Raw genomic sequence first — 68,053 nt, 5'->3', positions numbered from 1 at the left:
TTTGTTCGATCTATTTGTTAATTAAGAAAGATTCAGTACGACTTATTGTATTTGCAAACCAAGTAAAAGCCATGATTTTCTCTTGTTAAGACTTAAGGAAATGTAGGCGTTTACAAGTCCAGACACATTTCTCTATGATTGTGAGTTGCTGTAATTGGAAGTCTACATCCTAAAGGATTCATGTTTTGTGAAGTCCAAAACTAAAACAATATTATGTTTTTACAACATAGTACAATCTATCGCAGTTTGATTCGTTTGTTTTGATACGAAGAGAGGCGAGTTCGACAGCTTAAAAAATTCTCGTGATATATGTCTCATTCTATCCTATGACGACAATGCTCATAAATTGTTAATGGTATTGGTAAAATGGAGTAGTGAGCTATTTATTCCTTTGAAAAGCACAATATATTTAAATTAAATTTCAAATAAGTTTTAAAAGAAGGATGAGTCCACTTTATCAAATTTAGCCTTATAGCTAAAATTGATGTTTTTTTTTTACAAATTTGGTTAAATTGAGCCCAGATATGAAGCTGAGGCTGAAGCCTGTCTATCAGGTCCTTTCTCATTTATCAAACCTAGTCCTAGAGCTAAGGTTGATTTTTTTTAAAAAAAAAAATTAGTTAAATTGAGCCCATATATGAAACTGAGGCTGAAGCCTGTCTATCAGGTTCTTTCTCATTTATCAAACCTAGTCCTAGAGCTAAGGTTGAATTTTTTTTTTGTCTCTCTAAAAATAAAAAAAGATCGGCCAAATACTTTATCTATTTCCTTTGTCCACCTTTAAATATTTACAAGATGGACAAAGGGGGGCAAATTGTAAATACCGTATTTTGTCCTATATTTATTTATTATAAAAGAAAAAGAAATTAAATTTGAATTTGAATTTGAATTTGAATCTTAAATTTATATTTTAAAAACAATAATAATAATAATAAATACATTTAAAAATAAATAATAAAAATAAAAATAAAAGGTTTGTTTCCTTCCTATTTTTTCTCAACCATCCCTTTTTCTTCGTCATCACTCTCCCACTTTCTCCCACTCTCCCACTTTCTCCCACTCTATCACTTTCTTCCTATTTCTCTGTAGTCTACTCTCCATCTCATGATCTAAAAAAATAATGGACCTTGCCCTATAAAAAGGAAGGAGGAAAAAGGAAATGAGGATTTGTTTTTATTATTATTGGAGGATTTAGAAAGAGGTGAAGAGTGAAAGAACATCAAAAGGAATAACCTTTGGCATTTAAGGGCAGACCTGCTGGTAAGTTTTTTTTTTTTTCCTCTTTTTATTCTTGTTTGATGATACTGCTTTTAATTATGAACTATCGTGTTAATCATTGTTCATCATTTTACCGTCATTTGACATGTTAATTTAATTGTTTGTATTTTTTTTAATACTGAGCATTCTACCTTCCATTCTATATTAATTTTTTTTTTAAAATATTGAGCATTCTGTTCTGTGTTAATTTCTTTTTTTGTTGGATATCCATTGTGTTAATTTTCTTTTTTTTAAAATATTGAGCATTCTGTTCTGTGTTAATTTCTTTTTTTGTTGGGTATCCATTGTGTTAATTTCCTTTTATTATTGGGCATCCATTCTGTGTTAATTTACTTTTATTATTGGGCATCCACTCTCTGTGTTAATTTCCTTTTATTTATTGGACATTCATTCTGTGGTGATTTCCTTTTATTATTGGGCATCCATTCTGTGTTAATTTCTTTTTAATTAATTAGCATCATGTATTTGTATTTGGATACTCATTCTTCATTGACACACATTTTACAGTTAATTACTTATATCCATATGACATGCCTTAATAATTATGCATAATTTAGCATCCTGTATTTGGTAATACTCATTCTTCATTGACACCCATTTTACAGTTAATTACTTATATCCATATGACAACATGCCTTAATAATTATGCACAATTAATCAATTAGCATCCTGTATTTGGTAATACTCATTCTTCATTGACATCCGTTTTACAGTCTTTGTTAATTACTTTATCCATATATCCATATGGCAGTAGTGCGTTAATAATTACTGCTATCCATATATTATCCATGTTAATAATTATCCATGATATAATTAATATTTGGCAACACCCATTTTTCATTTGGCCTATTAATTAATTAGCAACTTGTATGTGACATTTTCACTCACTCATTCTAATTATTTGCATGATGTATTAATTAATCAGATGCATCTGGCTATAATTATTTGATATTCATTTTGGTGTGATTATTTATTTGCAATATTATTTATTTGCATATCGGGTCAAACCTACTTTGGCATTCAACTGTTAATTATTATTTGATATCCATTTGGCCCTCGTTTAATTATGCATTAATTAATTATCTTGCATGTGTTGTATTAATTAATTATCTTGCATCCTACATTAATATCTTTTACATTTTGCATATATTATCAATGTATTTATTTTATCTCAGCATATTACACTTAAGTATTTTTCAAATTTCATAATGTCTTGTCATTGTTATTATTCATTTTTTTTATTTAAATATAATAATGTAAATTGGAGAAAAAGTATTGTTTTTTTATGGATTTTATAATTTAAAATCCATGAATACATGAAATTTTTCCGTTTGAAATTTAATTAATAGATTGTTTTTAAATTAACACATTTCATATTTTAAATGAGACTGAGTAGTATTTTCTATGAATTTATTAATTCTAGATATATGAAATTTTTCATTAAACACCTATGATAGAGATTAAAATATCAAGTTTTGGTATCTTAATATTCTTAAGGTGAATAAAAATATTTTAAAACAAAAGTAAACTTCATTTTTCTAATGGCTCCTCTGCCACCCATAATTAACAATTCATGCTTAGGTTTTACTTTTTTCGATATGAATTGATAAACATGGGACATTTAAACAAAACCTAAATAAAAACTTTGTTATGTGAACCCCTATATTTAATTTAAAAGATAAAATTGGGTAACCATTTTGTGGGCGTTGTAGGGTGCTAACACCTTCCCTACACACAACTGACTCCCGAACTTAAATCTCTGAATTTACGTAAACCATTCTTTTTTTTTTTTGGTGACCAATCACACCTTAATATGATTGGTGGCGACTCCAAAATTATTTATTAAAATTAAATAAACGGGGAGGTCGGCCGCTCCGCGTAGCGATCACGTCGCGACAGCTTGGCGACTCCACTGGGGATTTTGGAGAGTCGAGCCATATATTTTATCTTTTATTATTATTATATTATAATATGTTGGTTCACTTAATTATTTGTTTTTATTTGATTCAGATGTAATATTTTGTACTATGTTATTGGTATTATTTTTTATTTTTTATTTTTATGTCATCATGCATTTACACACACTCACAAGCTCTCTACCCGAGCTACAACCTTATAGGACTAGAATTGAGGACGAAGTAGTGTAGACTTTCGAGGGGTTTCGACTCCCGTGCAGGCACATGAAAAATCCTCGTTCAGATTAATTCTTCTGTTATTAGTTAAATAACATTAGAATAAATTTGAGGGCCTTTTTTTCTTTTAAGAGTTTTGATACCAACACCATGTCATTTTTCTATCTAGCTTATTTTATCCAAAGTCTTATTATTATTATTATTATTATTATTATTTAAAAAAAGAAAACAAAGTTTCACATTTTTATAAAATTTGACATATTTCTTTTTTATTTATTTATTTATTTTTTAAAATGGGGTTTAATCATAGTACTTTCTACAATGTATGTATATTAAAAAAAACGAATTTTTTATTTTTTTTTCTTTCTTTCTTTAAATTTGGTCTTTGATTTCAACCATAACGAAAGTAATGCTTACAAGTGCATGAAAACCTTATTTAGTTATTATTATTATTATTATTTTTACATCTTTTACATTTTTTTAATTTTCTGTTATTAATTATTATTTATTTATTTATTTATTATTATTATTTATTATTTATTTATTCATTATTATTATTATTGTTCTACATTTTTTTTAATTTTCTATTATTAATTATTATTATTATTAATTTTTTAATTTTTTATTGTTTTTAATTTTTTTAATTTTATTTATTTATTTATTTATTTTACTTTTTTTTCTTTTTTTCTCTTTCTCATGTTTTGTTACTTTGTTATTATTTATTGTGCAAAGTGATTTGACTGTATCTTTTTGTTATAATTGTGCAAAAAAATAAACAGTTGTTAAAATACCAGGATGTCCAATATGTCAATGCATTCATCTTATGAATCCAAGTTTGATGAGCCAAGTGATGTTCTTAAATGGGCTGAAGAGACACAACAAAAATTTGGGGATAGCATAAATAATTCTTCTCAAATATCAGTACGGTATCTACAGTCATACTTTATGATTGTAAGACCCGAACTTTAGGTAGTTTATATTTTTCCAAAGAGTTTGAAAGAGTTAGTTTTAAAAAAATTTAAAACAAGGAAATAGGCTTGAGAAGTGTTTTGGTTAAGTATGAAACCTAGGCATTTTGGCTTTGAGCTAGGCGTTTAGGGGTTGTTGTGGGCAGCCATGAGGTGAAGAAAACCTCCTAAGAGTTTAGCTTGGACATATCGGCGACCAAGCTAAGCAAAGAGGTTATCTCGGCGTTTGGATGGCTAGGCGAGGAGAGGAAGGCTTTCGTTGTAAAGTTGTCATGCGAGGAATTTTAGGGGAGGAAACAAGGTCACGCGAAGAAGCTTGGTTAGGCAGTTAGAGGTTTGCTAGGCGGCTAAGACAAGGCGTTGAGAGGCTACGCGACCAAGCTATGCGAAATGGGCATGGAGATTAACTTGGAGTTTTGGACAACTATGTGGCATGTTTAAGGCGGTCGGTTTAAGTATTAAGTGAAGTGTCTAAACCATGTTAACGTGTAGTTTTAGGTGTAAAAGTAAGTAGGAGGTGTCTTAATAAGGTTTAAGATAGCGTTAAGCAAGGATGAGGTGTCAACATAAATTCATGTAAGAGACTCTATAAATAAGCCAGCTTCAGTATTGAATTTCTCAAAATTCACTTGCGTTTTAAGTGACATTACTCTAAAAATAACTTCCATTTTGAGTCTATTTTTTTAAGTTGAGGCTTCTGGTTTAATTTGAGTAAGAGATGGTTGAGTTTGAGTTGAAGAAAGCGAGGAAGGTCAGAATTCATGTGATTCTGAGTAAGGTGGACTTCCAGAGAGCTGTAGAGTTCATCCATTAGAATCTGAAATTGAAATCTTTAAGTAAGAATATTAAAACATTTTTCAACAACTTTTTAGAGAAAGTATTTTCATTTGAGTTTTGGATTTTAAGTTATAAAGCTCTAAAGAAGAAGTAAGGTTATGACCGAGAATGAGATTATGGACAGTAGAGGTTAGTGGTCGAGCCTAAGAAGTTAGCATGACATGTTGGACATGCATTTTAAGTTTAACGAGGTTAGCGTGTCATTTTGGGCTGGTGTTGGATGCACAGATGCATGCGACAACGGAAGCACGTGGCAATCCCATGCGTGAATGTGAAGGCCATGCGAGAAGGCTAGGTGTGACTCGTGAGGCACGCGAGAAGGATGGCATTTGCGTAAGGCACGTGGAAAACCTCTTTTGAGGTTAGCGCGGGCAACCCAGTGTAACAAGCATACTTGTCCAGGACGATGTTTGTCTATGGTCGTATCCCAAATACCTTCGATTTATCTTATCTTCATGTCTTATGTTTAGTTTAGCTAGTTGTTTTCCTTTTAATGTAATAAATCTAGAATGTGACGTTTCAGCTTTTTTATATACAAGTCTACTGGTGTTGAAAAAGTCCAAAATGTACTATAGGGAAGACATAGTAGTTAAATCCCTGCCCAAGCCTTGTCCCACTTTTTACACTTTTAAGTTTTTCGTTGCAATTGACACTCTTCAATGCTTGTTTTAACAACGATTTCAATGAATTTATTTCTTTCCCACGTTTTCTGAAACATTTTCTCAAGCACATGACGAGAGGTTGAATCATAACATGAGTTTGTCTGCGGTTTTTAGATTTCAATCGGCTAACTTGTTGTCTGGGTCAAACAAGTGTCGTACAATCACTCATTTGGAGTTTGAAAGATTGTGATTGTGACACCCAGAGTGCACGACAAAGACCCTGCCATCCATCTTTGTGCACCAATAATGCCAAAATAGTGTTTTTGAACAGTTTTTTGATAATTTGAAAATTTTTAAGTAAAGTTTTGATGTTTCTAGGATAAAAGAGAGTTAATTGGAATTATTTCCCATTATTTCAGGACAAGAACAAATTGAACAAGCTTATCAACCAAGGGTTTGATCTGCGACCAGTGAGTGAAAAATGAATTTACTAAAGTTATTTCAACTTATTATTTGTGAGTGACAAAATGATTTATAAATAACGATTCTAAATATGCTTACAAGCCATTATTTAAGTATGCTTTGAAATAATTACGGAGTTATGTTGAGCCTTATTCTATTCATCAGTACATTTATGAAAAGTGTTGAAGCATGTTATTTAGAAAATATTCCAAAGCATGAGTTTAGAAACGCTTTTATTAAAATATGTATTTATTGATAAGATTTGCAAGCAATAATTTATGAAAAACATGAGTTTAATAGGATGGTTTTAAAGAGAAAACCATGGTACTCTACCGAGTTCTCAATGTTCAATGTGCACAGTCACGGGTATAGGGCTATGCTAACCACTTAGCCGCTGCCACCGAGTTCAAGCAGGAATAGTATGACTCAAGGTGCTCTACTATCTTGACCGAGTTTATTATGATAGTATGACCAAAGGTGTTTTGGTATTTTGATCAAGATTTAGCTGGATAGTATAACCAAAGGTGCTCTGCTATCTTGTTTAACTTTTCCCAGGTATAGAGTATACACAGTTAAATGAGTATTTGAATGTTAGAAAATGTTCAGTTTAAAGAGATTTCTTAAGATTATATGTTATGTTTATGAAATGTTTAAAGTATATCTGTTTTAAAAGTATGTTTTATGAAATCATCGGTCACTGGGCTTTTTAGCTCACATTTTCCAAATGTTTTTTCACTTTTCAGGTAGAGACCGTGATTCGAGAACCTAACCGTTGTGTTCAAGTGCATTGTGCGAAGTTATAGATAAAATTTATGTTGTTGGTTAGTACCTAGGCTTACCCATTTTATGTACAGGTTTTGTTAAGGGGTTAAGTTTAGTTATAGTTTTGTATGGTTCTCAAAGGGATAGTTTGTTTGTATGGCAACCTAAGCTTGTTTTTTTAAAAAAATCTAATGTTAAAGTTAAGTTACTTGCAATCTTGTATACTCCGCTGCATAAGTTTTTACATTTATCTAAGTTGTTTAACATTTCTAAGAGTTATAGTTAGGGTCAACTGATGTTGTTTAGAAGAATAATGTCATCAGTTGGCTTCACGTTGCGTCTTGGATCGAGCAAGCAGGTGTTCAGGATAGAGTGTGACAATTATGGTTTAAAATGATCCATTGACTTATATAACATGCAATGAATGATGTAGATTTTTTATCTGAAGTCAAGAAATGGCTAGATATGCAATTTCAAATAAGTGATCTTGAAATGTGCAATGTGTTCTTAGGATCCAAATTGTTCGGAACCAAAAGAACAAACACTAGTCATGTCTCAAGCATCTTATATAGATAAAATGTTATCTAAATAGATGCAGAATTTCAAAAGGGGTATGCTGCCATACAAATATGGAATTCATTTGTCAAAGGAATAATGTCCTAAGACGCCTCAAGATGTTAAGAATATGATAAATATTCTCTATGCTTTCGTTGTTGGGAGTTTGATGGACGCAATGTTATGCACTAGACCTGACATTTGCTACTTAGTAGATATGATAAGTAGGTATCAGTCTAATCTCGAACGTGATCATTGGAAAATGTCGTTGAGAATATTTTAAAATAGTTTAGAAATCAAAAGATTGCATGCTTCTATATAGTGCTAAGGATTTGATCCTTACTGGATACATTGATTTTGGTTTCTAAAGATGCTAGAAAGTCTACATCGGAATCAATATTCACTCTAAGTGGAAGAGTAGTAGTGTGAAGAAGCATAAAGTAAAATTGTACTACTTTATCTCGTGATTGTGCATTGTAGTGACGTTGTAGTAACCCTGATACTTGTTGAGCAAATTATGACTATTTTAGTTTACAAAGTCCTTCACGGCTAAAGTGTATGAAGGTCACCTAAAAGAGATTAGGTATATGAAGTTTGTGCACTAGGACAAGTGGGAGAAAATTTGGGTGCATGCTCTAGTTTATTGTATTCATATGTTTATCATATTCATATGTTTATTGTATTCATATGAATAGTTCCCTTATGATTAAGTTCAACATTGTTTTATCCCACTAGGAGTTTTAGTCTAAGTGAGAATTTGTTGGAATTTATGTCCTAAAACTCGTAGTTTGTAATCATATTCTATTCAATAAAGTTGTTATTTATACTATAATCTTAAAGCCAATAAACCAAGGACCCAAGGCTATTATTGAGTAAACTTGAACTTTGTGTAGAGACATAAACGTGGATTAAGTTCGAGCATATAGCCTAGTCTATATAGTATACGAATACGGTTAGACACCTTATTCTGGAGATACTATGGATGCGGCCCGCTTTGTAGTTAGTACAAACGATGTGATCCTGATTTTTTCATGTAGAGACATGGAAGTGTAGGCATCATATGTAAAGAGTTTACATAAGACTTGAACCACGAAATAGTCATTTTAGGTTATAACACCGTTGATTTTAATAAAATAGACTATTTCGTTTATAGATATTCAATGTAACTTAGTCTTAATCCTGAGCTAACTATTAACTTTTGTTCACACGAAATTATCCTTAAATTTTCATATGCAAGGGCAGCTCAATGGCGTTGGCCCAATAAGCATCCCATTTCAGGGGTAAGATCGGGTGGATAGCTATGGACATAAGGTGCAAGACAAAATTCACTCCTACCCTTTTTAAAAATAGTAGATAGGCTCTTCCCTTAAAGATGAATCCAAATCTTGAACAAGGGGTCCCACCCTCTCATTGGTGAGATAAGGAAGCTCTTGCATGTAGTTTACTTGTAAAAAGATTTTTTTGCAGAAAAGGTCTCTTGGTTTTTAAAAATTGTGAGAATTAATTTTGTAATTAAGAATTACAAAATAAACCAAGAATTTTTTTTTTCTTTACTCTTAACAAAGATCTAAAAGTTAGGTTTGTCATAAAAGTACCATCTTTCTCTATTTCCTCCACCATTCAAGTCCCATAACTCGGTTCTAAGTCCGGAGAATAGCATGTCAACAACAGTGGTAGTCCCGGCTTCAAGTTCGTGAGAAAATTACAAGAAAAGAAAAGCATCAAAGCCAAATGTGAGTTTTTCTTTTAACCCTATCTTTGTTTCAGAGTTGTAGTGCATGTTAATTACTAAAGTGTTCAGTTGCAATTAGAATAAAGTTTGATTCTTATTTTGCTAAATATGTCTATCGTTTCCATCATAAACATAAAAAATAAAAGATAAAGTTAATTATGTAAGTTAAATTTATAGATAGAAAATTCAAAATGGATTGAAATTGTGGAATTATACGTTGTTGTGTACCAGTTCAATCCTTATAAAAGTTAGTTTTGCTTTCTTTAACTTATAAGAGTTATGTTTGATTTCACCAAAGTAATGAAAACCAACAAAACAAACGCAAACCAGAGGGCTACTTCACAAGTCACAATCTTCTAAAACAACTTGTGGTAGGGAATCTAGAGATAAGAAGATCCACACTTTTCTAAATTGCTCCAGAAGCAATAAATCTTGAAAATTTATGCTCATATATGACAAAATAAATGCGAAATAAACTAAACTATATCTCGAACTCTACTCTCACTTCCAAGTTAGAGCAAATAAGTAATTGTTCGTAAAATAACAAATAATAAATAGTTGGAAAAAAAGAGGAGGAGATCGAAAAATATATTGATTTCCACTAAACTTGGGATTATGTCCAAACTTCTGTATCTGCAGATTTTACCATGGTGGAGATTGCAAAGAAACTGAAACTCTCAGTACAAATCTCTCCTCAAATACTGGAACACAAACTATTTGAATACAGTTCTACAACTTGGTAGCTTTGATAAACAATATGAGAAACCCTAAATCTGAGCAGAAAAAATACATGTGTGTAGATGCTATATTTTGAGTAAAATAAGCAGAGTGTCACCACTAAACTAAATTGGTAAGAAATAGAAAAGGAAAAGAAAAGCAATGGAATTTTAAAGAGGGTTATCTACGGCCACAAAATTTCTTCTTTTAATAACACCACACCAACTCACACTAACCATTGGGTAATAAAGAGGAGAATGGGCTTTGTATCATTGGGCTTCACAATCCAAAGAAAAGAAGAAAGATTGTTTGTGGCTCCCATCCCACTAAGGCAACAACAGTACTAAGAAGGTTGATAAAATGATGAAAGGCAATAACAAGGGGAAGGAAAGAGCGTGAATGGATAGGGAATAAATATTAAAGCGTGTGTGTGTGGCTGTGGCTGTGGCTGTGGCTGTGGCTGTGGCGAACATCCGCGTAGGTTGACAGCCGAAAAGACCAATGTCGTCCCCACTCTTTGGAGGCAGCGAGTCGACGCGGCTCCCCACACACCACCAAACCAAAGCTCTCCTTCTTTCTTTATTTTATTCCTTTTCTTAGCCGCCCATCTTTACTTTTTCCCCTTTCTTTTTTACTCTTCGTTAACATATAATTAATATCTAATCTCAAATCTTTTTTTCTTCTTTCTTATTTTCTTGGTTTTTAACAAAAAAAAATAATAATAATAAATAAGAACTACGTATCAAATACATATCAATATAAATACTTCTTTTATATATATATATGACAGGTGATTTGGTTATACTTGCCTTTTTTTAAAAGGAAAAAAAAACAATTAATCTAATATTTAACTAACAACTTATTTAAAAGATTTATTCTCTCGTCCAAAATTAAAAAGAAAAAAATAAGTTAAATGAAAGACTAAATTCTAGAACCATATGATGTTCATCCTAGTATTTAAGTTCCTACAAAGTCTTTTAAAATACAAGCATATTCAATATCTTCAACAATTTAAATGAAGAAGCTTTTCATTTTTCTTCATTTTTTTTTTCTCTAAATCTTCTTCCTTTCTCTATTCCATTTATGTCTATTTTCTATTCAAGTGTTAGTCATTGTATTTCAATATATCTTAGATTTTTTTTTACTGTACTTAGGTGTTTGTATTGTATTTTGTATTCTTGTATTAATATTTTGTTATAATTGTAATTTTTTTTAAATATTGTTATATATTTAATTATTTTAAATTTAATTATTATATTTGTAATTTAATTACTGATTGTAAAAAATTTCAATAATTAGATTTATATATTATTTCAATTTATCTCACAAAATATTCATTGAGTTTTACTATAATATCAATGGTAATGAGTCAATTCTATTCATGACACTGAGTATATATATTTTTTACGTTTTAAGCAATATTTTTCTTTTCTTTTTTTTTAATTAATATCTTGACAATATATTTTTCTCATTAATATTTCTCTCTATATGAAGCAAACAAAAATATATGAAAAACTATGAATAAGAAATAGTGTTTTTTTTAAGAAGCATAAAATAGAAATAGTTAATTATCATACTTATTTTTATTTCTTGTTCTTATAGAATAAGAATCAGAAAAGAGAACAATGAAACATAAAACAGGATAACGAGTCTTTGTTAAATTTAAAATAAATGATACTAAATACACACCTACCTACCTTTTAGAAAAGTTTTAAAATATATCTACTCACCAAGCATGAGTTGAATCTCACTAAACCCTCAACTCTAAATCCAAGCAACTAATATTCAATTGTTTGGCCTTCAACATGATGATGTAGCATTTTCTCGTAAGGCACATTGTTTGTGTTTGACAATTTTGATCCACTTTAGGGTTGGGAACTTAAGTAGGTGCATGGTGATATAAGTGGACGATAAGACATCTAAGGTGCAGATAATTGGTCTACCAAAAATTACATTACATTAGGCTTAATTAGGTCATCCACCAACCACGAACTACTACACGATTTTGTGCCTATACGACCAGCCCCCTTATCCTAGTCACCTAGTGACATTATGGATCATCGATCTATTTTGTATTTATTATAAATAATTTGATTCAAATTGTTCAAGTAAAAACATTTGTGAATGGGGTTATGAACTGATGTGTGAGAGTTTTGTTGGGAAAAACCTCCCACTTTTAACATAGAAAATTAAAATAATAATAAAAAATCTAGAAACACAAGAATTTAAGTGAAGAACTCTTAACTTAGAGAAAATCCACTACAAAAAGAGTTCCAGTGTGTGAAAAAATTGCTACAATCACACATAATAAATTTATCTCTCTCAACCATGATTACAGACATACTCTCACCATTTATCTATTCTTCAACTAGAAAATACAAAATGAGTAATTTAATTAGAGTCAACACACGCAATTAAAGCTTATAAAAGTGTTTCTAACGTAAACAATTGAAAACTAAATGCATAAGTTTCTTTTATAGCATATGACTTTTCTATTTAAACCCTTTTAATGTAGGAAAAACTTATGACTCTTCTAAACTGTAACTTTTTTAAACCTTTATTATGTTGGAGAACTGCACTTTTAATATCTTGCCAAAAAAAAAATCAACAAGGTCTTGCTCTTTTATTTGCACAAGTGATAATAGCTTAATTAGTTGATTCAATAACTCTACTATTTTAGAGACTTCGACTAAAAAAGAGAAAGGACTTGATGTAGAGTTGAATCATACCTACATTGTTTGTGAGAAGGTGAAAGATCATTAAGAGGTTAGATGTAAGTATAGGGAGAAAAGAAATAGAAATAGTTAATCCAACTGCAATTACGTACAATCAATGAAAGTTGGAAAACATAGGCATTTCCAAAAAAGAAAAAGAAAGAAAGAAAGAAAGAAAACAAAGAATAGAACAGTTGTTTTATAAGTTGGTGAAAATGTATATATTTGATATTGGTGTGGTAGTATGTGTGAAAAGCAATATGCAACATGTTGTATGGTTGGATTGGGAGTTTGTGTGTTATTTAGGGAATGGTGACAAAAGGGTTTGGCATTTAGTAAGTTTTGAGGTAAAGCTAAAATAGGTATAGTGGTTGATGAGAAATGAGTGTAAGAATAAGGGGATTCTTTTGGAGGGCGGAGAAGCCCAAGAATTTGTCTTTCATTATTCATTACAAAACCATAGTCATAAACTAAAAAGAGCACAGAGTTCGACATTTCACGACACTTGGAGGACGTTGTTCTCTAACACTTCTCTTTTGTTTTCAATACTAAATTAATTCTTTTACGTTACCTTTTTATTTATTTATTTTCTATATACCCTTTTAAATAATAATAATAATAATAATAGTATTTATTATTATTATGCTTTTTACTTTGGCTTAAACCTACTCTTTGGTACCCCAAACAAAACACTATTGTGTTTGACATCAATGTCGATGATTTATGATTATGATTTTAAGATATTATTTTAGAATATGCCATCAATACTTTTCAAATTGCTTTTAAATTTTTGTGATATTTTATTTGTTAAATTCAATTTAACAAAATTTCGACTTTTGTGTTTTAACATTTTATAATTCAATTTGTTAAATTGTTAAATTCTCTTTATTCTTCTCATTTTTATACTTCCATTTTATAACTCAATTCGTTTTTGCCTCGGATACCTCTTAAAACTTAAAACACCAATTGTAATAAATGCAACAAAGATTTGGTTGGTTCAACCATTTAGATAGAAAGTTTAACTTCTTTTTTTCCACCAAGTATTTGTTACACCAAAATCTACTTCCACCACTCATGAATAATAACTAAATGGATAGAATAGTAAAAAATTAATCATAAAATATCATTGCACATGTTTTTTTAGGGGAAAAAAATGAAAAACCAAAGAATTTCTAATCTTTTTGCAATTTATGCCATTTTTCAGACATTAATTAAAAATAAAAGTCATAAATCACACTAAACTGAAGAAAACGTAATTTGAATTGATAAAATTATTAAGTTATATATCAATTAAGTTAGGTTCAGGTTGACAAAGAATTAAATTTGAGTTTTGTTTCGTTATTGGTTTAAACACGGATAATAACTATTTTGTAAAGTTTCAATTCTTAATAAGAGAGGCTTAATTATGTGTTTTCTTTCGTTATATTTCACAATTATATATTTAGATATTTTTAGAAGTTTCGTAACTATATTTTAAAGATAAATTATAAGTTTAGTCTCAAAATTTTGTGTTTTTTGTTTATTTAATATTTAAAATTTTAAATATATTAATCAGGTCTCTAAATTTTCGATTTTGTGTTATATTTGAAGTTTGAAATGGTTTGAATCTATTTAACATTTATTTTATTTTTTATTTTTTATTTTTAAAAATTATGCTGTTTCTCATGGACAATTTGCATGTCATTTTCTACCTTTCTTAATAATACATTTGAATTCTTACTAAATAAATAAATAAAGCAAAAAAGCTGTATATAAAAGTAGTGATTGTAATTAACTTAGTTTTTCAAAAACAGAAAATAAAATAAAATAAAATAAATAAAATGGTTATTAAATAAAATTTCAATTTTATATCAATATATTTATATAAACTTCCTAAATTTTGTTGTCTCTCAATCTTTAATGTCTTAAAAGAAGTGGTTGATAAAATTGAATATTTTAAAGTTTCATTAAACACAAAATTAAAACTTATATCTAATAATAATTTTTAGAAAAATAAAAAGTTCAATATATCTATTATAAGACACGAATTAAAAATTTTCAGAACTTAGGAAACTATTTAACATTTTTAAAAGTTCAAGAACTAAATTAACATTTAAACGAAGAAAATAGAAAAACAGTAAAAGTAGAAAGACCAAAACGAACAACGAAATTGAGTTGATATATGTGTGTGGCGTGGATGGGAAGAAGAGACTTTAGTGTTGGTGGCATAGAAAATGTCTACGTGCTCCTCCAATGCACCACAATCTATATGTCATATGCCAATTGCCAATGCTTATTTGTCATCACCACCGGCCATACAATCCTCTAATGACCAATCCAATTCCCTTATCTCTTATCACTAATAACATTATTTCTTTCTATTAAATCATCAACTAAAGTTTTGTCAACAAAGTTCTTCTTTCTAATAATCACCCCACATTTTGTGGACATTTCTTCTTCTATAAATATTTATCATTGAATTATTTGTTATTGATTGAGCTTTTGATTCGTGTACATCTATTAGATGTTGTAATATCAATTATATCAAAATAGATAGACCAATATATATGTATTATAATTTGACATGTGTGATTTACTGTTCTTAGTGAAAGATCTTGATTGATTTAAAATACAAAAAATAAAGTGATTTGGGTTTGTAAACAATAATATTTTGATTAACATGGTGTTGTTTTGATGGCTAAAAGAATTAATGTTTTAACATAGTTGACTAAGAAATCTCTCTTTAAATGCTAGTGAATTGAAGCATATTTAAAGTTAGATTAAAAGGAATAATGTAATAATGTTCTAAAAAGCCTAATAGATAGCTACGACCAAAATAGAAGAGTAAATTGGAATTATCCATAATTTGTTACAAAAATATATACTTTCTTTTTACACATTACCTTTAACTAGGACTGTTTAATTTTTAAATTTATATTTTAATATATAAGGTACATGCAAAATCTAATATTAAAGAGGCCATGGAAATAAAAGTGAAATACAATTACAAAAAGTTAGATGAAATAAGTAAGAAAAATGGAGAATAGTTTTGGCACAAAATCGTACTCTATATGGCAAGAGATATGTTTTAACTTTCCTTTCCTATATAATGATAAAAATAATGTCATTTCAAACATTGTTCACTAGATAAAGACACTTTTAAATAAATAGTTAGAGGCACATATTGAGGCATGTACTTTAAAATATTTACAACATTATTTTTTAAATAATAAATATTTAACATGAAATTTTAAAACTAATGAAACAGATGAAGACTACTATTATTATATATATGTTTACTTTTAATTATATGAAATGTGTTTTGCTATATGTAAAAAATTTGAAACATAACATAGGTTAAATACACAATCTTCATTCAATTCAAAACTTTTTCTTTTTTAACCTCCTTCAAATCTAACGGTTTGTGAAGTTTTTATTTCGTGTTATTATTGTTATACGAGAATACTAGTCAAAACTTCTATCGTTTTATGAAGTTTTCATTTCGTGTTATTATTGTTATACGAGAAAACTAGTCAAAACTTCCGACACTTAAAGAGCGTTGTCAAGAGTCTCTTAATTTACGTTAAATAAAAATAATTAATTTATATTCCAACTTCCGACGTTAAACTTTTCTTCTTCTTTTCAAATCAATAAAATGTCCGTACAAGTTTTCTTTTTATTCGCATCTCAGCTTTAAATTAGTCATTGTCATTCATTTTTTTCCTAAATTTTATGGTTTGCCACCCACCACCGTATTTTCTCATAAACTCGATCGTTTTTATCTATGTCTGATGTTTACCAACTTTTACATCATCCACTGCCCCCAATTTGATAAACCATGCACATTGTCCTCTTTTTTTCTTCTATTGTTTCTCTCTATCTTTGGTTGTGGTTGTCTAATCAAAATATTTGATATTCCTATATTTATTTTATGCTAGATTTAATTTTTTGAGTACTTTTAACTTAGATTGTTTTTTCCTTTTTGATTCTTTGTAACAATTTATTTTATTTATTGTAGGCTATGATTTTGGATTTATAAGGCTATGATTTTGGATTTAGAATGTGAGATATATAATTTGATTTAAAAAGTGAATATACATGAGTTTTGTTGATTGTTGAATATAAACAAAATCTCACTAGTCATATAAATATGAAGTAATCCTATTTTTAGTTTGGTTGCATTTAGATATTCTTAGTTTTCAATAACATTTTTGGTCATAAATCATGATTGAATGTAGGATCCTCAATCAAATTTGTAATCAACAAACACAATTTGATTATGGAGCTAAGAGTAATAATATTCAATTACATTTAAAAATTACATGAAACCTACCTACTTATTTTCACATATTTTTTAATGACTTCTAATTTTTCAGATATTGTGTTGTTAGGTAGAAGAATTGTGAATGTCATAATTATTGTTTACTAATTGACTTTAAATGATAATGATTATTGTAAAAAGATAAAAGTATTAGAGTAAAGTGAATGTAAATTAGGAATTAATAAACATTCAAGTTTTGAGTTTCACATAGATTACTCTTGGGGTTGTCCTATCCAATAGTAGGTTAATGCCCTACAAAAGTTTACTTGGTTCTTGTCTTTGTCTTTGTCCTTCATTTGTTTTGCCTATGGAAATTGGAGAGTTGTTCCAACAAAAACCTCTCAAACATAAATAATCAATTTTAATTTTGTTTCGTTTTACAAAAAATATTCATGTGATAGGATTATTTTTATCCACATTATCAAATACACACATATATATATATATATACATATATACATATACATACATACATATACATACATATACATTCACATATATATATATATATATATATATATATATATATATATATATATATATATATATATAATATACATATATATATATACATTCATCTATATATATATACATGTAGATATATATATGTAGATATATACACATATATACATACATATACACATACATATACACATACATATATTCATAGGACAGTGTAAATTGTGATTGACATAGACATTATAGTCATAGGGAATAATTAAGAAGGGACGGGTGAGATGGGGTTTGTTTTGTGTGAGGAAATGTGGCTCAAGTTTTGTGCCAAATGTGTGGTCCGACTCCCATTCTAGGTGTGGCCCCAACTTCCCCTTTTTCTTCTTTTTCTTTTTCTTTCTTTATAATAAATAATAATTATTATTATTATTATTTTGTTTTTCACCATCAAATTCAATGTATTCTGCATTACTCTATTAAAACTTAAAGCTCTCACTCACAGTTCCCTAGTTCCCTCTCCTCCCTCCACCTTTACTCACCTTATTGGTTTCTCCTTCCAATTAATTTTATTTCCATCCAATTTTTTCACCCCAATTCCCTCAATTTCTCTTCTCTTTTTTTTAAAACACCTTACATTACATATTTTATGCTTTTGTTGTTATTTGTTAGGGCTGATTATCTCCTCTCCTTCCACCATGTAACCATACTTCTTTCTTTTTCTCCACATTACCAATACAACTGTCTCCTTATGGTTTTTTAAAATTTAAATGCATTCACGTACATTATTTTAATTTGAAAATAAAATAATATATAATAAATAATAATAAATGTCAAAATAATAAATATTGTACCAAAGGAGAAGTTTTAGAATAGTATTTATGATAGTGAATATACGTATAGATTAATTTTGTAGGTTGAACTTTTTTTTGTTATATTTTTATAGAAAAAAAAACAAAATTTCTCAAGTTTTATTAACTTTGCTTATTCTTACGGTGATTCTTTGATCTAAAAATATGTATTTTTTTCCTCTCTCATTCTAAATGAGATGAAAGTTAGAAGGTAGTTAATTTGCGTTGTGGTAGAAAAAATGTTTGTTCTCGTATCAAGACTTTATCGAGAGTAATTAGAAACTTGAAAATATAACTTTTGTTTAGAAACACTTGAAAAAATTGTGTTATTACTAAATTGAATACATAAGACATTATTTTTTAAGTCTATTTCTTGGATGCAAACGTGATAAAACTTTGTATGCCATGACTCTACTCCTTATTCATTAACTGTGACATAAAATATATGTCATCCATTTATATGATGGACTAATTAGAAGCAAATAAATTAAATTAGTGAAAGTATTGTTCAAATGTATCAAAGGGAAAAAGGAGAGAGAGAGAAAATTACACACATTTAAGTGGCTGAAATTATTGGTTTAGAAAAAAGAGAAATAAATAGGGGAGAGGGGAGAGGGGGTTTGGTGGGAGGGCGACATTAAGCATCAAAATCTCCCAAGTTTTTTAAAAATTTACGAAAATGACAAATTTGGCCTCACGATCATATGATATGGTGCGCTCTTTCTCTCTTTATTTTTTTTTCTCTTATCGTCTAAATTCCGGTACCGAATCATTTCTCGTTTTCCTCTCCACCCCTCACCGTCTCAATTTGGCGTTTTGGTCTATATTATTATTACATATATTATATGATAATAGGCCTCCTTTTTTATATATAATTATAAATTGTTTATTTACTGATTTCAATTTATTAGTTAAATCGTTTGTTTCTATAATTTTTCTAAAACTATCCCCTCAATTCCATTTTCTATTAACATTTCTATCAAATTAACACTCATATTTTTGTTTATATTTATAGGTGCATCTTGTCTCCTATCGTCTAAACTCTTTTATGTATCAAATTACAAAATATCACCTAATTTTTTTCTTCTATAAAATACACATTTCAAAATATTTCTATCAACTATTACTCTTTTTTTAGTTAGTTTTTCCATGTTCCAAAAGATTGAAGAGTTTTAAAACATTTTTCTATTTGAATTTTTCATTTAAATTTATTTTAGTCTCTCTCAATATTTAAGTTAATATATTATTGATAAATCCTAATAACTTATATTTGAATTTTGCTATATTTCAAAATGTTTTTTTTTTAATTTGTAGCCATTCCAACTACTGATTCTCCATTTCATTTAGTTAGTATAGCCCTTGAAAATAAATATCCTAACAAATAACGAAATACCTACTAATTAAAATTTAACTATCCCAAAATTTACTAATCTTCTAATTTAGCTGGACATGGTGGATTACCCAATTAGATTAGCCTGATTTTGGGGTATTATTCATTTGACCTATACGATAAAGGTTATTTAAAACATCATTGGAACATATATATATATATATATACAAAATAATAATAACAATAACAATAATAATTTTATATTAAATTTTGGGTATTTTTGACTCCTTTAAAACTCATAAACAAAAACAAAGAAAGTTAGTCTTTAAATATAGAAAAACTTCCATCTAAGTATACTAGTATATTATAGGTAGAAATTAAAATTACCTTATATTTATAAATATTTTTTAACAATTTTATTATTTAAAATAATTTCTAAAAAAATATAACGCATTATTTCTAATAAGTTGACGGATTAATTGTAATATTAAATATTATTTATATGTAAAAGAGTATGGACATACCTAAAAGGTGGTTAAATTTATTTATGTTTGACCATTCAATTTTTTAAAAAAAAATGTGTTTTTGTAAGTTATATTCTCAAATGAAATGAAATTTCTAATAAATTTATAAATGAAAGTTGAATGAATCAATCATATATTTAAGGAAACAAAAAGCTTCTAATAGAGTCTTAAGTATTGAATTTCATGTCTATAATTTAACTTTGTTAGTTCACCCAATAATATGACAAATTTGATTGTGGATAAGTTTAGCTTTTATTGTCTGTGTTAAAGGTAAAAAGTTCAACAAGAAAAGAAAAAAAAGATCATTGAAGACATATTAGAATATTTTTTAAATAGGAACAAATATATATACACATTAAACACATGCAAACTCTAAAATATAAAATTAATCAAACTATGACTATACTCTCCATTTCATGAATGATCAAATTTCATACATTTTTTTAAATAACAAATTTGATAAAATATTTACATTACCTAGAAAAGTTTTCAAATAGCCACTAATATGCTTCTATCAATGATATTGATAAACAATAAAGTTTGTGAGTAACTATCATTGATAGAATCAACAAATTTTACTTAACCTGTAAATATTTTAATTTATTTTGCTATTTTTAAAAATATCCATTTTTTATAACTAGTATTATTTTTGCATAAAATATATTAAGGATATGGCAAATTTAATTTATAAATATAGTAAATCTTTTAATTTCCTTTTTTTTTTGTATATTTCTAAAATGTCATTGTTTTAAGTGTAATTACAATCCTAAATTTTTTTAAAAAAAAACAAATGGCAAATATATAAATTTTTGCCAAGCTTTGGATTATTTTTTATTGGATTCAAAATTAGCCTTCATTTCAAATGAAAAAAATCTAGCGCGATTTTCTTCGTCATCCTCTTAATCGAACACTCATAATGTTTGTTGGGATTCTCTCATTCTTTCTCACTTGATCAATCTCTCCGATGTTTTTGTCCTCCTTTGCTTATGTGATCGCAAAACAAATTTTTAGAAAATATACTAAATTTTGTAAGAAACGACGAAATTGAGAATTTGGGTATTCGACAAATGAATTTTTAGGTTCCATCCTTGAGAATATTGAAAGCTTATCAAGAGCTAATGGAACTTTTAACTAAAGCAACAACAATCTGGCAGTGGAATCATGTTATGAGTTTAGACTTCATGTAATCAATTAGCAGGTGGAATTCCAAGTGGAATATCTTCATACAAAGTGTGTGAGTTTAGGCTTAAGTCATGAAAATTTAATTTTCTCCAAGTCTATCAATCATGTAAACCTGTCATTGATAGACTCTAATAAAAAAAAAACAATGAAACGAACATTTTTTTACTTTAAAAACAATGAAACTATACATTTTCTTACTTTTCATGAAAATAAATTCAACTTTTTTCCAAGTCTACCCAATTATAGAAATCGAAACATATCATCGATGGACTATCAAGTACATAACAAAAACATAATTGAAACTATTTATTTTATTATTTTCATGAAAAAAGTTCAATTTTCTTCAAATCTATCATAAATCGAAATTCATCACATATAGACTATATATATATATATAACTATACATTTTCTCACTTTTCATGAAAATATGCTAAACTTTCTTCTCCTCTGTCACTTCACTGATAGAAATCTATCATCGTTAGACAATACTAATCAACCTAAAAAAACAACATTGTATCGGCATATTTTCTTACTTTTTCATAAAGATGAATTTAACTTTCTTTAAGTTTAGCAATATAGAAACATATCATCGTTAGACGTGAAAAAAATAAATAAAACTATACAGTTTCTCACTTTCTATGAAAATTTATTTAGTTTTCTTCGAGTGTATCACTAATTGACATTAATCAACAACATGAAAAAAAAAAGCAACATTGAGACTGTATTTTCGTACTTTTCATGAAAATAAATTTAACTTTTTTCAAGTCTATCGGTGATACAAATTTACCTGATAGACTCTAAACAACATAACAAAAAAAGAACAGTGGAACTATACATTTTCTCGCTTTTCATCAAAATATAGTAATTCAACTTTCTTTTAACACTAGCAAACATTGATCAACAACATTTAAAAAAAAAACAATAACAATGAAACTAAAAAGTTTTTCTTACTTTTCATGGAAATAAATTCAATTTTCTTCAAGTTTACCAGTCATAGAAACTCATCATCGATAGACTCTGATGAACAACACAAAGAAAAAGGCAATCACTTTAAATATATTTTTTATGACATGATTATTCATTGATGGAAGTTTATTGATTATAAAAGTTTATCGTTGATAGAAGCATTATCGATCAATTTTTACGAATTATCAAAACTAAACAAAAATTGTGAATCATGCTAACATGTTTTTAAGAATATGTATATTTTCATTGTCAATATAATGGAAGTTTATCGGTGATAAAAGTGTATCACTTATAGACTGAAACCATTATTAATCAATTTTTATAATTTATAGAAAATAAAAAAAATCGTGAACCACACTAATACATTCTCAACGATATGCTTCTATCGTTGATAAAGACTTGTGATACACAAATATTAGTGATAGTAATATATCATTAATAATAACGGTATATCGACAGTAGTTTGCTTTAACTGATAAATTGATATATTTCTTCTATATATGATATAAAAACATTGACGACGATAGTATGATAACCATTATAGTTTTCTAAAAAAGGAGTATCAATATGTTGTTATGAAGTCTAATAATGATAAGACTTCAAAAGGTGAAAATTTTATGCATTCAATGATTTTTCTTGTACATTTTCTATTCGCTAGAGGGTTAATAAATTTTTTTTGTTATATTTCTAATTATTTTTTTAAAAAAAATTCTATCAACGATAGACTTTTCTAACGGTGAAGTCTATTAGTGGTTGAAAGACTTTAAAAATTGATAATTTCATGCCTCAAACATATTTTGGTGTCTTAATGAGTTTTTTTGGAACATTTTAAGTGGACTAAAGGTAAATTTTACTATATTTGCACTTAACTTTAAGTTTTGTTATTTTGTTCAAAATATTTTAAAATAAATAGTTAAAGTTGAAAAAAAAAATCATTGTTTCCCTACCTATGAAAGGACATGATACAGATAGAGAAACAACAAGTTATAACAAATACATCAATTTATGAAAACTTAAGATATTGACATCAATTTATGAAAACTTAAGATATTGATACGTTGGAAGATGCATTTTCTGTAGTAAAAAATCTAGGATATAAGTAAATTTAATGAAAAGATACTAAATATAATTCACTAAATTCACAAAAAATCATAAAGTGCCAGATTAATGATTACGAGTGTAAACTAGTTGGATTGAAATATATTTTTAGATTGGTTTAAGTTTTTAAGTTAAAGAGGTTGAGTTTGGATATATTGGAATTTGGTGGCATGAAACGCAAAAGAGAAGAAAAGAAAAAAAGAAAAAGAAAGAATGAAAATATTGTCAATAACTTTCCAAGCATTTTCTTAGCACTATTTTAATATTACTTTTCATTACAGATTTGATGTGTTAATTTTGAAAAAATCAGTAGGCTACCCACCAACTATCCTCTTACTTTTCTTTTTTATTTATTCATTTAAACACCAATTAAACCCCTTTCTAAATTCAAACTTAAATAAATATATAGAAAAATAGCACATTTTTTGAGCTTCCCTTCTCTTTCCCCTTCCCATAAGTTTCCCAAATTCCGCAGTCAGCCTCCTCTTTCCAGCTTAGACTCAAAAGAAGAAAAAAAAAACCACCAGGTAGAGAGAGAGACAGATCAGGGGGAAGAGTGAGAAACGGAGAGAGCAGATTTATCAGCACGAACCGGAGCACACCTCTCTTCCTTAACAATCTCATTCATTCTCATTCCATTGTCCTTCCTCCTCCTCCTCTCTCTCTCTCTCTCTCTCTCTCTTCATACCCCTTACTAACCCAACCCCTCTTTTCCCCTCCTCTTTCACCACTATCACTTTTCACCATGATCTCTTTGAACAGAACCTCTTTCCTGGTATTCCAATTCTGATCCATTTCCTGTTTTTCTATCTGGGTTTCTTCCTTTTCTTTTTTTTTCTTTTTTTTTTTTTTTTTTTTTGCATCTCTCATTTCTTCATTGTTGTCTTTCTTTTTTTTCTCAGACCCAGATGGGTGTTTCTGGACCTTGCTCCACTCCCTCCGGCACTGGGAACCGGCGCCCGATGGCTCTCAAGGTGGTGTCCATGGATTCCAATGGTCGAGCCGGTGATCGAAGCGGGAGTGTTCTGGTGGAGAACAACACTGTGAAAGAAATTGCTAAACCTCCCTCGCCAGTGGTTGAAGTGGAACCCAAATCCACCGCCGGCGCTTGGCCTCAGGATGCGTATGTTGAAGATTCTGCTCCCGCCATGAACGAACAAATCATGACACCTTGGAGCCTCTCTGTTGCGAGGTGAAGATCACGATCCCCATCTTTCCTATTCATAAGGATTTTTCCTTTTCTTTTTTTTCTTAGATTTGATTGTGTTGTTTGTTTGTTGACCTCATGTTTTTTTAACCTTGTGGCATCTTAATCGTGGCCTTAATTTATGTTTAAACGTTATAGGGATTAACTGATTGCAAATTCCATCATATTATTATATTTGAGTGCTATGCTTAATATATTGGTTTCTTCCATATCGGGGGTTTATTTTATTATCCTCCTTTTTAATATTTATCTTAGTTTTATATCTCGTGTGCTTCAACCTGAGTATTGATGATCATACTCCTTTGTTCTTGATAATTTTCTAGAGTAATATGTTCCTTCTTCATTTTTTGTGTTCAACCTAACGATTTTAATCTCTTCTGTTGTGGAGAAGAATTGGCATTAGTTCGGCTTTCGAACTGTTTCCTTTGATGCATGTCCTCCTCCCTTTACCTCTTTTCCAATCTAGATCGATCAATTATTAACTTCTGAACAGAATAATGTCTTTTCCATGATCATAGTCCTTTATTCTTGATAATTTTCTACAGTAATATGTTATTTGTTGAATTTACATTTCATAAAGTTGCTGATTTGTGATTGACTACTCTGACTTATTTGAGCTCTGTAAACCTTTGAGAAACTTCTTGTCCAGTTAACATGTTGCGCTACTTTCTCGTTTCTGCTGTCTTACATCTTAACCTTTCAAATCTAATTTTAGTTTTTTGTTGGTTTTGCTGAAACCTCAGTGGATATAATTTATTGCGAGACCCACGGCACAACAAAGGCCTTGCATTTACTGAAAAAGAAAGAGACGCTCACTACTTGCGCGGTCTTCTACCCCCAACAATTGTTGCTCAAAATCTTCAGGTTTGCCTTCACTTGAGATACTCTTCAGTCCCAGTGTAAATTTTACTTTCCTAGTTTTTTGATTATGGGAACTATTTGAATCTACTTTCCAGGTAAAGAAGATGTTGCACAATATCCGTCAATATCAAGTACCACTGCAAAAGTACATGGCAATGATGGATCTTCAGGTAGCCATTGTTGATCTCATCTTTAAGTTCTAGAACTTCTGAATGATTCTTGGTTATGAGTTTTGGATTTCATGATCTTGAATACAAGACTGTGAACCTTGTTCAACCAATTTTTGTTCTTAATTTGTGTATCATCCTTGCAAATACACAGTGAAAATTATTTTACGATATATTTTACGATATATTTTACAAGTCTATCTCAATATTAATACTTTGATGGCAGGATTCAGTGAATTGTGTCTTACAATTGACTTTTGCTGTACCGTTTTTTCAGGAGAGGAATGAGAAATTGTTTTACAAGCTCCTTATCGATCATGTAGAAGAATTGCTCCCAGTTGTCTATACTCCAACTGTGGGTGAAGCTTGCCAGAAATATGGAAGCATCTTCAGGCAACCGCAGGGTCTATATATCAGTTTGAGAGAAAAGTACGCCTCATTGCAATTGAGACTTCTCGATTGGTGATGCATCTTCTTCTTGGTTTTTTATGTTGAAAAGCTTGAGTTTTCTTTTGTAGGGGGAGGATCCTTGAGGTCTTGCGTAATTGGCCTGAAAAGAACATTCAAGTCATTGTAGTTACTGATGGGGAGAGAATTTTGGGGCTAGGGGATCTTGGATGTCAGGTTATTCCCTTTGCAATTCTTCCTTAAGGGATCTTGTTTAGAAGTATTTCAAATGATGATCATTATCTGAAGCTTGAGATTAGGCATCAAACTCTTTCTTCTTGTTTGTTATTATACCTAATGATCCTAACACAGAGCAAAATCCATGTAAATGTTTCAGGGGATGGGCATACCGGTTGGAAAACTCTCTTTATATACTGCACTTGGGGGTGTTCGTCCTTCTGCGGTGAGTTCCTACATAATCTTTTCCTATTCCTATATAATCTCCATTTATCTTGTTATAGAAAATGATAATAGTACTACTGATAATAATATTTTCTACTTATCTCAAGCTATTCTTGATTTCCAAAATTAACCTTGTTGCTTCATTTCTTTTTCTTGTTGGTTCACTGTTAAACTTTTCGTTTTTTCAGTGCTTGCCCGTGACCATTGATGTTGGTACAAACAATGAAGAGCTGTTGAACGATGAGTTTTACATTGGGCTCAGGCAGAAGAGGGCTACTGGGCAGGTTTGTGACCCATTCCTTCTCTGGTCGACATATCATTTGTAGTTCAATGTGAAAATTCATGACTCATATTGCATTCAAGCTTATGCGGAATGATTTTTTTCAATACAGGAATATGCTGAACTTATGGATGAATTCATGACTGCGGTCAAACAATGTTATGGGGAGAAGCTCCTCATTCAGGTATTTTGCTATAACTATGCATACTTATTCTGTGTAGTTGAGCAAGTGCATTCCTTTTTTCTTTTTTACTCATTCTGATATGTTTCTGATTCAATTTCCACGTTTTGAAGTTCGAGGACTTTGCAAACCATAATGCATTTGACTTGCTAGCAAAATACGGCCCAACACATCTAGTCTTTAATGATGACATTCAGGTTAGAACCCCTGGACTTTTTGTTTTACTACTTGGATAATCTCAATCAACTCTACTATAATCGTCATCGTTGAATGTCAGGGGACAGCTTCGGTGGTACTTGCTGGGCTCATTTCAGCTTTAAAGGTTGTTGGCGGATCCTTAGCTGACCATAGGTTTTTATTCCTTGGTGCTGGAGAAGTAAGTCCATAATGTCTAACATCTTAAAACTACTCCTAGTAATGTTGTTTTTCAGATTAACATTTGGTGTTGCCTTGGTTGTTTCAGGCCGGTACCGGAATTGCGGAGCTCATAGCCCTTGAGATATCAAAACAGGTTAAAATGAATAATCATTTTTAGACTATAGATTTTATTTGTTCTGAATTCATTTATTTAATCTTCACCTTAATTAACAAGAGCCAGTCCTTTGTTTACCGTAGACCAATGCTCCATTGGAAGAGACACGCAAAAAAGTCTGGCTCGTGGATTCCAAGGTTACATATTCATCAAGCTTGAGGAGAAGTTTATTTTTCACTTGTATTTTTTTTATAGTTTATTTCTCATTCATTTTTTTTTTTGTTTCTTTTGTCAGGGGCTGATTGTAAGTTCTAGGAAGGATACTCTCCAACATTTCAAGAAACCTTGGGCTCACGAACACAGACCTATCAAGAAACTCATTGATGCCGTTAAGGTGTCAAATCTTTCTATGTATCTCTGCAATTGCATATTCATATTTTGAACCAAGTTTTTAAGTTGTTCTATTTCCTGTTTCACTTACGCATCAGGAAATCAAGCCAACCGTCTTGATTGGAACATCAGGCGTTGGAAGAACGTTCACTAAAGAAGTTGTGGAGACTATGGCCTCAATCAATGAGGTATTTAATCAGTCTGACTGATTTTTCTTATATTGTTCAGTTTTAAAAGATTGTAGGCTGATCACGATTTGGGTAACTTGTTGCAGCAACCCATCATCCTCTCTCTTTCAAATCCTACTTCCCAATCTGAATGTACTGCTGAAGAAGCGTATAAATGGAGTCAGGTAATAGAATGGTTCATATCCCACCCCTCCCCCCCCCCAAAAAAAAAAAAAAGAGAAAAAAAAAACCCGAATATGGAAAGTGTGGAAAATGCATATTCATTTTGTATGACAATGTTTGTTTGTTGCATTCAGGGTCGTGCCATTTTCGCCAGCGGCAGCCCATTTGACCCCGTTAAATTCAAGGGGAAAATGTTTGTGCCTGGCCAGGTCCTCACACTTCAATTCAATTTAGTTTAAGCTTTAGCACAAATCATGATTTGGGTGCTAATAGTATTCTTTGTTGTTTTTACTAACAATTCAGGCAAACAACGCATACATCTTTCCTGGATTTGGTTTGGGGTTAATTATGTCAGGCACCATCCGCGTTCACGATGACATGCTTCTAGCAGCTTGTAAGTACTCAAAAGCCTATTAAGATTGATGCATCGGATAGCATATCAGAGACAGTATACTTTTCAAAGCTTAGATGGACTATGGTCCATAGCTATTTTTAAGTCATCATTTTTGTTGTGTCGGGTTTTAAACTTTCCATCATATTGATGTGTACTTGTTTATTACCATCAGCGGAAGCTTTAGCATCACAAGTATCCCAAGAAGATTTCGACAAAGGACTCATCTATCCTCCATTTACCAACATCAGAAAGATTTCAGCACATATTGCCGCTAGTGTGGCTGCAAAAGCTTATGAACTTGGTGAGCCTTCAACTCCATTTCCCTTTCCCAATTCCCAAACCCTTTCAAAGAATTCCAATTTGCTAATCATTCTCCCATTTCAAATTCTGTCATGTAGGTTTGGCCACTCGCCTCCCTCAACCTAAAGATCTGGTGAAATATGCTGAGAGCTGTATGTACAGTCCTAGCTATCAAAATTACCGGTAGATTAGTGTTGTTACTCTGCTGTAGCTATGTCGCATTGTTTGTTTATTTTCCGATAATGTTTTTTCTATTGTATTATTTTCTTTATGTTATGTAAGTTATTTGGTGGTTTAGAAATGAGCTATAGTTTGCAGTAGGTGTGAAAAAATGAGAAAAGGAAAAAAAAAAGTAGAAAAAAGAGAACTCATACAAGTTTTTCATAAAATTGAATGGAAACTTGTGCTCAAAATCTGAAGGATTCATGACTTGTTGTTGAAGTATATTCACAGGTTTCTTGTAAAAAAAAAAAAGAATTATTGTTGTATTTTTCTGTTAAATATGAAGAACTAAAGGACTCTGAAATTCCTTTTTCCTTAAATCAATAATGGCTATGGTGGGATCAAATCATCGAGGTTAGGAGTGGTAATTAGGCAAGTATTTTGCAATTTATCCAAATTATTTTATTTTATTCAATGTTGCTGATATCTTATACGTGTACGTTTAATGTAATAATGTACATATTGCTGTAATTATTGTTTCAATTATCAGATTTTATTGTCATTTTGTAAGTTAAAAGAGCATACTTACAGTTACAATAATGAAAATTGTGCAATTTAATTTAGGAATAATGTTCAAGCAAGAAGAACTTTTACAATCTGCTTAGAATCATGTTTTAGTTGGCACTGTATCAAATTCTATAAGAAAACAACATATCTCTAATCGTGCCTTCTTGACTTGCATTAAATGGTGTCACTATCACAATTATTTATTCTCGGGCAATTTTTTTGGGACAAAGATCATTTAACATGCTTACACGATTTCATTTAATTTTTATGTGATTCATCCAAAAATATGTCAAACACAATATAATAATTTTCATTTTTATATGATTCATCCAGAAATATGTCAAACACAATATAATGATTTAAGTCCTATTTAGTAATCATTCCGTTCAATTCACTTCTTGCTCTATCATTATATATAATTTGGATGTAATGAGTTTTAATCTATTAAGGAAGAAATGTCATTTGGCTACCAAGTGCTTGACCCAATTACTAGATTAAGGCATGTGGTTAATGATGATGTGTTGGACTCGTTGAACACACTTAGACTTGGGCACCTAGATTTGAATGATAGAAGTGATATAAAAGTTGGTTTGATTTTAATATCTTGTTTTTAAGTAGGGTGTTTGAGAACATTTTTGATAAAATAAGAATTAAGATGACTTCCTAAGAAAAATTTATAGTGATATGATAATACATACAACCTTCATTTATTATTAATTATTTATTATGTGGATTTTACATCATTTTTAAAAGCTCTCATATCGCAAGCAATTAATAGAGTTGTATGAAAAAACTCAAAAAAAAAAAATTGTTGGATTTGATAGACAATTGAGATGTGTTATACAACTACGATTGGAGCATAGTGATATTTAGCAAGATGTTGAAGAGTCTCCAACGTGTATTCATCGCCAAGGATGTCGCCCACAAGAAAAAGTATGCATTTAATAAGACATTATAGACTTACAATTTATACGATTTTTTTTATCGATTTTTGAAACAAACAACAATTGGGTATGACAATATAGAATGCCAACAAGTAGTATAAAATAGATTAAGAGCAAGTGAAGGGATTGAAGTGCAATAATTGAACTAAGCAAATGAAGACCAAAGTTTGTGACCTTAAAGTAATAGATGAAATGATATAGTTTGGTGGGTGCTTTGAAAGATAAAGAAAAGTAAAATATGGTAGAAAATTAGGGAAGTAGTATGAGAAATAAATGTTGTAAATAGATAAGAAGAGGAAAGGGATTCAAATTATTATAACCTCTGGTAAAATTGTGCCCACAACTTATGCACTCCCATCTTTTCACTTTCAAGCCTAGAGGGATTAAGTCATAACAACATCAAATTTCGCCTACAATCTATACCATAAACGACACTTTGGCAAGATAACTTAAACTAAAATACTCTAACACTTCAAACATAAACTATTATAACTCAACGATAATAACTTACTCCTTGAATAACTTACTCCTTACTCAAAACAGATGTTAGCAAAGTAAAGATAACTAGTGAGGCTTATCTTCGTCTCACTCACTAAACTCAATTAATTCTTTTGCATTTATTTGCATTCGAAATCTCAGTTTGTGAATGGACTCTAACCCCGTTTTCATTGATTAGGCTGCATAAGCTAAAAGAAGAATCTGAATCTCCACTTTGATAAGAGATTCTGGTACCAAAATGATATGTCATTGTCAACTTTTGTATGGATATGGGCAAAACAAATTCTCTAATGGTTATGTCAATCAATGTCAAGAGTGAGATTCTAAGCTAATGACTACAGGAGAAAATGATGTGAAAGGGGAATTTCAGTTATATGGAGTACCCAACAACGAAACTCATATTCTGCTCTTTTAAAAATTTAGCACTTTAACAAAAAAGGCAGCAGATGGTGACTGTAAACATCTCTTTGTTTTGTTCTCATCTCTCTCACATACGGCGGAAGAATTGGAAGACAATAGATTTAGAATGACTTTTCAGGTGCTTGAATACTCATTCAAAAGTCATTCCAAACATGGCCGAAATTAGGTGTTCGGTGTTCAGAGCTTCAAATGAGAGATATGTGTCAAAGAGGAGAATGTTTGCTATACATATTTCACCATCCTTGAGAAGATGCTTCCTGTCTTGACTGATTTTGTTTCAACTTTTGACAAATTTAACAACTGTTGCTTGTGGTATGCAATTTTACTGTGGCTGTAGTTAGCACTTCTGTTTCCTTTCACCATTAAAATTCTTGTACTCTCCAGCTTTTGTTTCCTTTCACCACTAAAATTCTTGTACTCTCCAGCTTTTGTTTCCTTTCACCATTAAAATTCTTGTACTCTCCAGCTTTTGTTTCCTTTCACCATTAAAATTCTTGTACTCTCCATTAGTGTTAGCACAGAATTCTTAGGTTAGTGCTTAGGTTAGTGCTAAAGAACCCAAATACTCTAAATGGAGCTATATTCTTATTACAACCTATGTATGGTATGTGCATGGAATATTACTACAAATGATTGTGAAATGAAATCTGGCTATTTTTTATGAAAATTTCACTAAACCTCGGGATGCTTCTATCTTCAAGCCTCAGATTCTTAAGCTCAAAATCTGGTCTATATGCATTGCTTCCCCCTATGCTTCTAATTTCTTGCTCTTCTATATAAACCTCTGGATCCTAACCATTATGTAAAACCCATCACTACATAATCTTCCTACCATCTTGTGTTCTTTAAGATGGAAAGAAATCAATTGTTGAGGCAGATGAACAGCATGAGACAATCATTCTTTGATCAGGTCTATTTGTCTTACTTAATCATCCATTTTCCTTAAAAACTTATCCTGTTTTTGTTTCTTACTTTGAAAAGCTTCACCTCTGATAACAACTTTCCCAAAACCTTCAAGTGGGTTGGAAGATTCGAACTTCTAACCTTAAGTTATACTCAGTTGGCACTAGTTAAAGTTTAACTACTATATCGAACCTTTCACCAGCTCTTATGATACCTATCAATGTAAACAAAGTGTATGGATTCCTATTCCATGCACTTCAGTCAAAATTCATCAAAAGTGTTCTTGAGCTAATGTTTAGACATTATTAGTTTCTACAGGGCTTCCTTGATGAACAATTTGTCCAGTTGGAAGAGCTGCAAGATGAAGCTAACCCAAATTTTGTCGAGGAAGTTGTAACTTTATGCTACCGTGATTCATATAGATTAATCCTCAACTTAGAACAAGCATTGTAAGTAAATTTCAAACCAAAAAACAAATTGTTCTTTCCCTTATTATCCGTTAATCTTCTAACATATTAATTTCAATGCAGACAAAAGAGCCCTCTTGACTTTAATCAGTTAGATAGCTATATCCAACAGTTCAAGGGAAGTAGTTCAAGGTAAATCACTAGAAAGAATTGGAACAATGATAAAAATTAAAAAAAAAAAAGTTTCATAAAGTGTAGAAATATTCTTTGTCAAGCTTTACTGAAACATGTTTTGTTTTCAATAATCTGTTTATGAATGGATGACAGTATTGGAGCAAAAAAGGTGAATGCTCAATGTACACTTTTTAGAGAATACATTAAGGCTGGAAGTGGAGAAGGGTATAATTAATATTTTTTTCTTAAATGAAATCACTATATAATTATTAAGATTAATTAACCTACAAGCGTATATATGCTCTAGTTTTTAAATTCTGATGTTATTTGTAAACATGTAAAGATGCTTTAGGACTTTTCATCAACTGAAGAAAGAACATACAACTCTGAAAAGGAAGTTTGAAGCTTATTTTCAGGTTCATATCTCACTAAAAGTTCTATTTCTGTTGTGGGTTAAATTAAAGCAAAGTTTTTATCTTTAGTATGATGTTTGTGTTATTTTGTGAACAGATCAAAAGGCAAGCTGGTCCAAGTCAAATTGCGAGTCGTCCCAAGTAAGAAATGATGGGGAATCAAAGGCTAAGACTTCAAAGTTTAGTTGTTAATTAAGTTTGGTAGAATGTTTATGAAAATCAAGCAGATTCAGTGGGAACTGAGGCCTTGGGATTGTATATACGTTTCAATTTCAAAGCTGTCTTAACTTTCTTGGTCAAATGGGAAGTAAGCAAGTCTTTGCCTTCTTGTGAATGGCTGTCTAATAGACTGAAAAATGGTCTTGATGTGATCAATTGCTTAGAATCAAAGTGCTTAATTTTGAGTATAGTGTAATCCTCTATTATGAATAATTAACCGTGGTAACTAGTTCTAAATGATTCATCTACCTAAAATCAAAATGTTTTAGATTGATTCTAAAATGGTTGAAATCATTTGTTATTTTTAATAAGTGAACTTAAAATTATATTTGAGAGTGATTCTAAAACGAATGAAATCACTTTTTTCAAAACCACTTATAAAATGTTTCTAATCATTCAAAATATAATAAGAAATGAGAATATTGCCTCAAAAAGTTTAAAAGATGGAAGAGATTTTCCCTAGAAGGAAAAAAGAAAAAAGTGCAAAAATTATTTGCTTACAAGTGTGAAATTAAATACTATTTAAAATTTTTAATTTTAAGGACTACAGACTTTATTTTAGATTATTGATTTTAAATATGTCAAAAGTAATTTAATCATTTAAAAATTACTCCATGCACTAAAAAAGAAATCTTTTAATACAAAAGTGGTATAATTGCTAATGTTCTTGTGGTACACAAGGTGCTTATTATACGGCAAGAGTAAAGTTGAGAATTTTAGTGTAGATGGCTTTGCCTACAAGTTAAGATATTTGATTCTTGTATGATGTTATTTATGATTTTATTGCTAAGCTCTGTAACACATTTTGTGAGCTATTTTAAAGTATGCAATGGAGTCCTTGTTCAAGTGGGCACAGTCAAACAACAAGTGATAGTATTTATATAATAATCTCAATGCACATGAATTAAACTGGATTTCTACCTATTCAAACACAACTTGTGATGAATTTCAATAGTAACCAATAGACTCCTTCAGTATAAACTGTTTAATTTATGGTTTTATAGATATCGAGCGTTAGAGTCCAAATAGGATGTGTAGGTGTTAAGCAGAGACAAAATAAAGAAACGACCTTGAAGACTTAGTGTCACAACGATAGTGAACAGTGTTGAATATAGAAGCACAAGTCTATTTGATTGAGGCATTACTCGCTTGTCATACATTTTTTGATATCATTAATTAGAACTTAATGCAGGTGATTGACATGTTTAGTAGGATTACAACTAAACCATTACTTAATATGTTGGCTAAGCATGGGTGATATTATAGTTATGTTTCCACGTATCAAGTAACAATTGAGATAACCTCAAAAACCTAAGCTAAACTTTTCTCACTTGATTTATCTCATTTAATTCATATTATTTACTTTTCAGCAATTTACACAAACAAACAATCACAGAACTCCCTTTGGTCATGGTAAGAAATTTGAACATTGATTAGAAGAAAACACATAGCTCCCCGTGGATGGACCTAGTTTTGTTGCTACTACTCTATCTAATTGTAGAAGTTATAGATTGGTTGTACAAGTGTATTTGATAGATTGAAGGTTTCAACAACTTTTGGTTCTTGAGTTGCATTTTGTACATTAGATGTGTGATTTATTTTTAATTTCTTCACAATTGCTAACTTAAACAAGAGGCTAAGGTGTTTTAGAAGCAACCTACTCTTCCTTTTTTTTTTCCTTCAAAACTTAAAAAGTTTTCAATACATACTACAGACATCTAAAATTCAACAATAAAACTCTTCAAAACAAATCGATTACACCATCTCTAATCCTCACCTAAAGATGCTTATCCATGTTACTGTATTGAAAAAGTCGAAATATTTAATGAATGACATCAACGGATTCATGACGACAAATGTTGTGCTTCGCCTTCATCGGCCAGATGATTAGATGTAAAATGAGGATTAGATGTACAATGGCCTTTAGCTTGCTGAAGTTGACTCATGGATTTCCTTCAAAGAAAATTTAATTAAATTGGACAACCAATTTATCATTGAAGGCTCAAAATATCTGTGGAAAGTTGTATACATCATTGAGAATATACAACTTTTGCTTATGCTTACTGGACAAAATGTAGCCTAATAGTATTACACAGGCATTCTTTACATCAATTCTGCTTCCACCATCATTATATGTTTTAGCTTCCTAAGCACTGAGAAGTGCAGCTCCATAGATTCTTTCTGCACAACCACAACATATGCTGACTTAAACAAGAGGCTAAGGTGTTTCAAAGGTGTATCAGTTCCACATCTAATCACATGAAACCTCATCCAACAAGTCCAAGAAGCCTTTCTTCGATGTCTTTTGAAGAGCTTTATCACAAGGAAATGGATTGGCTGAGGCTGCTTCAAATTTCATCCATAGTTCTTTCTTAAGAGTCTCCTCCCCAGCAAATTTCCCAACCCGGAATACACTTTCACATCCCTTCAACATGGGAGTGTTATCTATGTGCGGCAAGCTCACCCCAACTGGATCTTTACGTAAATTTTCTTAGTCAGAAGCGCCTCAGAAATCATAAAGCTAAACACTATAATGATAAATATCAAAATTATCTATGTCAAACAGATTCTAAACTACTTCATGAACAGAGTCAGAAATGTGTGGGAATTGGAAAACAATAAATACCTTGGTGGCTGAAAGATTTATTGGCTTCGTGACATCCACTTGAAGTAGCACTTTTAACAGAATGAGAATCAGATGGTTCCAGTAAAACGCATGTTTTTGGAGGTGACATATACCAGTCTGGTGAGGCTTCAACTTTCTTTCTGATTCCTGTTTTATGAGCTTGTTGAATACCTAAGAGTTCTGGATACTTTAAAGCCAACCCATCAGAAGCGTCACTGCCGGAAGAGCAATCATGAACTCCAACAGGAAAAGGCGTGGCCTTATAAAACCTTTTTTTATCTTTATGTGATGACTCTGAAATGGGTTCAAGCAGCACACAAGATTTTGGAGGTGACATTTTAAAGCACGGTGTCATAATTAACATAGAGCAATTCTTCTTTGATAACAATGGCGGGGAAGCAAATCCACGCTGATGAATTATCCCTGCCTGTGTTAAATCAGAGCCAGAAGGCTCAGCACCGCTAGGCTCAAGTCCATTACCTTCTACCAAATTACTCCCCACAACACTAGCCTCCGTTCCATTGCATTCAAGCAGATTCTCCCCAAGTGTTGATAAATCAGGCCCAGAAGGCTTGACAACACTAGGCTCAATTACATTGCATTCAAGTGGATTTTCATTTAAATCTCCACATGCAATAAAACATGGTTGTGTACTCTTAAGTATACCTGACTTCATTCCGTTAAGAACAGATTTAGCCACATGTTTCGATGAGAATGATTTAGAAATAGGAAGAGGAGTGAGTAAAAACATTTGTCTTCCTCTCTCAATGTTGCAACCAGCACGCCATGATACGAGAGGTGAAGGAGAGACCAGATCTTGAGCTTCACCGTGGTCTGGGCTGTCAGCAACGTTATTTTCCATATCATTAACCAACGTATTGCCTCCATTAGCCAACGATTGTCCTATACCATCATCAGAATCTTTTGATGGGTGAGAGAACACCTTCTGAAACCTAGGAAGCCAGGGCTGCATTTATGAAAATTATCCCACACGAGTTATCAGAATAAATGGATTGCAACTTACGATAAATTACTGAAAATTTACAAAGCACCTTTTGCTCATTTTAGCATTATTTTTCTATTTAAGCTATGTCCGGTAACTATTTTTTATTTTGAAACTAAGCCTGTAAATACTATTCCTATCACTATATTTCTTTGTTATGATCTACATTTTACCGGTAGTTTAAAAATCCAATTTAACCATTGTACTTGATAAAGACGTAAATCATGGTGAGAAACAAGGAGAAAATAAAAACAATTTTCAAAAACCAAAAACCAAAAAATGAAAGGGTTAGGATTTTGGGACTTTAAGAAGGTGCTCCCTTGTTTAGAGTTTGGATTTCCCCTCGTTCCATTACATCTATGAAATGATATTTCACCCAAAAAAAAATTTACCTTCAAAGAAGATAGTATATCGGATAAGGCATGAGTGAAAGATTCGATCTCTTTCCTCCCTTGTTTGTCTATTTCCTTCAATTCGAGTGCTTTCACAACGAGTTCATCGATCTGCCAATCCAGCACGGTGAAATGAGCAATGCAACATAACAAAACACAAAAAGATAGCCAACCAACTAGAACTACTACACAAATTATAGAGAATTTAACATTGGTGAACAGATGAGTACCACCTGGCTCAAGAACTCATATTAGAATTCATATGTACATAATCTACCCTTCTTAATGGACAAGGGCAACTAATATATGTCAATATTTTAAAAAAACAACTTCTTTGTTTGGGCAGATTACGTGTTTTTCTGTTTAGAAATAAATGGAGTTAACACTTACAAACAATGATTTCTACACTTCCAAGTAATTAACAGTACAGGGTTTTGATAACAGATTTTCACCTGAAGCTGAATGCATTCAAAGCACTTAAAGAAACAAAGAAAACAAAATTTATTATTATCAAACACAAACTATGGAATACAACTAACTAGATTTGTTAAGATCCAAGCGAAGAGTGAAATCAGAGTTGCTTAGTATGAACCGTCCTAGTAATTCCCTTCCGTTGTCACCAACTATAAAAATGAAAATCAAGATAGGCAGAACAAAATTCGATTGTAGGTATATGAATACTAACTGTAGAAGGTTCAAAATGGAGGGGAAATGGAGAGAAGAACCTGGTGAGTGAGGGCGGAGAGATCGGACTGAAGTAGAAGGAGGCGATCGAGAGAATCATCTAGGTCTTCAGGCTTAGAGCGGTTAAAATCTTGGGTTGTGGTGGGTGTAGTAGTGAGAGATTTGGAGGAAGTTGGAGGGTATTTTAGGTTGGAAACGTCCTTGACTGGCTTCTTCAGAGATGATTTCCTCCTGACCGGCATCTTGATCGCCGTCGGTAGCATGCCCTTGTTGAACCTGCAAAGGATGGCCTAATTACTTTTTGAAATGGTGCCCGTTGGCGGGATTTTGAAGTGGCTTTTGTTGTAAAATGTTGGTCTACAAATCAGACGATGGAACGGCCCAACAAACTCACTCTATTGGCCCATCAACTAAACCATATTAACTATATTTGCATTTATATACTAATTTAAATTTGGTTCCATTTGTTTACCATTATTTACTTTTAATTCTCTAATTTTAATCATTTTTGTTTCAATAAATCTTTCAATTTACTAAATTCAAACCATTCAAATTGCATTAACTAAATTTAAACCAGCTTTAATTTACTCCGACTATAAAATTTTAAATTTGAATCTCATCCAAAATAATTTAACAATAATGTATGGTAATACACTAATATCAATTATATCAAATACCACAAATACATTTTTCCTTCAATAATTTTGAACCTTTAAAAATTTTCTTATCCATGCCGCCAGTCCATTGTGAGCTAAAAAAGAGACCTAAAATTATAAATGTCAATAACACAAAATTAATTAACTAAACTTTTGAATCCGTTAATCTTCGTTATAGAAAACTATTATAAACTTATAAATACACTCCTATGTCATTTGTGCCTATAGTAAAATAAACATTTGTTTATAATAATCAACTATAAACAGGTCAGACTCATTCTCAAATAAACAATTTGTTTATGATAATCAACTATAGACAAGTCAGAGATTCGCTGATTAGGTGTAATACAAAAAGATGTTGATTAACGAACAGATTGTATAGTTTTGTTGTCTTGTGATTGTCTTAAGAAACCTGATTATTAATTTGATCAATGCTTGCATTTTACTTTATTATTTTGTTAATAATTTATTTGATATGAATTGTGCTAAACATGCAACAAATTGTTTTTCTATTTTACTTGTTAATTTTATATTATATAGTATGTTTCCATGGATTTACCCCTTTACTTTCAATTTACTGCCATTTTTCTTTAATATAACAAAAATTTAAATATAGCACAGCAAACTATTTGATTGCAATCTACAAACATAATTTAACTACAATTATAAATTGAATTATCAACAGATTCCTCCATTGATATAATCTTAAAAGTTTTCCTATCACTTCACTCTTTCTCTCATAAAAGGACAACCTGGGTAGAAAAAGTGGGGCATGGGGATGAAGAATAATTCCTTGGCCTTTATATATGAGTTGGAAACCATGTTAATACATTATTCTTTCCTTACCTTCCAACCTGGCTTTTTCTTTTTTATTTAGTGTTCATCCAAAATATGAGAAGTAATGTACATTGAATATTTTCTGTACCACTTCAAATTATATTGCAGCCTTTCTGCATTGACTCTTCATGACAAACATTCAAATAAATAAACAATCTCAATGATAATAAATGCAATTATGTGCATGGGATGCATTTGTGGCGCTTCACAAAGCCAGAAGGAGATTATTCAACATAAGTGTGTTCTTTACTTGTACTAGGAAACCTAAAAAAGCTCTACTTAGGCAGCCAAGGGAGGGTGCGAAGATTGTAGGCAAAAATTGATAATGCAAGAATATGAAACGGTTACCGATTAATAGACAATGACTTTACCCAAGGCACTCGAAGGGTGGCTGCTGATGCTATACAATTAGAGAAGATGAATCAGGAGAGGTTCAATGGGCAAAATAGTAGATGGCCATATGGCAGATTGATGGGTTGAGCTGATGGAGTTTCACAACTATCTTCCTTGGACAAGACCACTAAAAACTTGGCTGTTACCAGCTAGAGTGGCTTCCCACTCGATCGAAGAGAGTAGGATTTGTGACAAGGATATCACAACTTGCTTCATGTCGGGACGTAGGATTGAATCTTCATCTACACACTGCTTTGCCAACATGGCCACCTATTGAAAAACAAGTACCAAAAAATCACAACATTTAAAATCAGCCGCAGCCATGAAAGGTCTTGTGTAAAATTGACATTACTATAAGAGAAGAGACTGGACATGATTGTTATAGTTTTGAATATGTATTGTAGACCATTTTCAAAAAACATTTCCTAGGACAAGTGTTGAGAAACATGTCCAAATGTTGAAATTTCATCTACTTCCACAAACAGTAGCACTCAGTAACCATCATATGCTATGTTCCCTTGAATGTACTTACGGTTCTTTTTCTTTGTCATTTCTAATAATCAATCAGTAGCTATAAAAACACAAACATCCTCCTTGAAGGTGTTGAAACACTTTCTGAAAAGCTTTTCAAGAAGCTATCCTAAACCCAGAATAAAATGGAAAAGGTAATTATGTACCTTAAATAGACAGTCATGAGGATACAAATCCATCATACTTGGATCAACTTGATCTTTAAGACTTGCCATATTCATGGGATCAGGTGCATTCCGAAGAACAGCTAACATCTGCATTATGCCAAATACATTGTAAGCTTCAAAAAGTTAGAATCAAATGGCCATAGTGCTTACGAAAACTGAGATATACAAGAATAACCGTAGCAATTATGAGCTCAAAAAGCTCAAATTAAGGCATGAAATGTGTATTTTTATTTGAGAAATAACATAAATTCTCCAAAGTAGCACATATCCAGCATGATAGAACTTACAATAGATGCTAGTGACCGTCTTTCAGGATTCTTCATAGTTGTCCCCTCAGTTCGTATAATTGCCTCCTTTCCAGTTATAAGCTCAAAAAGAACGACACCATAAGCATACACATCACTTTTGGTTGTGGCAAGACCATTACTCAAATATCTAGAATGAGTGAGGGTTAAAGAAAAATCAGTTTAAATGAAATTTTCAAGAAATATTCAGCCATCGTATTCTGATTACTTACTCGGGAGCCAAATAACCGTATGTACCAACAACTTTGGTTACTGTAGCTTCACCCTCATTTGTTTTTCCAACAAGCTTGGCCAACCCAAAGTCAGAAATCTAAACAAGGAAGGGGAGGAGGATTTCAGTTGAAAGTATTTTGCCTGATTAAACAGAGACAGACGGAACTAGTAAGATGCTTAATCACCTTTGCTCTAAAAGAACCATCTAGTAAGATGTTGCTTGTCTTAATATCTCTATGGACGTAATGAGTTTTAGTATGCTCATGAATGTACTCGAGACCTCTCGCAGCATCCAAAGCAATTTGGAGTCTCATAATCCAAGATAGTGGCGTATGACCTGTAATCAGGATGCATGAATAGAAAGCAGCATAGCTCAATAAGCAACATTTTTTTTATCCAAAGCTAAATTTACCTTGTAAAAAGCTTACAATGTTAATCTATAATCTTAGATAGCCAGGTAGTTTATACAAGAAAAACATCCAAACTTTTCACTTTAAGCAAACAGATTGCTTGCAAGATTTTAAGAATTAGCAAAGTTAACAAAAAATAAAATAAAATAAAAGCTTCGGAAAATAATTTGATTAATGGGTATGAATGTGGTCTTACCCTTGTTCAGAGGATCATGTAAATGGCTTTTGAGGGGACCTTTTTGAGCATATTCATAAATAAGAAACAACTCATCCTCACTGGCTGCATAACCAATCAATTCTACCTTGAAAAATGTAAACCAAACAGAAGTCAAGATTTCAAGTTGTATGCTTTTGCTTGAGCAAATAAATACATCAGTACATATAAAAATAGTGGATTACCAGGTTAGCATGATGAACCTTGCAGAGGACTTTCATCTCTGCCATAAACTCTTTAGTTTTTGTTGCAGTCATTCTTTTTATAGCAACTTCCTAAAACATCAGATTCATTGAGTTAGGGCAGTCAACAAAACAGATATGCTTAATCCAGTAAAATCCCTCGAACATGAGGTAGATGATCCAAACCTGATCACGCAGGATGCCATAGTACACTGAACCATAAGTTCCATGGCCAAGTAGACTTGAATCAGAGAAACTATCGGTTGAGGAAACAATTTCTTCGCATGAAAAAACTACAGGTTTGTCCACATCAAATACATTGTTCTCAATAGCTACATGAAAGACAATCCAAATAGCAGTTAGACATGTCTAAAATAATTTAGAAAACTGAGGTTGACGACATCTAAAGTATAATGAATTGCTGCTTATGCTATCAACTGTGCGAGAAATTAAAGAATTTCAATCTACGAAAGAGCTAGTGTGCAGCTCTAGTTGAATAAGCAGGAAGATAATACCCAAAAGTATGTGAGCAAGTCAACACTAAGAGTTGGAAGCTCAAAACTAACAAAAATAATGCATTTATTCTGTTCGGATCTTAGTTAGTCCCATTTGAACCATAGGCCACGATTCATAAGTCAACAGCTCTAGCATCAAAGTTTGTAGAGAGCAATTAGTATAGCATGAATCTGGGAGCAATAATTTAATAGGAAATTTTACAAGCTATGGTAGAACATGAATCTTGGAGGGGTAAATGGCATACAAAATCACATAATGAAAGGGGACGAGCCAGAGGAAGAAATTGGCAACTATCACGATGTTCTCTTTAAAATTATGTTAAATATTATTGTCCCAGTAGAAGTCAATGGGCTCCTTCAATGAACCCAGGTGGATAAACCAAGCCAATAATGCTCATCAAATTTTGGCAACTGAGACCAGGAAAAATAAGGCCAAGAGCTGAAACTACCTTTTGGAATTGCACTCTGGTTGTCACTGGATTCCCTGCTGGCTTGCTTCCAATCTGCAGAACTGCAGCAAATATACCTTCCTGAAGCACAGCAGAAACTTGACTTCCCAAGAATATGGAACTTGTGGGAAACCTTTCCAATGGGATCTTTGGAGTGGCTACTCCTTGATCTAGAAAAGCATTTCAACCACCTGAAGCAAGCATAACCTACTATGCCTACCAAAATCAGAACAAGAATAATTCCCAAACTTCCAACGATCCATATATATGGAGGATGACGTTTGGGGCTCTCAGCATTATCTGCAATTCATAACCCCATAGAGTTACGATTTTTCTCAAGTTCATAACAAATTTAGGCAGTAATTAGAACTCAGAATGTAAGAACCGTAAGGTTAATCCCTGAGAGGAAGTATTCCACAGTAGTGTTGAAAAATAAAAATAAGCAGCAGCAAACAAAGTAAATCTGGAAACAGACAACTTAAAGGATCTAGAAGAACTGCAAATCCTCCTCCCAAATATTGTGAAGTTTAAAACGAGAGTCATTGTCAATGCCCTTTTATTTAAATTTCCCAAGTACAAAATTCACTTCTGAAGGATCACTAGATATAATCTTCAGTTTTTAATATCGGTTGCCATACATGTCAGTAGATTTGACTTGACACAAAAACAAACAGCCACCTATTTCAATATTGCTACCAGACACAATTACATCAACTACTTGTTGACTTTATGAATGTCTTCCTAAGAGTGTGCAGCAAGAAAGTACATATTGTCTGAATGAGAAATGTCGAAGATATTCACCCACCTGAGAAATTGTTCGGAGTATAGGAAGGAGCTGGAGTAGGAGCAGGAAAAATGTTCGTCTCCAACGGATAAGGATCTCCAGGAACTACAAAGTTCACAAGTTAAATGATTAAAAGAACAAAGGCGAACATCTGCAGAATCATAACTCAGAGTAGAAACACTAACCCGAATTCAAGGGAATGTAATACAAAGCGCCCGCAGTAACATTACCCGGATTTTCAATTCCATTCACCGACTCAATGCTATCCATACTAACCCCAAATCGACTAGCCAAAGACTCTATGGTATCACCATCTCTCATCACATAGCTCAACAAATAGTTCCACAACCCGCTCGAACAAGCACAAAACAATCTCAAAGACACAACAGCGCCGTTCCTCGCCATTCGAGTTGTGTTGGGTAACAACGCAAGCCCATCATACGCTTCCATGACTATGTCATATACACGACCGCGATTGGATTTGATAGTAAAAGTGGTGTTGGTTATGTATTTCTTCAACCCAGAGGCACAGGAGCAGTTCTTCCTGATGAACACATAGTCCTGACCATTCCCTTCAACGGTTACATCTTCAGGCAATACGTCGAACATACTCTGGATCACAGAAAGGGTCTGATTTGGCTGAGCCTTAAAGGCCAAAAACGAAGTGCATAAACGAGTTGTGTCCGTACAATTCAAGGGCATGGGGTAAGAAGAACAGAGGGAATGATCTTGAAGAAGAACAGCAAAGTATAGAAGGAAAAAAAAAGTAGAAATTCGTACAGGATTCATTGACCAAAACATTGAATTCTAGCTCCGAAGTTACCGGATAAAGATAGTGAGTTCAAACAGTCAGTAACAGAAACTAGTGGCAGACAAAACTCGATCAAAATTCAACATACAGAAATGAAAAAGAGAAAAAAGGAAAAGTAGAAGAAGTGTATGTGGGTAAGTCAGAAGAAAAAAAACCCAATAAGAAAACCAAACAAGAAGATCATAATCTGTATACAAAAAGACTAAAAAGTAGAGAGATGGGGAAGAAGTATATGAAAAAAGGGAAAGACCCAGAAGATGAATGAATGAAAAAAGTGAAGATTTGTAGGAAACAGGAAGATTTAGAGCAGAAAACGAAGGAAAATGAAGAGTATGCTAAAATTGGGAAAAGAATAATGGGGGAAGGAAGAAGAAGAAAATGAGCTGGAAACAGAGAAGGGGTTAAGGTGGGATGAAGGAGAGAAGTGAAAAAAGTGTAAACAGAGGCATCTGTTTTTGGGTAAAAGTGATGAGTGATCATAACAGTGAGAGTCTCTGGTAAAACCCTCTCTTCCCATCAACCTTACTACACTGTTGGGAGTAAAGGCAAAAGAAAGTGATGACAAGGGTTTTCCACATCCATACACATGGAGATTTTTTGACAACCAACTCCCCCTTTTTTTTCTTCTATCCCTAAAATACCCTTCCTTCCCTTTGGTCTTTCTTTCTTTCTTTCTTTCTTTCTTTTATCAAATATCTATGTTCATGTTTCACAATAAATATCAAATAAATCCCTTTTACAATGTATGTTTGTGGTTATATTTTAATACTATCTTTTCAAATATCTCCATTAATCTCAAAACATAGTTTCATATCCTAATGAAAAAACAATATACCATTCAATATAGAGGGCAATTTACATTATAAATTATTTGTTAACCCAAAGTACTGCAGTATAGATTGAACTTGCCACTTGATAAAAGGGAGTGTCTTCAATAATTGAATTGGGTTCATGATATAGAATTGTTCATTTATTAGGGTCATTTATATCATGTAAAGTTTAATAAACTTTTAATGGCCTATTTTACATACATATTTATTACTTTTCTCTAAAATTATCTTTTAATCTCGAATGCTCTACCAAAATCGAATTTATTTAAGTTGTTTTCTCTTCTTTATTAACTATTAAACATAAAATGTTATTACTTATTGAAATTTTTTAAAATAATAGTGTTAATTAATTTTTATTCATATAAATAATTTTCATTTTATTGTTATGTAATTTTCTATAAATATATTACAAAAGTTTGAGACATTTGAAATGTCAAATATATATGATGCATGCACACCAAATAAAAATTTATCAGTTTTAAGAAGTATTAAAAGAGCATTTTTCTAAATATTCATGAATGTTTGGTTGGAAATTTTGTAAAAATAGCTTCTCAGGTATAGTAAGAGAAGAACATGGTAGGTTGCTTGAGAATCACTCAAATTAGTATGATTTTTGAGATCCTACAAACAATACACTCAATTTGAGCCATATAATTATTGCAATTCTCGACTTCTCCTCCTCCATTTTCTTCTTCTTTTTTCCTGGACCAATAATTCTATGTCTTTGCACTATTGGAGTTGGACGTAATTAGAGTTTGATTTAATTGAAGTTAGATTTTTTTAATAAGACACCTCTCACCTTACAAATTTGTAGATTTTTCTCTTATATATAATTTTTACTTACGCTCTCATAATTGAGTTGTTTTTACATTTTTTCGGGATTTCTAAATTTATGAAAGATGTCCTTTAGTCTTAAGCTTTTATCTCTCGTTTGGAAGATAAAATAGTTTTAATTGTTGGTTAGTTTGATTGTATTCAATGAATTGATGTTTTGAAAGAAAAGAAGGAAATTCATGCCTTAAATAAACTCCCAACAGGAAATATTTAATTACATTTTCCCCCTTTTTTAAGATAAGCTATTTATAATCTTAATATCCATACACACGCAAGAGATTAATTAAACCATAATTTATGGGAAATTAAACACTAAACAATTTTAGATTGCCCTAAATTCTTTTTGCAAAAAGAATTAAAATAAAAGGAAAATAGTCTTCTGAAAATTATTGTATATAATTACTTAATTAATTACAAAATAAATAAGTTCACTTGTAAGTGTATTTAATAGGTTCAATACCTTGTATAAGAAAAATGGTCGATTCTTTCTAGAAAAATAAAAATGTAATAAATTTTATCTTCTAGTAATTTTTTCCATATGGTGTAAATACTTTTTTTTTTTAAAGAAAAAACAATTTTTGAACTCTCACCCCGATAATAGATTTATGATATATTTGATCTTTTAAAAAGAACCTAAATCAAATTATTAGACTAAAAATTAAATTTTATGTTTATAAAAAATCATGAACTTTCAACTTTACATTTACTGTGACTACTTTCAACTTTACTGTGACTATTTAAAAATAATAATAATAAAAGTTGTGAATAGGTCAAAGAACTATATATATTAAGTATGAAAAAAAACTAGTAATTTATTGGAAATGTAATTTAAAATAAAAAGACATTTTAGTACAAAATTGAGAGCAAAACACGTTTTAGTACAAAATTGAGAGCGAGAGATTTGAAACTTGCAAATTTAAGATGATACCAGTTATTTTTAAAACAAAGTCACTTCAACCAAATAAATATATATATATATATATATATATAAAACACTATTTTTAAAAATTTAATGATTTATTAAATAAAAAATTAAAAGTTAAAAAACAAAGGTTGTTATAGTTAAGAGATAAATATACAAAAGTAAGGTTAAATTATATTATTAAAAAATAATAATAAAAAGAAAAAAAATCCTTTAGAATTTTGTCCCTTTGTTAAAAATATTTTTTTCTTTTTGAAAAATAATATAATTATTATTTTTTCTTTAACGTTTTATAAACATTACAAAATTACTATTTGAATAAAAATTCTTAAAATTTTGAATGAAAGTTGAGACTTCCACCAATGTAAATGTACTTTAGAACAATGTATCATTCTAAATTTCACCCTCACACACTATTTCAATTCCAATTTTAACTTGTTTTATAAAAAATATTTGATTTAAGAGGTTTGATATATTTATGAAGATAAAAAAAAAATTACAAAGTTGTAAAAATATAGGCAACTATTTAAAAAGAAATAATGAAGTTAGAAGTGGTAAAAACGTTTAGTTATTTTGATGGTTGAACTTCTAACAAATAATAATAATTATTATGATAATTTTGAAATTAAATAAAAAAAACATTAAAAGATTGAATAATGATAACTTTTTAAAAACATATAAATTAAAATAAAATGATAACTAGAAACCTACTTATTGATTGTAACACATAGACATGTAAGTTGATTTATTTTAAATTTAAATTGAATTTATTAAGATTATACATAAAAGTGAAGGAGGTTTAGTATATTTTTGAATGGACAAAAAGAATGTTCCAATAATGTAATAGGGACATCAATCATCATAATTGTAGTTAAAAAGTTTAAAACAAAAACAAAAACAAATTTAATCCACAATGGTTTACCAAAAGTGAATTGCATTTTATTTATTTCTGATGTCATTGTCCTCCAAGGTTGAATAATTAATTATTAAGGAATTAGCATTGTAGTTTATTTAAATACAAATTCAAATATTAAAACCAAAAGAGAAAGAAAAGAGAGAAAAGGGTTTGGTATATACGTGGCGAAGGCCAAGTAGTACCAAAAATAAAATGATATTCCCCAAAAAGGGAAAAAGAGAGATAGAGAGAGACTGACAAAAGTAAATAAATAATTATTAGAAAGTAAAAAGCGCATTGGGAGAATTGAGTTGCTGCCCCGCACGTGACGTACAGACAACGGTAAATTGCGTTCTCCCCTGCTGCTCATGTAGTTGACTTCTAATCTCCTTTTCTTCCATTCATTTTTCTTTTCTCATGTAACAATTCATACCTTAACACTCTTATTTATCTACATATTTCTTATATTATAACTTTTTTAACTTCCTCTTCGTACTATAATTTAAACAAATCTAAACCTACCTATAATTATCCACCCACATAATTTATGTTAAAAAATGTACAAAATTATATTCTATTATAATATAAATTTTAAAATTCAATTATGATTATAAAGAAAACATAAAAATGTTGTTTTCAAAATTGGTGTCTTCATTTCATTTTGTAAATTTGAAAACATAAAACAAAATTCAAGTTTTCATTAGTATGTCTATTAGATTTGTGGATTTTATAAATTTTGAAACTTCAATTACCAAGATTCCAATTTTGTCTTTATAATTAATTGTATAAACATTATTTTCATTCTCAATTTTTTTAGTTATCTACTTTTTTGTCAATAGTTTAAAAAATCAAGCCATATTTTAAAAACTAAAATAATAGCTTTTAAAATTTTGTTTTCGTTTTTTAAATTTAGTCAAGGGTTCGACTATTATTTAAAAAAATATATAAATTATAACAAAAAGAAAATGGAGAGAAGTAGACTTAATTTAGAAAAAAAACGAAAAAAAAAATATATGAAAGCATATGGGAATATTGAAGGTTTGAAAACTGAAGAGGTACAAACCCTGTAATTTAATCTAAAACACATTCTAATTTGGACTGATTTTTAGTTGTTATTTAAAATTTTATAGTTTTATTGTTGTTGTTAAACTCTGTGATTCATGCTTAAAAAGGTTAAAAAAAACAGCATTATAATTTATAAGAAGGTTTTTCCCATTAACTCACTCGCGTATAGAAGGTATGGATACCATTGTATTCCTTACAACATCCCTATTCGTGTATTTTAATACTTAAATATATATAAAAAAAAAAAATCATATTTTAATCTACCTATAATTTTAAAAAAACAATGCATTTATGTTTCAAATTTTAACATTAACGTGCATTTGGTCTTTCAAGTTTCATAGTGAATACTTTAGTTAGTGAGAAGTGTCCATAAATAATCTAACAATATGGACTATCCAATCGAAATTATAAGGATTGAGTTGAATTGAATTTTTTATGTTTTTTCTAGTTGGATTAAGTTTGGGTTACATTTTTTTTTTAAATTCAAATTGATCCAATCCAATTCAATTTCTAATCATATTAAGATATATACTACAACTTATAAATATTATAATTTATACATATCATCCTGGAGTGTTTTCTTAAGTTTGTAATAGGTCGTTGAATTTTGATATTTAACCTTTGAGGTTTTTTTGAAACTTTAGTTATTAAATTGTGTATAAATTTAAATATTTTAAGTTAATAAATATATATTTAAGAAAATAACAAATAAATAATCTGATAACCCAATCCAAACTAACCCGAATTTTGGGGTTGGGTTAGGTTGAAAATATTAGTTATTAATTTAATCGATCCGACTTTTTGAGTCCCAATCTAACCTATTTACTAGGTGATTTGAAAAAGTACGGTGATTTTATATTTAAATTGGAAGAGGGGTTGTTTTTTTTTTGTGGATTCTTTTTTATTTAATTTTTTTAAAATATCAAATTCACCTATTTTTATTTTCTCTCCTTCTCTTTTATTGTTATAGTTTTAAATTTTAATGATTTATTAATCATTGTATTCTTGGTGACTTAAAAAAATGATATGGACTCTTATTTAATTAATTATTTTAAACTTAATGATTTTTTTAATAATTTATTATTCATATTTTGTTTGTAACGTGTTTAGTAATTTCTTCTTTTATTTTATTATAATGTTTTTATTTTCAATCTATTTAATAACAACGTATATAATATTTTGATAATTTTGTCAACAAAGTTAAACTTTAGAAATGATTTTTTTGAAAAATTTATGTAATCAATCTATATGTTTTCCTTTCTTTTGTTATTTTGGATGTATCAAGTTCATACTGCAATGTTTTAAAAAAGATGAATCCAAATACATAAAATTTAAATTTAATTAAAACATTAAAAAAATTAATCAATCATACTTATAAATAAAACATTAAAAGAACTATTCTATCATACTCATAAATAAAACATTAAAAGAATTAACAATGTTTATAATACATATACTTTTATTCTTGTGTATTTGGATCAATATTTTTTAAAAACGGTGCCAATTTAAGAATTGTACTACAAACTTGATATATCGAGAATAAGAAAAGAAAAGAAAACATATAGATTAATTATATAATTTTTTTTAAAAATTATTCCGTGAACTTTAAATTATTGACCAAATTATGAAACATGGCCAGAATTGTTATGAAATAGATTGAGAAGAAAAATATATTAATAAAATAAAAAAAGAAACTATCAAACATATTTAAAAAATATGGAAGTGCATAATAAAAAAATATAAAGAAAAAATTATTACAAAAATGATTAAGTAAATATTAATTTGTGAAAAAATTAAAAATAGAAAAAAATAAGAATAATAAATTAAGTTAAAAATAATTAAGTATTTAATAGTAAATATGAATTGGTTAATAAATTATTAAATAAAAAAATTATAAGGATAAAGAAAGAATAAAAAAGAATAAGAAGGGATGAAGGGATGAAGTGATGAAGTGATGTTTAAAAAAATTAAATAAAAAAGGGATCCCTAAATGACAAAAAAAACAACCTCTTTTACTTAAAATTGTTTTAAAACCACCCATTTTCTCAATTTAAATATAAAACTACCCTTACCTTTCCAAATCACCAATCACCCCTGACTTTAGTTCCTAAAATTAAGAAAATGATACTTCACTTAGTTTAGTAACGGGTTGAGTTGACACATTTTAAATGAGATAATATTTTTATTGTTTCCTTGAGGTGAAATTTTCTTGTTTTTTCTTCTTCCTTCTCCCTCCTCATTTCTCTCCTACCTCCCTCTCTCTCAAATTAAACCAAGTTTTTCCCACAGAAGCAAACCCCAAATCTGTATATTTATATTCATACAATCCAACCTCCTTCTTAATAATATTAAATCAGCTCAATGCACAACTCCTTAGCTCAAACATATCACAATGTCCCACCACATGATTAACAATATTAAATCAGCTCAATGCACACCCACAAATTCCACCAACAAATGGAAAGAAAATAAAGCAACTACAAATTGAAAATAGAAAATTCAAACAAGCCCTTAATTACAATAACTGCTTCAAAATTCTCGATGGCCCAATTCTCCACCCTTGCGAAAACCTACAAATCCACTGGAGTACTCATACACGATCCAACTAATTTCATCTGATCATATGCCCTCATAAATAAATCCCCAACCATCAATATTCAATTTTTAAAAGTTTGTCTAAGGTCAAATTCACAATGCTCCACTCAAATGACTCTCCAACCTAAACCAGAGGCTGCAACATGAGAATCAAAACTAAACTATTGAGTGAGCAACTGAATTTTATGAAGAAAAAATTCCTTTCTCAATAATGTTATTTAGGGTGGGGATGATACTAGTTTAGTTTCACTTTTTGAATCATATTAAACTTCTCTACTAAATTTCACTTTGGTTTAAGCCTCATATTTCTAATTTATTAGTAAAGAAACAACTAAACACACAAATTAAATGAAATATGCACCATAATTTTGAACACAACCAAATTTAAACACATTATTTATTCATTAGGCGCTTTTTTAATAAGAAAAACAATCAATTATTGTTATATCTATTTATAAAGTACAAAGTTGTTTTCGTTTAAATACAATTTTGATTCTTGCCATATTTAATTTTGATTTATTTAGTATCTATATTTAATCTTTTTTTTTTTTCTCATTTTGATACTTATGCATTTTGATCCATATACTTCTAAACAACACATTTTGGTTTAAAAAGTAGAAAAATGAATAGACTAAGATTGAAAGTAGAGATTATAAAAAGTAAAAAAAGGAAAGAAAGGAAATAAAAATATAGTAAGCAAATAAGTGTAAAGACGTAGAAGGGGCGAAAAAGATTTGTAATGAGAGAGAGAGGATGAGAAGAAGAATAAGTTGTGTCTTTTCTTGTTTGTTTGGACAAATTAATTGTGAAATAATTTTTTTGAAGATTTAGTGAAGCTTTGTTGTCGGTTACCCTTTCAGTTTTCTTTGAGTACAATAATTAAAAGTTGTAAGTTTCCAACCATCCAAAGGGACTCCCTTTCAATACTTATCCTTTCTTTTGTTACCTTACAAATAATCTACCTTTTATCTCTCTATTATATTTTCAATATTTAATCAACATAAATATTTTAAAATGAGAAGACAAATATGAATCTATGTTTTGTATTCTTTTAATTTCTACCAACATTTTTCCTATTTTACTTCTGTAACCATTTATATTCCTTACATAATAATAACAGTATCATTTTTTTTTCCAAATATCACTTACATTTCCTTGTCATTGCATGCAATAGTTTTTAAACATAAGCTTTTCATCAATATTTTAGTTGCATTTAATGCAACATAACTATATGATTCTAATTTTTATTTTCATTCTTTTCCGAATATAACAAAAACATAAATCACTCAACCTCATGGTCGAATACGAAGAAAACTTAGACTAATCTTCCTCTATAGAAAAAAATGAATGAAGACATTTCAATCAATGGAACGAAGAGACCTCCTCTAGTTTGAAGCCAATTAGTTATTAATCTTGTTCACAACAAAAGTCCCTCCAATACAATTGATTCATTATTGGTTGTTAACAAAGATTCATCACCACCAAAGAGTTAGTCTTCATATATACCAACACATTTTTTCATTAATAGTCTTAATTTCGTATAAAGATAGAGTTGATAGAGATAAAGAACATGAAAAGAAGAAAGTTAAGGAAGACATAGAGAAATGATACGTAGAAAAAGACACTTGATGCATATTTTAATACATACCTTAGACAATAACGAGAATTTTGTTAAAAGGATTCATTTACTTTCATTTATGTAGGTAATCATTTATAGTGAATGTGTTATTTGTGCATGATAATAGTTAAATGTATGTTAAATCATTTGCATTTATGACACGTAAAAGAAGAGAGACATTCAGAGTTTGAGTCATTTTGAGGAAATTAACCAATAGAAAGAGAAAGAGAATAAAAAGTGTGCATTCCCAAGACTTCTGAATACTTTATTATTATTACTTTTGTAGCTCAAATTAATTCTCTAATTTAATTTTTTATGATCAATTAAGGTTATTTATAAAGGAAGAATATATTTTTGGTCAACTTCTTTTTTCTTCTATTCTTTCTTTTTTGGTGAGCTACGAGGGAAGAATTTAAAAATAATTAAATATATTATTATATAAGTTCAACATACATTTAATCAATTGTAAATTAATAAATAGTGAAGTATCCTTGAAACATTATATAAATTTGAGAAAATTTTAGATAGGATTTCTATGAAACAAAAACAAAAATAGTATTTTCAAATTTGTATACATTATTAAGGATGTTAGATGATGTATAGGTCTTAAAGTTAGTATTCTAATAATATATCTTTTAGATAAAGTGTAAAATGGTAAGTTTAAATATATATATATATATATATTTTTTAAAAAAGAAAAGTTTAAATATATTTTTATAATATAAGTTTTATTTGAATATAAAATAGTTGATTTGGTACACCAACCAATGAGATTGCCCATGAAATAAGGGACAAGCCCATGCACATACTTACTCACTCAACCTAAGAGAGGGAGACACAAAACCTGGATTCACCTCTAAATCTAACTTCTTTTCTTTTCTTTTTTTCTTTTGCTTTGTCTTCTTTTTGCCACATCAAAAACCAAAATCCTATTCATTCATTTGTATATGCATATTTATATTTTAAATTGATATATGTATAAATCAGACCAAACACACAATTAATTGTTTCACCCAACTTAACTAACACAACTTAATTGAAGCCTCTTCAATGTCCTGCATTTAAGTATCATATGAAAATAGTCAAATGTTCTACATTAATTTCAATCATTAATCTCATGCTTTTACCCTCCCTTTCATTTCTACTCAGTACTTTTCCAAGCATTTAAATAATTAGTTTTTTTCTTTTTTTTTTCAAGTTATATTAAAGTATTTAACACTTAGATGTTACGTTGGATAAAAACATTGTTCATGAAGAGTTTTAATTTAATGTGTTACCAACAGAGATGATATTACTTATGGTCATTCAACTCTTTCTTATTACATATAAATTTAAACTCTCATCAGTACATATAATAATAGGGTTATTGTGTTATTATAGGAGAAAGATGAGAAAGAAGGTAAGGAAAACAATAAAAGAGGAAGGAGTAATTTATTGAGACAGCTAATATATTTACACACAAATGCATATTAAAAATGCCAACTCTTGATTAATTTAGTAGAGTAGATTAGATTGTATGGATATGTATGTTAGGATGGTAGATTAGATTGAAATATTGAAGAAATAATTTATTTTATTTTTTTTAAAAAAAAAGGGAGAAAAAGAATAAAAGGTAAATGGATATTAAAATATATTTGGAGGGGGTGAAGCAGCACAGTTATGGTAGAGAATGAGGAGAAGGGCAAGTGAGATTATGATTTTTTGTATTTGTTTTATTGGTTCTGTGTGGGTAAATAAATAAAATAAAAACACAAATTGATTCACAAATTGATTCACACTAAACATGGGATGTTGTTATTAGTCCTTGAGGATGCATTCCATTCATACATAAAGACAAAGCCCTCACTTCCCCCCTTCATCACTCTTTCACGCTGCCCCCTCTCCCTCCTATTTCTTCCTAATTTCTTCTTTTATTTTCTTTATTTCAATACTTCACATCTCCATGCAATATAATATATCACTACTTTTTTTCACTTTCAATTCCCTCGTTTTTGGAGGATTTTCAATGTAAAACTCTCCACTTCTCATCATCATCTCTTACCACTAACTTCTCTACAAACACAAATCTTCATTCATTACCATCAAAATATCTATTATCACACTTATATATATTCTAAAATTAAAATCACAACAAATTTGTTACAAAATATTAGCCTGAATTTTTTGGATTTCATTTACCCCAACAGTTATTTATTGTCTCAAAAGATACATAAAATAATTTATTAAAATAAATTCATTTTAAATGAAAAGTTTATTAAATAAGAATTTTCCCTAATTCTTAAACTCTCATGCAATTCTGACATCCATCCTCAATCTGACCATCACGTCCCGTTTCTTAACGTTGTCGACCATCTCCAAACATTGTTCACCGTCAATCGTCGTCCATCGTTAAAAAACGTTGACCATCTCCAAATGTCATTCATCTACAAAGTTGGCCATCTCTAAACGTCGTTCACTAGCAATTGTCGTCCACCAAGTCTTGAGACTTAAAGTATGATATCTTTCAATTTCCTTTGATTAGGGTTTATTGCCTCCACATAGCGGTAACTTTCAAAATGTAAAAAAACTTGTTTTAGGTACTTACTCACGTAATGATACTCTACAAAGACGAATGAATACTGATTGGTTGTTGTGTCTAAAATGTTTGGAATAAAGCTCTTGAGTGATATGATGGTCGACATTGAAGAGTGAATAAGACTCTTCAAATGTCGACATTTTATAATTTTTTGTTTGTTATTTGTTATTTTCTTTTGAGTTATTGTTTTTGTTTTTTTTTTCCTTGATTTGTTTGTTCCATCATTCAACTGTACACATACTTTTTCAAATTCTTAACACTCATTTGATTTGTGAATTCATTTTATATAAAATTATATTGCACGTAAAATAGACAAAATACTTTAGAACTTGGAGTTGGTCGTCGAAGTTGGTTGCCAGAGCCTGGAGTTGCTCATCGAAGTTGGGTGTGTGAAAGTGGTCATTGAGTTGGTTCTTGAAGTGCAACAACGATACTCTTGTTGACGGTGACCAAGGAAAAGGGCATTGTAGAAATTAGAAGAAAAGAGAGATAAAATAGACCAATTCAACTTCACTAACATTTAAAGAAAAAATATACGATAGACGTTTGCTTTATTTAAAGGAAAAATATCATTTTTGTATTGAAGAAAAAAATTAGTTCTCTTTATTTTTTGAATATATGAAAACCCATTTGGAAGTAAAACAATATGAGTTATAAAGTTTGGATCAAATTGTAGTGTAACTAAAAAAGTGTAACACGGACGAGCACATATACATTAAAGAAATAAAAATGTATTACAAATGAAATTTTAATGCAAAATGTTAGCATTGTTTGATAAGAGAAGGTTGGGAATGTAAGAGTGGCCCATTTGAATGGAAATGGGCCTGGGCCTGCAGTGTGATAACTGCCAAACTTCTAATTTACTTCAAAATTTTGATCACCTTTGATTTTGATTTTAGAGATATTTGGAGGATTAGCAAAATGTTGACATTAAATACATCAGACATTTGTTAGGCATCTGAATTTATGATATACAGAAGATGTCATTTGTACTTCCTATATGTAAGCATTTATTATTTTTATAATTAAAATAGATTTTTGCTATTTTTACAAAGTAAACTTTGGAAATTTTGTGCCCATATTTTTATTTGAAAGTAAGAGTGAAGTTTTGCCTTTTCAGACATGTAAAGGCCCAAATAAATGGAGATGACAAAAGATCCATAATTAATGGCTCTTCATTTTAATATGTTCTTCAAATTTAGAGTGTTGTTGATTTTTAACGTAGGAACCAACTAAAAAGTCATTTTTCTTTTCTTTTCTTTTCTTTTCTTTTCTTTTTTTAATAATTAATTAATTAATAATCATCTCAAATGTCCAAACTTTGTAGAATTACTTTCGGCTTTCCAAATGTAATTTTCAAAGTGGGCTTTAGGTCTAGTGATTTTGAGACTTTTCTCCTTACAATCAATTTCTTTTCGAACATGAATTAAGATTGATTTTTTAAAAAATATAAAATTAATTTTGAAAATTTTATGTTATCTAATTTAGTTTTTTGTATAAAATATTGTTGGTTGTATTTTTTAAAATTTTAAATAGTGGAATAAAAAGATGAAATTAAATTGTTATGTAAAACAAACAACTATATAGATTTTAATTCTTTTTCAATATCTATATTTATAAACATATATTAACTAGAATTTAACCATCTTTATCGTGAATAATTATTTCTCAAATTAAAAATACAATTATTAATTGGTAACTCTAAACTAACTAATGTTACAACTTAATAATATTGACTAACATTTTTAACCTTAAAGAAATAAATAAAATCTTGAAAAATTATTATGAACGAGGAAGTTGCAGAAAATATTTACAAAATATAAATATATTTTATATATTTTAAAAGATAGATATTAATAGACTTTGATTGACCACACAATTGATTTGTTTTATTTCATTCGTTAGAATATAAAACTTAAATATTCAATTTATTCTAGATTAAAAAATGGTTTCTCCTTTTTTTTTTCTTCATAAGTTTATAAGGTTTGTATTTGGATATCCGTAGAATGATTTTAATATAATAATTATAGAATGAAGAAAGGTAGTTTTTGTTTGAGGTTGGTTTTGAGTTTGAATTAAAATTTGGAAAAAAGAATAGTTTGGAATTTGGTATTATTGAGGTGATTGGGCCTATAAAGTTAAAATATTTGGTGTTTGATGATAATTATTCCCAATGTCCTGACCCAAACACCCATACACACCTTTTTGGAATTTGGCCTTCTCTTTTATGTCAATTGAAACACATACCCACCCCTCTCTATATTATTTTAACTTCTACTTTATTTTATATAATTTCATCATTGCAAATATATAAATAGTTTTGAAAAGTTTATAATAATATTGTTTTGGTTTCTTTCTTTTTATTTTTTGTTTTGTAAGGGCAGTGTGCCCTTTGCCTTTATGGCAACCCTCCCCAAAATGAGACCGCCTATGCCTCTCTTTATATTACATTCATTCAATATCACAATTTCAATCTTTTCTTTCTCTTTTTCTTACCTTAAACTTACTTTTCTTCCTTCTCATTCCTATTTAGTTTATTTTAATTTTTTTACTTTTTAATCCTCATTTTCGCTCTCATGGTTTCATTTTTATCATTTAACTTTCAAAAGGTTATTATTTTTGTTTCTTAAAAATGAAAATGAAGGTACTACAATGATCACTTTCTTAAGATACAAGACCGAAAGTATAAATACCAATAAAAAATATGTGGTATTTAATTTTGAAACTACAAAGATGAAAATAAACTGAAACTAAAATTTAAAAAAACAAAGTAGTATGTAAACCTAAGTTTGATTGATTAATGTAAAGAACATTATATTTTGTTGGTGATTTGAATTTGACATATTATTAAAGTATAAAACAAAATCGGGTAAAGATATGAATCAGGCTTAAGGGTATAAACAATATGGAGAAGGAAAGTGATTGGGTAATAATAAATTGATTGGAGTGATTATGATTATAAGATATGTAATGCAAATATTTTGTTATTATAAAAAAAAGGAAGAAAGAATGATTGGAAAAGATTGAGAGTTGAATTAAGTAAATAGAAAAAGAGAAAGAATGTTTGCATAAATAATGATTGTGGGATAAAATAAAATTAAAAAAAAAAGAAGAAGGGTTGGTAGTTGAGATTGGGGCTGCCTTAGCTTCTTCTTAGGGTCGGATCCACATAATCATGAAATTATGCTCTATATATATTTGTATTTTAATTTGAAGTAATTAAGCATAAAATAAATAAATAATAATGCTACCTTTCACTTCCAATTCCGAGCATAAGGGCTTTTATAAAGAAGAATGAAGGACAGAAAACAATTAGATGCATGATGCCAAACCCATTCACCCATTCACCCATCTTGCCTTTCAAGTTTGATTTAATTTAAATATTGGGTGTAAAAAAGGGGGGCAAAATAAAGAAAGAAAAACTCTTATGAAAGCATTGCATCATGGACCCAAAAAATATAAACATAACAACATAAAAAGCCACTATAATTGACTAAAGAGGCGTCCCTTACAGAGTTGGTGGTTGTCATCAATATCTCTAACTTTATTTTTTCTTTTTTTAGGTTGCAATCTCATGCTTCTAATTATCACTATCACATACACAATATCTCTTTTTAACAATCCCACAAAAGAAAAAGGCAGAGAGAACATATAAACAATTGCAAATGTGTTATTGGAGTTGAGTTTTTAATTTAAATTTTGATAAGATTAGATCATAATCCAGATTAACAAAATTGAGAGATGTTAAGTACAAATGATGAAAAGTGAATCAAATTTAGTGATGATTAATTGATCCAAGGTGTAAATGTAAAATTCAGAGTTGAAGGGGAAATATATAAAAAGAAGAAAAGAAGTGGGTAAAGGTTATTGATGGATCCCACTTGTATTAATGTTGTATATGAAATATTGGGCAAAAATAGCTGCGCGTGGTTTATGACCAAAAGCACACACACACACACATAACAATAACATAAGTCACCAAAATTAAATTAAATCAAATCAAATCATTATTATTATTATTTTTTTACAAAAAGTTTTTTATGTTTTTATTCTCTTATCATTTCCTTTTTTGCAAGGTTCTTTTTACATTCATCATTTCCAACCACATCTTACCTTATGAATCTACTCCAATTTTGTTCCCTAATTTTAACTAATTGGATGCCTTTTCTAATAATTAAGTATTTAATACATCCAGTGGTTAAGGGCTTCCATTTTAGCTCCTCTCCTTTGTTTACGTCTGCTTTTTCTAACAATTTTCGCTTTTATCAATGGAAATAAGTCTCGACTAAAATCTAAAAATATCAGTCTAAGTTTTGTTCATGCATTTTTTTGCATCGACAAGAACGATCGTCATATCCGAGTCTGGAGAAGTTCTTGCAAATAAATTTGAGCTTCGTCGGCATAAGTATTTTTTCCAGCCGTATATTGCTGCATCAGTGTCTAAGTTTTACGGATGAAAATAAACGTTATCAGCATAATACCTTTTTATCGACGGAAAATGTTGCGTTGGCGTATAAGTTGTCTTGACAAAAATACACTTTTGTTGGGACAACTTATACTCCAACACAACATTTTTCGGCACAATACAAAAATACACTTTTGTCGGCATAACCGTTCTTCAAAATGCGATAAAAAAACCATATATTTACTGACGTCGTTTCGTTAGCATAAGTGGTTTAAAGTTTTATATATAAATTAAATCGATAAATAAGCAATTTTTTTAATAAAACTTAGTTATGCATTAACAATAATTAATCAACAATTATATTAGATCAATTGAGAAATAAATCATTCTCTAAGATAAGGTTGTTATTCTAACTTTTAAGTTTTTCATTCTCCTAGCCAAAATATACCCTAACCCAAAAATAAGTGAGACGTGTTACACCAAAATAAGTAATCATCTCAAAATATTCTCGCAATTTCCAAAAATCAATGTTTGAGAATTCACACGTATAACCTAAAATATAAAACACAATACAAAGTGACAAAGTGACAAAATAGCAACATAAAGTGACAAAGTAATAAAGTGGCAAAATAAAAAAACAGCAATAGGTGACAAAGTGACCAACATATCTAACCACGCGTTAATATACTATGTCTAATAATTCATTAAATTTTACACAAAAATATATCTAGTTTAATCTTTAGTTTCATGCATTTGATCAGTTGCAAAATTATTGATCTATTATGATTGATGCATGTGTCTAACAATGATTATTTGATGAGTTCTTATGTTAAAATTCATCTTTAAGTTCAATTCTAGACGATGATTTCAAGGTTCCATTTAATATTTGTTTTTGTTTTTAAAAATTAAGCTTATAAATTGTTATTGATGGAAAATTTTCAAATTCAATTCTAATGTGTCTTTATTGCCTTAAAATTTTGTTCTACATATCTAAATATATATTTTAAAATAACAATATTAAAGTTGAAAGAGTTATTAATATAATTGAAAGATTGAGATCACGTATTCGAAAATACTTTTAAAATTGATAACGGTATCTTGTTACCTATTTCAAAAGTTTAGATAAAAATCACAAATTATTGATGAATTTAGAGAGACAAAACAAACATCCAAATTTGCAAATGAAAGAGATATGGAAAGACAAACAATAATGAATTGGATTGAAAAAGAAGAAGAAGAAGAAGAAGAAAAAGAAGGAAAATTAATAAATAATAGAAAGGGGGGTTGTAAAAAGGATAGACATAGACAGTTGAAGGATGGAGTGTTGCACAAAGGTAATGTGGCCTTTTCAATCTTAGTTGGGTCTGCTTTTCTACTCTCTCTTCTCAATTATTTTTTCCATCTTATCAAAAACATCACCACTTCAAATAACTATTTCATCTCTTACTTTTCTTCCCTTTTTTTTCTTTCAAATTTATTAACACTAAACTTATACACACAATACTAACACCTTAGCTATAATATAAATTTGTACGCCCTTCATTTCAACAACTTTAGTATAAATAAAAATGATATGTTCAAGTTTTGTTTACGTGATAAAAGTGAAAAAGAAAGAAGTTAAAATTATCACTTTTGAAAAATACAATACCCACTCAGATGATTTAATATGGGTTCGTTGAAAATATAGCAACCAAATTTAAATTATTTGTAAATATCAAATGTAACCCAATGCGAAAGAATTATTATACATGACAAAAGTAGTCTATCACTCAGTGATTGATAGATCATATCACCACTAGAAGCATATCATGTCTAGAGAGATTAAAATAAAAACTATACTAACATTTTAAAATATGATAAAATTCGTATCCATCTCAAATAGACTAACTTGTTTAATTATTATATTTCACTGAAAAATTGATAGGTACTGGACTATGATAAAGTTAAATAATTTATTTAGAATATGGTGAACAGATATATTGGAGGGGCGTACAATAACTTTGTCCAACAAACATCTAATAATAATAATAATTGCAGTAGTAAGTGAGAAGGAAAAGAAATGCATAAAGTTAAAAGCTTTTTAATTAGAAGAATTTAATAGGAATTAGTTGCATTAAAAAGAGAAAAATGAAATAGTGAGAGAATGTTAAAGTGAAGACATGTTTTGTCAATTTCATTTCAACGATAATGGATTCCTACTTTGACATTGATTTGTCCTTTTGGTACTTTAATTATCTCACATCTCCATTTCTTATTAACATTTGCTTATTTCTCCTCTTAATCTTAATCTTAATCTTAATGTATCAATATGTGTTGTTTTTAATTACCTTTACAAATTATGTTTTATTTATTTATTTATTATCACCAATTCATGTAGTGAATTAGGTTTATAATTTGATGTGATTAGCAAATCCAAAAATAAAATGAAAATATGATTTATATTAGATGATGATGTGGAGTGGTGAGTGGTGGCGAGTGGTGGCGAGTGGCGAGTGGCGAGTGTGAGTGGTGAGTGGAGAAGGAAGAAATAAGAATAATAAAAAGAAAAAAAGAAAAGAAAAAATGATTGGGAATGAAAGGGTTGGGATTAAGGCAATGGCGATGAAAGATCAAAAGAAAGTTGGATTTGATGAGTGATGTGATTTTGATTTTGATTTGATTTGATGGGTTGGGGTTGGGGTTGGGGGCAGCCTCAGTCTCAGGCTATGCTTCTCTCTATTAAAGAAACGCACGCAGTGGATCAGTGCCTTCATACCCCAATCATCTGATTTGACATTCTCTCCACGCCTTCCTTTGCTTCCTCTTCCTCTGCCTCACCGTCCATTCATTCCATTTTAACGCATTTCTTTCATTCTTACTATCTATTTTCATCCTAATTATATTTACTGCTCAAACATATTCTATCATCAGTCTTACCTCTCTCCACTACTTTCTTTACAATCTACTAATACACCTAACCATAACCATATATATAACTATAATAAGACAATCAAACACTATCTAATTAACCTCACTTTCTACGGTATCATTCATTCTTAAACTTTGTACCTAAATTAATCACATTTTTTTAAAAAAATTATAATGCACCAGTACACTTCAATATTATCAAATAATTGATTCAGTATGAATCATGACACTTCATACCTACTTATATATCCCACAACAATTTTGAATCATTCATTTAATCCTTAACGTTCAAAATCTCTATTTTTAGCTCATAAACTTCAAGATTTCACCTCCATTTTTAATGCATTATCTATTCATTATTTAAATAAATTACCAAGTCAATTTCAATTAACTTCTAACGGAAAGGAAATATAACAAAACTTAATTAGTTATAGATTGTTTTTAAAAGTTTTTTTTAAAAAGATAGAACAAAACGCGAAAATTTTTACATGGCATATCATAATTTTAAAAAAGAAAAAAAAAATCCAAAATTAGCCAACAACATGAAATAACAAAAATACCCCATGATTAATCGATTAGACGTGCATGAAAAAATGATTTTGTACCCAGTCTAAACAATTCCATACCCTTATATAAAGTCTAAATGATCTTCTACTGCATGTATAAAAGCCTCCTCTTATGAATACTTCTCAATGATCTTTCTACGGTAGCTTGTTTTTCAACCACATCAACTTTTATAGTAAAATTTCTTATCAAATTTAATAGTTTTTATTAGAGTGTGGTCTCACTACCTTTATTTAATATGGTTGTTATGTGATTTATTCTTTGGGAAGTGGTTTTGATTCTCCTTCTTTATAGGGCAGTTAGATGAAATCTTGGAAGAAGATTATTTTAAGTTCATTATATCATATTATTTAATGTACCTTAATCAATGGTACTGCTTCTATATGCACTTTGGGTGACGACGATACAATATCTAAAAGCATAAGAGAAAATCATCTGTCAAGGGTAGTTGATTAAGGGGAGTTTCTCCGAATATTGTTATGAAGTGTTTGTTTATCATATTACTGATAGTTGTGTCAATTTTTAATCAATACTAGATGCATTGTTAAAGTGTTGTTTCTTGGAGTCATAGCATTGTAATTATCAACTATTTCATGAGCAATATACATTTTCTTATATGGGTCAAAGACTCTCCAGATGTAAATGCAGTCATCGAACTAGGTTACCAAAATTCTTTGTGTTATGTGCTTCAATCCTATTTGTTCTCCTAGTTGTTCTATCGGTTAATTAACTTAAAATACATATGTGAATACACTTTTAACTTAGGGTATTTTTCTCAAATGGTATCAAAGCGGGTTACAATGCATCTACTTAGAATGAAACATATTGGTGAAGGAAACTCAACCTCTCGACCACATGTTTTGGATGGAGTAAACTATGCATACTGGAAAGCTAGGATGATAGCCTTCCTTCAAGTTGTTAACATGAATGCTTGAAAAACTGTTATTTCAGAATGGGAAACTCATACTGAAACAAGCTTATGAAGAAACGTCAAAGGTAAAGATGTCACGAGTACAAATATTCACATCTAAATTTGAAGCTCTCCAAATGGTAGATGATAGAATCACGAAATTCAGTGTCCATGTTATTGCAAACAGATCCTTCACTCTAGGGGAAAAAATGTCTGATTCAAAGCTAGTTAGAAAGGTTATGCGGTTTCCACCTCAACGATTTCACGTGAAGGTAACTTCCATTGAAGAGGCTAAGGACATTTCCAACATGAAACTAAATTAACTCTTCGGATTGTTGACAACATTTCAACTTACCTTAGGAGATAGTGAGACAGACAAGAAGTCAAGAGTTGCCTTTTCAGCGATGAATGAAGATGACGCCAAAGAATGCATCATTGAAGAATCCTTAGCTGAATCAATTGCCTTCACTACAAGAAAGAAGGCCTTCACCAACACACGTGCATCGAAAAAGGGCGAAGAAAACGTCGAAAACACTTTTCTCAATGTTGGGCAAGGGCCACGTGGACAAACCATAAACGCCGACATGGGGCATACCAATGTGAGATGGACATTGCTAAAATGGTAACGTCGACGTGGGTGTGGCACGTTGGCGTACGTAATACTGACGTTGTGTCGACAAAAGGCCCTCCCCGACGTCTTGTCCATGCATCGAGTGTTGGAATTTTTTGTCCTAAAACTCGTAGTTTGTAATTGTTATTGAGAAATTAAATATTATAATCCTAAATCCAATAAATCAAGTTCCAAGGCTATTTTTTTAATAAACTTGAACTTTATGTGTAAACATAAACGTGGATCAAGTTCGAGTATATATGGCCTAAATAGTCTATAGTCTATGAAATAAAGGTTGGGCGCCTTATTTAGAGAAACTATGGATGCGGCCCACTTTGTAGTACAAACGAGGTGATCCTGAATCGTTCATGTAGAGACATGAAAGTGGGGGCATCCTATGTAAAATGTTTACATAAGACTGAACCATGAATTAGTCTTTTTTTTACGTTATAACACCGTTTACTGTTTAAAACTGACTATCTCAATTATTGATGACCTAGGTAACTTAGTCTTAATCCTGAGTTAACTATGAACTCCTGTTCACACGAGATTATCCTTAGATCTGCATAGGTGAGGGCAGCTCATCAGCGTTGGCCCAATAAGCCTCCCATTTCAGGGGTAAGATCGGGTGGATAGCTGGGAACATAGGGTACAAGATGGAATTCACTCCTACCCGCTTTAGGGTTAGTAGATAGGTTGTTCTCTTAAGCACTGAATCCAAGTCTTGAACAAGGGGCCCCACCCTCTCATTGGCCCGAGAGGGATTAAGTTTATAGGTTGAACCTTAAACCAATTGTTCAATAGTGGATTAGTGGGACTTAAGGAGCAAGATGTAATCTTGGGGGTAAAACGGTATTTTGACCCAGCCAAGGTTACGAGCAACCTGTGAAGGATTAACTTACTGATTATGGTTTTATCAAATGGACACAAATATATCTATAGTGAGGGGAGTGCAACTACGGGACTTTAGTGGAATGACCCGTTAGTTAACGAATGTTGATTAACTCGGTTTAAAAGAGTTTAGCTAGTTAATCTTGAATCGTTGGAGCCCATGATCTATAGATCCATTAGGTTCCCCTGCTAGCTCATATGGATTAAAATTAGAACAGTGTGATGAAATAAGTCGAATTGTTCGAATTGGGAGAAGAAAGAGAAATCGACAAATATAATGATATAGTCGTCGGTCTTCTAATTAGAAATAGAGCTTTATGTTTTACATATAAGTATGAATGCAGATTCATACTAAGAAGCTCGGAATTGATGAATTGGTCAAAAAAATAGTAAAAAGTCAAAAGGTTGACTTTTGACTTTGAAAAGTCAAACTTTGATCGGCATTAAATTCAAATGTGATTTGAATTTTGGAAAAATGAATGCGGATTCATGCTTGGGAGGTTGGACTTAGTCAAGACGGACAAAATGGTAAAAAGTCAAAATATTGACTTTTGACTTAGAAAAGTCAAAGTTTGACTTTTGACTTGAAATATCTAATAACAATTTTACCCTTGGACTAAGTTAGTTGGAAAATCCAACATTTTGTTGGATAATCCCACTAACTCTTAGTGGGATATGTGGCTATACGAGATGTAGACACCTAACCCACTAAGTTAGTGGAACATTAGGTGTCGAGATTTGGCAAATTAATTACATGCATTTTTTCATGTAATTAGGTTATAAATAGGGGAGATTTCAAATGGTTGAAAACTTTTGCCTTTTTTAATATACTCCAATATCTAACAAAGAAAAAAAACTTCTACCTTCCAATTTCCTTTTATCTCCATTACTTTCTACATCAAATTGGGTCCCACCACCCGGTTCTTTGTCCAGAGGATTGTAGTTGAGCACTAGTGGTCGTCTCGGTTTGAATTGCTAAGGAGGTATCAAAGTTTTTGAAAACTTCAAAGGTAATATTTCCTAAAACCCTAATTTAATTAGTTTAGGGTTACTTGTTAATTGTGACAATTAGGGTAGAAATTCGATTATTTTTCCTCTGTGCATGTCTTAGTTCTACCATCGAGGAAGGCACCCTATGCCAACGTAGATGCTACGTCAGCAAAACCATACTTTTTATTTTTTTAATTATTTATTTTATTAATTTGTTTTTGTTATTAATGTCGAATATTGTTCTCAGTTTCCTGCTTGGCTAGAAACGTAATGTGTAATAATTATAAAATTTAAGAAATTACATTAATTATAATAAATCAAATACAATATATAAACTTTTAGAACGTACAATAATTGTTCAAGATGTTTACAAACAATTACATTAAAGTAAAAAAAAAAAAAAAACTTACATCTATCTTATAAATATCCAGTAGTTGCGAACGCCACATAAAAAATGCAAAACCTACAAATGAAATAAAAAAATATAGTTAGAATATCACAGATGGATAATCAAACAAATTTAAATGTTGGAAAGTACGTAACCCAAACGTTCCCGAGCCTTTATGTTGCTGACTCATATCCTCGATCATCTTCCTCATATGTTCCATTCGTCGAGCATTGATTTCTTTAATTTTTCGAACTGTCTTGTCCA

General features: G+C 30.2%; 4 protein-coding genes across 7 annotated transcripts; 2 read left to right on the top strand and 2 right to left on the bottom strand.

The window, feature by feature from the left end:
- Window positions 1-23,895: 23,895 nt before the first annotated feature.
- LOC101214108 (NADP-dependent malic enzyme) lies at window positions 23,896-29,453 on the top strand. Its single transcript, XM_004150736.3, has 20 exons — window positions 23,896-24,235; window positions 24,363-24,652; window positions 25,411-25,531; window positions 25,624-25,698; window positions 25,973-26,124; window positions 26,214-26,319; window positions 26,480-26,545; window positions 26,733-26,828; window positions 26,937-27,008; window positions 27,119-27,202; window positions 27,283-27,381; window positions 27,469-27,516; window positions 27,621-27,674; window positions 27,773-27,871; window positions 27,966-28,055; window positions 28,142-28,219; window positions 28,352-28,426; window positions 28,521-28,611; window positions 28,784-28,912; window positions 29,010-29,453. Exons 1-20 carry the CDS (start codon window positions 24,206-24,208, stop codon window positions 29,096-29,098), a joined length of 1,944 nt encoding a protein of 647 aa, XP_004150784.1. The 5' UTR covers window positions 23,896-24,205; the 3' UTR covers window positions 29,099-29,453.
- A 2,684-nt stretch (window positions 29,454-32,137) lies between these two features.
- Window positions 32,138-33,855, top strand: LOC101213867 (histidine-containing phosphotransfer protein 4). Of its 3 annotated transcripts, none has more exons than XM_011653184.2 (6): window positions 32,175-32,412; window positions 32,715-32,854; window positions 32,936-33,004; window positions 33,140-33,211; window positions 33,330-33,402; window positions 33,497-33,855. In XM_011653184.2, the coding sequence occupies exons 1-6, from the start codon at window positions 32,353-32,355 to the stop codon at window positions 33,542-33,544; spliced, it is 462 nt and encodes a 153-aa protein (XP_011651486.1). In that variant the 5' UTR covers window positions 32,175-32,352; the 3' UTR covers window positions 33,545-33,855. The 3 variants fall into 3 exon arrangements, with proteins under 3 accessions (XP_011651487.1, XP_011651486.1, XP_004150783.1); XM_004150735.3 differs by having other exon boundaries at window positions 32,196-32,412; window positions 32,724-32,854; XM_011653185.2 differs by lacking the exon at window positions 33,140-33,211 and having other exon boundaries at window positions 32,138-32,412.
- A 1,407-nt stretch (window positions 33,856-35,262) lies between these two features.
- LOC105434902 (hypothetical protein) lies at window positions 35,263-38,644 on the bottom strand. Of its 2 annotated transcripts, none has more exons than XM_011653183.2 (4): window positions 38,365-38,644; window positions 37,640-37,750; window positions 36,245-37,211; window positions 35,263-36,087 (listed from the first exon to the last, which is right to left on the bottom strand). In XM_011653183.2, the coding sequence occupies exons 1-4, from the start codon at window positions 38,584-38,586 to the stop codon at window positions 35,870-35,872; spliced, it is 1,518 nt and encodes a 505-aa protein (XP_011651485.1). In that variant the 5' UTR covers window positions 38,587-38,644; the 3' UTR covers window positions 35,263-35,869. The 2 variants fall into 2 exon arrangements, with proteins under 2 accessions (XP_011651485.1, XP_011651484.1); XM_011653182.2 differs by having other exon boundaries at window positions 35,263-36,093; window positions 38,365-38,643.
- Window positions 38,645-39,786: 1,142 nt separating this feature from the next.
- Window positions 39,787-45,337, bottom strand: LOC101213624 (lysM domain receptor-like kinase 3). Its single transcript, XM_011653181.2, has 11 exons — window positions 44,165-45,337; window positions 44,001-44,084; window positions 43,196-43,495; window positions 42,418-42,563; window positions 42,235-42,324; window positions 42,032-42,137; window positions 41,611-41,762; window positions 41,425-41,522; window positions 41,195-41,342; window positions 40,887-40,994; window positions 39,787-40,479 (listed from the first exon to the last, which is right to left on the bottom strand). The coding sequence occupies exons 1-11, from the start codon at window positions 44,778-44,780 to the stop codon at window positions 40,315-40,317; spliced, it is 2,013 nt and encodes a 670-aa protein (XP_011651483.1). The 5' UTR covers window positions 44,781-45,337; the 3' UTR covers window positions 39,787-40,314.
- Between the last annotated feature and the right edge of the window lie 22,716 nt (window positions 45,338-68,053).

Source organism: Cucumis sativus, chromosome 3, assembly GCF_000004075.3.
Source record: "Cucumis sativus cultivar 9930 chromosome 3, Cucumber_9930_V3, whole genome shotgun sequence".
Lineage (NCBI taxonomy): Eukaryota > Viridiplantae > Streptophyta > Magnoliopsida > Cucurbitales > Cucurbitaceae > Cucumis > Cucumis sativus.
The sequence above is the reverse complement of the archived record's forward strand: the minus strand, read 5'-3'. Positions and strand labels throughout refer to the sequence as shown.

What these genes read in the sequence shown, in the direction of transcription:
- LOC101213867 (XM_011653184.2), top strand. Translation starts at nt 32,353, where the DNA reads ATGGAAAGAAATCAATTGTTGAGGCAGATGAACAGCATGAGACAATCA. An exon ending in TTCAAGGGAAGTAGTTCAAG is followed by an intron (nt 33,005 to 33,139) that starts GTAAATCACTAG and finishes AATGGATGACAG; the next exon opens with TATTGGAGCAAAAAAGGTGA. An exon ending in AGTTTGAAGCTTATTTTCAG is followed by an intron (nt 33,403 to 33,496) that starts GTTCATATCTCA and finishes TTTTGTGAACAG; the next exon opens with ATCAAAAGGCAAGCTGGTCC.
- LOC105434902 (XM_011653182.2), bottom strand. Translation starts at nt 38,586, where the DNA reads ATGCTACCGACGGCGATCAAGATGCCGGTCAGGAGGAAATCATCTCTG. An exon ending in TCTCCGCCCTCACTCACCAG is followed by an intron (nt 37,751 to 38,364) that starts GTTCTTCTCTCC and finishes CTGGATTGGCAG; the next exon opens with ATCGATGAACTCGTTGTGAA. An exon ending in TAAATCTTTCAGCCACCAAG is followed by an intron (nt 36,094 to 36,244) that starts GTATTTATTGTT and finishes ATTTACGTAAAG; the next exon opens with ATCCAGTTGGGGTGAGCTTG.
- LOC101213624 (XM_011653181.2), bottom strand. Translation starts at nt 44,780, where the DNA reads ATGTTTTGGTCAATGAATCCTGTACGAATTTCTACTTTTTTTTTCCTT. An exon ending in TACTCCGAACAATTTCTCAG is followed by an intron (nt 43,496 to 44,000) that starts GTGGGTGAATAT and finishes TATGAATTGCAG; the next exon opens with ATAATGCTGAGAGCCCCAAA. An exon ending in GACGGTCACTAGCATCTATT is followed by an intron (nt 40,995 to 41,194) that starts GTAAGTTCTATC and finishes GGCATAATGCAG; the next exon opens with ATGTTAGCTGTTCTTCGGAA.
- LOC101214108 (XM_004150736.3), top strand. Translation starts at nt 24,206, where the DNA reads ATGATCTCTTTGAACAGAACCTCTTTCCTG. An exon ending in TGGAGCCTCTCTGTTGCGAG is followed by an intron (nt 24,653 to 25,410) that starts GTGAAGATCACG and finishes CTGAAACCTCAG; the next exon opens with TGGATATAATTTATTGCGAG. An exon ending in TCTTTAATGATGACATTCAG is followed by an intron (nt 27,203 to 27,282) that starts GTTAGAACCCCT and finishes GTTGAATGTCAG; the next exon opens with GGGACAGCTTCGGTGGTACT.